We start from the raw sequence: 71,785 nt of genomic DNA on the forward strand, positions 1-71,785 counted from the left end.
CAGATCAAAGTTCCTTTGTAGCTCTTTCCTCGCCGCCAAGAGCTCTACGGTCGGGGCCTCGGAGTATTTACGGTCTACCTCCAGTATGGAGTCGACCAGCTGCTGCCTAGCCGCCCTTTCCTCCCTATCTCTTCGCACTTTGAAAGCAATGATTTCCCCTCTTAGCACGGCCTTTACTGCTTCCCAGAACGTGGAGGGTGAGACCGCCCCGTTCTGGTTATTCAGAACTCAGCAGGTTTGGCAGGTTCTGTGGAGAGAGAGAAAGAGAGTTAACGTTTCAAGTCTGGATGAGCACAGTTTTGGTCTCATATTTAAGAAAAGTATATAATTGCGTTTGAAACAATGCAGAGAAGGTTCACTTGTCTGGATCAAGCGACTGTATTATGAACAAAGGTTGGGCTTGTATCCATTGGCGAATGAGACGATCTTATTGAAACATGAGACCTTGAGGGGTCTTGACAAGGTGGATGCTGAAAGAATGGTTCCACTTCTGGGAGAGACTGGAATGAGGGAGGCACAGTTTAAAAATAAAATATCTCCAATTCAAAACTGAGATTGGAATAAAGTTTTCAGAAGTTGGTCAGTCTCATCCCCTACTCAGTCATTGAATATTTTCTTTTACAAATAAATTTAGAGTGACCAATTCATTTTTTCCAATTAAGGGGCAATTTAGCGCGGCCAATCCACCTACCCTGCACACCTTTGGGTTGTGGGGGCGAAATCCACGCAAACACGGTGAGAATGTGCAAACTCCACACGGACAGTGATCCAGAGCCAGGATCGAACCTGGAACCTCGGCGCTGTGAGGCAACAGGGCTAACCCACTGCGCCACCGTGCTGACCTGTCAATGAATATTTTTAAGACCGAGTTAAAGTGGTTCCCTGGTCAGTCAAGAATCTATGGGTATGGGCAGCACGGTGGCTTCACCTTCACCCACAACAGCGATGGGTTGAGATCTCTTTCCCTGAACTGCGGATTCAACCACCCACACTCAAACCTGTTAGCTGGGCTGTCAGCTGTGGGAACCACATTTCACCCTAACCCCATCCCCTTCTCCCACGATAGCGTTCCCTCATCTTCACTGTCCACCTCACCCTCATCTTCACTGTCCACCTCACTAACCTCACCCTTATCTTCACTGTCCACCTCACCCTCATCTTCACTGTCCACCTCATTGGCCTCAACCCTCATCTTCACTGCCCACCTCACCCTCATCTTCACTGTCCACCTCACCCTCATCTTCACTGTCCACCTCACCCTCATCTTCACTGTCCACCTCACTAACCTCACCCTCATCTTCACTGTCCACCTCACCCTCATCTTCACTGTCCACCTCATTGGCCTCAACCCTCATCTTCACTGCCCACCTCACCCTCATCTTCACTGTCCACCTCACCCTCATCTTCACTGTCCACCTCACCCTCATCTTCACTGTCCACCTCACTAACCTCACCCTCATCTTCACTGTCCACCTCACCCTCATCTTCACTGTCCACCTCACCCTCATCTTCACTGTCCACCTCATTGGCCTCAACCCTCATCTTCACTGTCCACCTCACCCTCATCTTCAGTGTCCAGCTCACTAACCTCACCCTTCATCTTCACTGCCCACGTCACTAGCCTCAGTTTATAACAAATAATTTCTTGCCATTTCTGTCACCTCCAGTGTAATGTTACCACTGAACACATCTTCCCCTCCAATGTTGGAACAATTAAAACCAAGGATGCACAGGAGGCGGGATCAATTTTTTGTGAAGCAAAGGTTTTAAGAGGAACTGGAGGAGTGCCAGGTACAATTAAGATGCAGATCAGTCATGACAAACAGAATGGCCGACTTCTGTTCCTCGTTTCTGAACTGCTGATTCACACAGTAGGGTTCAAGTTTGCAGAAGTCACTTTGATGTCTTCACATTCCGCATGGAGCCATCAGGGAGCAGGATCCCAAGGCCAACTGCCAGCTAAAGACAACAGGATTCATTTTGCCATTTAATCTTTATTTCAGACTCATTATAAAAAAAGTCAACACGGAATAATAAAACCCATCAAGTTTACTTAACAGAACATCAGTACATGAATTAATCAGATTCAAATGTTAAAACATTTGTCATCCCATTCATTCAGTTGCAAGAACCTACAATCCTGGCAGGGACTTGGAAATGCGTTTACAGATGCTTCAAGTTTCAAAAAAAACATTGAAAATTTATGAAGCTGTTTTTCTGAACGGGGTAGGAAAGGAGGGAGTGTGTTATGGTTTAATATAATACAATGCACTAAAATGATGGTCCCTGTTAAGTGTCTTCAGCAGAAAGGCCACAGAAAAGCACAACACTGTTGTTTCTGTGTAGAAGTGAACAGGTTTATGAAACATGATACCTTCATGGCCACAAACTACATGTGCTGAATTATCACAAACTCACGTCACATGCTGCGTTCCACAGGACCAAGATTAAAAATAAACACTGAAGTAGTTTATTACGAATGAGCAATAATAAAGTGCAGCCCTAGAAACAGTAATACTGCTGCAAATATGCATTTTCTTCCCTAGTCAAGTCTCTTGTAAACCATACACAATGATCCTTTTATGAAATAAAGCTACTTCAGTAAAATCCACAGGGAATAGTCTTTCGTTACGATAATTAGCATCTGTACTGCAAGCCCGCCCCCAGGTTTGCAGTCTTACTGTTCGTGTTGTGATTAAGTTCACAATAAGAAAGCATTTATTATCAATGCAAATCGTTTCTTTTAGAAACCTCACTCTTGCCATGCGGAAAGTGAACTTCCTGCCACCTTCTGTGATGTATTTACAATTTAGCATAGCTACATTTAAGAAAATAGCAAACATTTTATACATCTGAGCATTTACTCCAGTGTACTGCTGGGTCAAGAAGCACATCTGATTTAGTTGTGACAGGATGGAGAAAGTTGGACTCGGAGTCAGGCATATATAGGTGTACACATTCCGAAAGCAAAGCACTTCCCAATAAATAGTCGCTAATCAAATGAAGTTACAGATTCAAAGACACCCGAGATGCGACTGAAATTTGACGTGCTCTTGACAATAGCCAGCTTGTTTATTGAAAAAAAATTAAAGAAAGAAATGCGTTCAATGTTGTTAAACACACTTTGTCGAAGATGATCTGGAGCATGCTGCTGCAGGTTGACAGATGTGAGAAGCACGCCTCAGATACTCTGCTACCACCACACAATGTCCAAAGCTGGTTTGAAAGAAGCAGTCATCACTGGAACACTCCAGTAGTTAGTGGTCACAGACCATGGTGCTGAAAAAGAAAGTCACTTCACTCTGATTCTGCACTTTCCAATGCATCAGATGAGACAGAGGCAGTTAGAGACAGGGAGCAAGAGGCAGTGAAAAGTCAAAACCCAAAATACAGAGGGGGCTGTCCAGAAAGTCAATATGTAAACCATTGGGGAGTTGGGGGGAGAGAGAGAGAGAGAGAGAGAGAGAGAGAGAGAGAGAGAGAGAGAGAGAGAGAGAGAGAGAGAGAGAGAGAGAGAGAGAGAGAGAGAGAGAGAGAGAGAGAGAAAAGAGAGGGGGGAGGGGAGATTTCAAAAGTCCTGCAGAGGGGTGAGGAGAGGCTGTTCAAGGTGACAGAACAGAGATGATGCAGTCACTGAGGGATTGGTATAGACGGGAATCAGAGTCCGTCTGGGGTAACCAGAGACAGCTTGCACTTAGCCAATCCTCAAAAGAAGTCACACATGGTTTATACTCCTGTTGCTGTCTTTTAAATGATCTTCCTTCCTTAACCCCCCACCCATTCCCCACAAATTCATTCCACACTATGAGTGTTTCGCTGTTCTTAATTCCACCGGTTCTTCCACTGCTCTGCCTTTCAAAGTATGGACTCCTGGCTAAAGTACCAGCTCATAAGCATCCTGCAGTACATCATCAAGGTAGGAACTGTAAATGTGTGAGCCCTAAACAGTTAATCAGGCTATTTAGCCACAGTGAGTATCACACGGAGCTTTAACCGGTCTTGAATCTTGGCTGATTTTCCCATAGTGAATGTGGGGCACTGACTGAGTGATTCTGTGGCACTCCTGCTTGGCTGGGAACAGTTAACTGGGTGGGTGGCACAACAAAAGGAAAGTTTCACTAAAAAGATAGAGTCAGCAGTTAGCTGACTACCTTTCACTTCAGAGTTTTTGATAAAATAGAAAACGTTTTTGAGATGCTCCACCAGTCCAGGACCACATGCGTTACATACAGCATGCTTGCGTTCATCGGACGGGGTATTGAGTACAAGAGTCGGCAGGTCATGTTACAGTTGTATAGGACTTTGGTTGGGCCACATTTGGAATACTGCGTGCGGTTCTGGTCGCCACATTACCAGAAGGATGTGGATGCTTTAGAGGAGGTTCACCAGGATGTTGCCTGGTATGGAGGGTGCTAGCTATGAAGAAAGGTTGAGTAGATTAGGATTGTTTTTGTTGGAAAGACGGAGGTTGAGGGGGGACCTGATTGAGGTCTACAAAATTATGAGAGGTATGGACAGGGTGGATAGCAACAAGCTTTTTCCAAGAGTGGGGGTGTCAATTACAAGGGGTCACGATTTCAAGGTGAGAGGGGGAAAGTTTAAGGGAGATGCGCGTGGAAAGTCTTTTACACAGAGGGTGGTGGGTGCCTGGAACGCTTTGCCAGCGGAGATGGTAGAGGCGGGCATGATAGCATCATTTAAGATGCATCTAGACAGTTATATGAACGGGCGGGGAGCAGAGGGAAGTAGATCCTTGGAAAATAGGTGACAGGTTTAGATAAAGGATCTGGATCGGCGCAGGCTGGGAGGGCCGAAGGGCCTGTTCCTGTGCTGTAATTTTCTTTGTTCTAATACTGATAATATCCATTTCTGCTCATGTTAATCTAGTGATGTCAAACTCTGTTACCCAAAATGAAATAAGAGCATGAGATTCAAACCCATTTGGTTTTGGTGAGGGACAATGTGGGGATGGGTGAAGAGGGAAAAGAGGTCAAAAGTAGAAGTACTTTTGGGGTGGAAGTGTTGGAAAAGAGTACGATTAACCAACATGTTTTTTTGGAGGGAAAGCAGCGAGGTAATCCCTGCCGTACGTAATTTACAGATGGCTCCAGACACAGACAGGTCACAAGTCATTAAGGTTAAAGTTGACACAAATTATTCCCGCATCTCCAATTCTGCAATTTCCATTTCCATCATTGTGATGATGAATACAAGCCAATACGGGGGGTGGGGAGGCACTCGAGTGTGTACCTGCATAGCCCACTCAGCAAGACCAACGGGTCATCTGCAAACAGCGAGCTCTCAGCAGAAGGTGGAATGTATTTCAGAGGCTGATCCACACCTGCTTTCAGAGAAGCAAATAAGGTTGCTGCAGAGTCTGTCATTCTAAGTCCGTCAAAGCAGCGCACATCGCAAGAAGATGCTTTTCTTTGACTGATTCTTTGAGGTGATTTTAACTTGTCCACTGCTTCCTGGAGGGCTGTTTTCATTCTAGAAACAGAGAAAAGCATTGGTATAAATATATCGAGGAAAGTTAGGGATGGTACAAGGAGTATATCAATAACGAGTGCTTGCTCATCATACAATCAAGAATAATCTTGAGTGGCCTTCTGCCATCACTTCATTGCGTTGTGTATATTCAAGCCCTACACTTCCCCCAAAGACCATTGCTAGCCAAATTGTTTCCATTCGAAATATGCACTGTTCTGTTTACACAATGCCCATTCTTTCTTCAGGATGAGAGGGAAGTGAAACCAATAACTTGTGAAATGAAAACGAGTGTCTCTGGGACAATATGAAGCCATTGGACAGTCCCAGTAAATCTATCGACTGCCCTGACAGGATTGTAAAGAAATCTGCTCCATGCCAGTCAGCTGCAAGACATCAGGCACAAAAAAGAAACACACAAATGCTTGTGTTCTCCTGTAGCAGATGGAAAAGGCTGCTCGACAATCAACAGTTTCCTTAAAAAAAATCAGACACCAGGATGGGGGGGTTAGCTAGTTATTTACTATGATGTTCCAGTTTGTTCTTGCTAGTTATTTAGTTAGCTAGTTATTTACTATGATGTTCATTAGATGCTGTCAAAAAAGCAACACGTTTCTGTCATTTACAATAGGTTCTCAAAGTTACTTTTTACTAATAGCTTTTAATCGCTGAAATGACGTCTCCCTCCCACAGGTAAAGCACCTGAAGGGATCTACTCGCATTGGAGACGGTTCAGAGAAGGTCACTTGGTTGATTCCTGGGATTGTCTGAATGAGGAAAGGTCGAGAAAGGCCAAGAATTAGAGCTGAGAATTAAAGGTGATTTTACGGAAACAAAAGATGAGGGAGCTTGACAGGGTTGTTGTAGAGAGAATATTTCCCCTCAAAAGAAATGCTACAACGAAGGGGCAGAGTTTCCTGACCTGATGAAAGGTCATCAGCTCTAAACCTTAACTCAGTTCCTCTCTCCACAGATGCTGCCAGACCTGCTGAGTATTTCTAGCATTTTATGTTTCATTTGAGTATTTCCTTGTTGTGAGGCTTATGTGAAGGAGAACTTGACAGTTCATCAATCATCCCCTACATGGTACTGAAACTTTTATAATAATCTTTGTCACAAGTAGGCTTACATTAACACTGCAATGAAGTTACTGGGAAAAGCCCCTAGTCGCCACATTCCGATGCCTGCTGGGGTACACAGAGGGAGAATTCAGAATGACCAATTCACCGAACAAACTGTGGAATTTACTTTGGGGGCTTCACTAGGGAAGCCATCGAAATAGCACCTGATTAATTTGGGATTGTTATCACCAAGGAGGTAGTGATGGGCAAGCTAATGGGGCTAAAGGTAGACAAGTCTCCTGGCCCTGATGGAATGCATCCCAGAGTACTAAAAGATGGCTAGGGAAATTGCAAATGCACGAGTGATAATTTACCAAAATTCACTAGACTCTGGGGTGGTCCCGGCGGATTGGAAATTAGCAAACATGACACCACTGTTTAAAAAAAGAGGTAGGCAGAAAGCGGGTAATTATAGGCCAGTGAGCTTAACTTCGGTAGTAGGGAAGATGCTGGAATCTATCATCAAGGAAGAAATAGCGAGGCATCTGGATGGAAATTGTCCCATTGGACAGACGCAGCATGGGTTCATAAAGGGCAGGTCGTGCCTAACTAATTTAGTGGAATTTTTTGAGGACATTAACAGTGCGGTAGATAACGGGGAGCCAATGGATGTGGTATATCTGGATTTCCAGAAAGCCTTTGACAAGGTGCCACACAAAAGGTTACTGCATAAGATAAAGATGCATGGCATTAAGGGGAAAGTAGTAGCATGGATAGAGGATTGGTTAATTAATAGAAAGCAAAAAGTGTGGATTAATGGGTGTTTCTCTGGTTGGCAATCAGTAGCTAGTGGTGTTCCTCAGGGATCAGTGTTGGGCCCACAACTATTCACAATTTACATAGATGATTTGGAGTTGGGGACCAAGGGCAATGTGTCCAAGTTTGCAGACGACACTAAGATAAGTGGTAAAGCAAAAAGTGCAGAGGATACTGGAAGTCTGCAGAGGGATTTGGATAGGCTGAGTGAATGGGCTAGGTTCTGGCAGATGGAATACAATGTTGACAAATGTGAGGTTATCCATTTTGGTAGGAATAACAGCAAAAGGGATTATTATTTAAATGATAAAATATTAAAACATGCTGCTGTGCAGAGAGACCTGGGTGTGCTAGTGCATGAGTCGCAAAAAGTTGGTTTACAGGTGCAACAGGTGATTAAGAAGGCAAATGGAATTTTGTCCTTCATTGCTAGAGGGATGGAGTTTAAGACTAGGGAGGTTATGCTGCAATTGTATAAGGTGTTAGTGAGGCCACACCTGGAGTAGTGTGTTCAGTTTTGGTCTCCTTACTTGAGAAAGGACGTACTGGCACTGGAGGGTGTGCAGAGGAAATTCACTAGGTTAATCCCAGAGCTGAAGGGGTTGAATTACGAGGAGAGGTTGAGTAGACTGGGACTGTACTCGTTGGAATTTAGAAGGATGAGGGGGGGATCTTATAGAAACATATAAGATTATGAAGGGAATAGATAGGATAGATGCGGGCAGGTTGTTTCCACTGGCGGGTGAAAGCAGAACTAGGGGGCATAGCCACAAAATAATGGGAAGTAGATTTAGGACTGAGTTTAGGAGGAATTTCTTCACCCAAAGGGTTGTGAATCTATGGAATTCCTTGCCCAGTGAAGTAGTAGAAGCTCCTTCATTAAATGTTTTTAAGATAAAGATATAGTTTTTTGAAGAATAAAGGGATTAAGGGTGTTCGGGCCGGAAAGTGGAGCTGAGTCCACAAAAGATCAGCCATGATCTCATTGAATGACGGAGCAGGCTCGAGGGGCCAGGTGGCCTACTCCTGCTCCTAGTTCTTATGTTTTTATGCACGGGGAGAACGTGCAGACTCCGCACAGAGTGACCCAAGCCGGGAATCTAACCCGGGTCCCTGGCGCTGTGAGGCAGCAGTGCTAACCAGAATACTGAAGGAGGCTGGAGAGGAAATTGCTGAGGCCTTGACAGAAATCTTTGGATCCTCACTGTCTTCAGGGGATGTCCCGGAGGACTGGAGAATAGCCAATGTTGTTCCTCTGTTTAAGAAGGGTAGCAAGGATAATCCCGGGAACTACAGGCCGGTGAGCCTTACTTCAGTGGTAGGGAAATTACTGGAGAGAATTCTTCGAGACAGGATCTACTCCCATTTGGAAGCAAATGGACGTATTCGTGAGAGGCAGCACGGTTTTGTGAAGGGGAGGTCGTGTCTCACTAACTTGATAGAGTTTTTCGAGGAGGTCACTAAGATGATTGATGCAGGTAGGGCAGTGGATGTTGTCTATATGGACTTCAGTAAGGCCTTTGACAAGGTCCCTCATGGTAGACTAGTACAAAAGGTGAAGTCACACGGGATCAGGGGTGAGCTGGCAAGGTGGATACAGAACTGGCTAGGCCATAGAAGGCAGAGAGTAGCAATGGAAGGATGCTTTTCTAATTGGAGGGCTGTGACCAGTGGTGTTCCACAGGGATTAGTGCTGGGACCTTTGCTCTTTGTAGTATATATAAATGATTTGGAGGAAAATGTAACTGGTCTGATTAGTAAGTTTGCAGACGACACAAAGGTTGGTGGAATTGCGGATAGCGATGAAGACTGTCAGAGGATACAGCAGGATTTAGATTGTTTGCAGACTCGGGCGGAGAGATGGCAGATGGAGTTTAATCCGGACAAATGTGAGGTAATGCATTTTGGAAGGTCTAATGCAGGTAGGGAATATACAGTAAATGGTAGAACCCTCAAGAGTATTGAAAGTCAAAGAGATCTAGGAGTACAGGTCCACAGGTCATTGAAAGGGGCAACACAGGTGGAGAAGGCAGTTAAGAAGGCATACGGCATGCTTGCCTTCATTGGCCGGGGCATTGAGTATAAGAATTGGCAAGTCATGTTGCAGCTGTATAGAACCTTAGTTAGGCCACACTTGGAGTATAGTGTTCAATTCTGGTCGCCACACTACCAGAAGGATGTGGAGGCTTTAGAGGGTGCAGAAGAGATTTACCAGAATGTTGCCTGGTATGGAGGGTATTAGCTATGAGGAGCGGTTGAATAAACTCGGTTTGTTCTCACTGGAACGAAGGAGGTTGAGGGGAGACCTGATAGAGGTCTACAAAATCATGAGGGGCAGAGACAGAGTGGATAGTCAGAGGCTTTTCCTCGGGGTAGAGGGGTCAATTACTAGGGGGCATAGGTTTAAGGTGAGAGTGGCAAGGTTTAGAGTAGATGTATGAGGCAAGTTTTTTTACGCAGAGGGTAGTGGGTGCCTGGAACTCGCTACCGGAGGTGGTGGTGGAAGCAGGGACGATAGTGACATTTAAGGGGCATCTTGACAAATACATGAATAGGATGGGAGTAGAGGGATACGGACCCAGGAAGCGTAGAAGATTGTAGTTTAGTCGGGCAGCATGGTCGGCACGGGCTTGGAGGGCCGAAGGGCCTGTTCCTGTGCTGTACATTTCTTTGTTCCTGGTTTGTAACCTCTGTGCTACCGTGCCGCCCAAGGGGGGATTTGAGGGAAAAATGTTTTACCCAGAGGGCCTTTGGGGGGGGGGGGGGGGGGGGGGGGGATAGAGCCTCATCTTTAAAAAGGACCTGGATGAGCACTTCAAACATTCAAGGGTATGGGCCATGTGCTGGCAAATGGGATTAGGTAGGCAGGTCAGGTGTTTCTCAGGTGGCTGTGCAGACATGCTGGGCCGATGGGCCTTTGTGTTGTATTATTCTGTGATTCAGTGCAAGTCCACCAGAGCACTGCCTGAGTCACTGTTCACATCAACAAGTCTGTCTTCTTGGAGAATTGTCAATGAGACTTATTCAACCAACACCTTCTGCTACTTCTCACACTCCAGCACTGAAGGCAATCAGAGAAAATTCTCATGTCCTTCATATGTGGGAGGACATGTCGTAGAGTTTGTAAAAATGGGGGAAGAATCATGAAGAACACACGATGTAAAGTTTGGATGAAATCCTGTCAAATGATTCCCAGCACTTGCTCCATAGCCTTGTGCGCTAGGGCATTTCAAGTAGTCATCCAAATGCTTCTTAAATGTTGTGAGGGTTCCCTCCTGCACCACCTTTCCAGGCAGTGAGTTCCAGACTCCCACCACCCTCTGGGTGAAAACTATTTTCCTCAAATCCTCTCTAAAACTCATGCCCCTGACCGTTAATCTATGTCCCCTGGTCATTGATCCCTCCGCTAAGGGAACAAATTTCTTCCCATCTACCCTATCGATGTCCTCACAGTTCTGTTCACCTCAATCAGGTTCCCCCTCATCCTTCTGTGCTGGAAGGAAAACCACAGCCGAACCAGCCCCTCTCACAACTGACACAGCCAATTCTCAGCAATTTAAACTGCGCCTGGATACTAAATTCTAAAATCCTTGCTGTTTTAGAAACATTTACATACCATTTTCCTGTTGAGCTTTGTCATGATATCTCGTGCAAGTGTAATAAATGCCTGCAAAGAAAAGAATGAATTATTGATCTGCGTGTAACGGCTGTTACTCAGGAGAGTCAGGGCGCGAATGCTGCATGCTTCATACTGCAACCCCCAAAAACACAAGAAATAGTTTCCCGTCAGTCCATCACGTTACTACGATGTCCACCATCTATTTTTCCACTAAGTTAAATCCAGATTCTGCGGTGAACATTTCCCCAAAAGCAAGATCTCTCCCTGACAGCTGCATTCTGCCTGTAGGTGACAAGAGGCAGCATGGATAAATCCTCTGGTTGCAAACGAATGGTTTTAACACATCAAAAAGAATGAGGAGGTCCCATTTCACCCAATCACAAAACTGCACTCGTGATATTTTTAAAAATAAATTTAGAATACCCAATTTCCCCCCCCCCCCCCAATCAAGGTCAATTTAGCATGGCCAATCCACCTACCGTTGAATTTTTTTGAAGAGGTAACCAGTATAGTCGACAAGCCAGTCGATGTGGTATATTTGGACTTTCAGAAGGCGTTGGACAAAGTCCCCCATAAGAGATTATTGTACAAAATTAAATCGCATGGGATTGGGGGAAATGTATTGATGTGGATAGAAAACTGGTTGGAAGAGAGGAAACCAAGAGTAGGGATTAATGGGTCCTTTTCAAATTGGCAGGCAGTAAGTAGCCTGTGGGGTACCACAGGGATCGGTGCTGGGACCCCAGCTATTCACAATATATATTAATGATTTGGATGAGGGAATAAAATGTAACATCTCAAAGTTTGCAGATGATACCAAATTAGGTGGGAGGGTGAATTGTGACGAGGATGCAGGGATCCTACAGCAAGACCTGGACAGGTTGGGCGAGTGGGCAAACCAATGGCAGATGCAGTATAATTTGGATAAGTGGGAGGTTATTCATTTCAGAAGCAAAAACAGGAAGGCAGATTACTACCCGAATGGTTGTAAATTGGGAGAGGGGAGTGTGCAGCGGGACCTGGGTGTCCTTGTGCACCAGTCGCTGAAGGTAAGCATGCAGGTGCAGCAGGCGGTAAAGAAGGCTAATGGTATGTTGGCCTTCACTGCGAGAGGTTTCGAGTATAGAAGCAGGGATGTGTTGCTGCAATTGTACAGGGCCTTGGTGAGGCCACACCTGGAGTATTGTGTGCAGTTTTGCTCTCCTTCTCTGAGGAAGGATGTTCTTGCTCTCGAGGGAGTGCAGGGAAGGTTTACCAGACTGATTCCAGGGATAGCGGGACTGTCATACGAAGAAAGATTGACTCGGTTGGGATTGTTCTCGCTGGAGTTCAGAAGAATGAGGGGGGATCTCATAGAGACTTATAAAATTCTAACAGGACTAGACAGGGTAGATGCAGGGAAGATGTTCCCAATGATGGGTGTGTCCAGAACCAGGGGTCACAGCCTGAGGATTCAGGGTGAACCATTTCGGACAGAGATGAGGAGACATTTCTTCACACAAAGAGTGGTGAGCCTGTGGAATTCATTGCCACAGGAAGTAGTTGATGCTAAAACTTTGAATATATTCAAGAGGCGGCTGGATATAGCACTTGGGGAGAATGGGATCAAAGGCTATGGGGAGAAAGCAGGATTAGGCTATTGAGTTGGATGATCAGCCGTGATCGTGATGAATGGTGGAGCAGACTCGAAGGGCCAAAAGGCCGCCTCCTGCTCCTATCTTCTATGTATCTATGCATCTACCCTGTACATCTTTGGGTTGTGGGAGATGAGACACATGCAGACACGAGGAGAATGTGCAAACTCCACACTTGACCCGGGGCCGGGATCGAACCAGGGGCCTCAGCATCTTGAGGCAGCAGTGCTAACCACTGCGTTGTTGTGCTGCCCTGACTACACTGCTGAGATGACATTTAGAAACATTATCTTGTCAACCTGAATGGAATTAAATTTATTATTGTAAAAGAGGAAAATGAGAAAAGTGTGAATGAAAGTAGAGGGGGCCCCATTAAATGGGGCAATTAGAACATAGAACAATACAGCGCAGTACAGGCCCTTCGGCCCACGATGTTGCACCAAAACAAAAGCCATCTAACCTACACTATGCCATTATCATCCATATAAGTGGGTCAAAGTGAATGGGGTCTTGGGTGGGGGAGAGAGTTGGCAGAAGCGAAGGAAGGAATAGAGGCAGGTTACTGCAGAGGCAGAAGCGGTAGGCTTTGCACCATGTCGATTGTGGGAGATGAAATAGGAAAAGAGTCCACACCTGTGGGCAAGGGATCACACCTGTGGGCAAGGGATGCTGGGAAGCGAAACAGTTGAGGGAGGCACCCAGCAAGTTGGGATTCAGATTCAGCAATGATCTAGAGAAGTTGTGGTTTATCCAACTCTTAATATTGAATACACAGCTGCAGATGTTGGCACGTGTGACAAGATCAAAAGGAGGAAATGAGGCAGTTTTTAAAACAAAATTTCTTGGGATGTGAGCACTGCTTTTTAAAAAAAATATAATTAGAGTACCCAATTCTTTTTTCCAATTAAGGGGCAATTTAAGGTGGCCAATTCTCCTACGCTGCACATACAAAGAACAAAGAACAAAGAAATGTACAGCACAGGAACAGGCCCTTCGGCCCTCCAAGCCCGTGCCGACCATACTGCCCGACTAAACTACAATCTTCTACACTTCCTGGGTCCGTATCCTTCTATTCCCATCCTATTCATATATTTGTCAAGATGCCCCTTAAATGTCCCTATCGTCCCTGCTTCCACTACCTATAGAAGAAGGTCTATAAGATGATCAGGGGAATAGATAGAGTAGACAGTCAGAGACTTTTTCCCCAGGTGGAACAAAGCATTACAAGGGGACATAAATTTAAGGTGAATGGTGGAAGATTTAGGGGTGATAACAGAGGTAGGTTCTTTACCCAGAGAGTAGTGGGCGCATGGAATGCACTGCCTGTGGAAGTAGTTGAGTCGGAAACATTAGGGACCTTCAAGCAGCTATTGGATAGGTACATGGATTACGGTAGATTACTATAGTGTAGATTAATTTGTTCTTAAGGGCAGCACAGTAGCACAGTGGTTAGCACAATTGCTTCACAGCTCCAGCATCCCAGGTTCGATTCCGGCTTGCGTCACTGTCTGTGCGGAGTCTGCACGTTCGCCCTGTGTCTGCGTGGGTTTCCTCCGGGTGCTCCGGTTTCCTCCCACAGTCCAAAGATGTGCAGGTTCGGTGGATTGGCCATGATAAATTGTCCTTAGTGTCCAAAATTGCCCTGAGTGGTGGCTGGGGTTACTGGGTTATGGGGATAGGTTGGAGGTGTTGACCTTGGGTAGGGTGCTCTTTCCAAGAGCTGGTGCAGACTCGATGGGCCGAATGGGCTCCTTCTGCACTGTAATTCTATGATAATCTATGATGAATCTGGGACAAAGGTTCGGCACAACATCGTGGGCCGATGGGTCTGTTCTGTGCTGTATTTTTCTATGTTCTAGTTCTAAGCTCAGTCCTAAATCTATTTCCCCTTATTTTGAGGCTATGCCCCCTAGTTCTGCTTTCACCTGCCAGTGGAAACAACCTGCCCGCATCTATCCTATCTATTCCCTTCATAATTTTATATGTTTCTATAAGATCCCCCTCATCCTTCTAAATTCCAACAAGTACAGTCCCAGTCTACTCAACCTTTCCTCGTAATCCAACCCCCTGAACTCTGGGATTAACCTAGTGAACCTCCTCTGCACACCCTCCAGTGCCAGTACGTCCTTTCTCAAGTAAGGAGACCAAAACTGAACACAATACTCCAGGTGTGGCCTCACTAACACCTTATACAATTGCAGCATAACCTCCCTAGTCTTAAACTCCATCCCTCTAGCAATGAAGGACAATATTCCATTTGCCTTCTTAATCACCTGTTGCACCTGTAAACCAACTTTTTGCGACTCAGGCACTAGCACACCCAGGTCTCTCTGCACAGCAGCATGTTTTAATATTTTATCATTTAAATAATAATCCCTTTTGCTGTTATTCAGACCAAAATGGATAACCTCACATTTGTCAACATTGTATCCCATCTGCCAGATCCTAACCCATTCACTTAGCCTATCCAAATCCCTCTGCAGACTTCCAGTATCCTCTGCACTTTTTGCTTTACCACTCATCTTCGCGTCGTCTGCAAACTTGGACATATTGCCCTTGGTCTCCAACTCCAAATCATCTATGTAAATTGTGAACAATTGTGGGCCCAACACTGATCCCTGAGGGACACCACTAGCTACTGATTGCCAACCAGAGAGACACCCATTAATCCCCACTCTTGGCTTTCTATTAATCAACCAATTCTCTATCCGTGCTACTACAAACAAAGAAATGTACAGCACAGGAACAGGCCCTTCGGCCCTCCAAGCCCGTGCCGACCATGCTGCCCGACTAAACTACAATCTTCTACACTTCCTGGGTCCGTATCCCTCTATTCCCATCCTATTCATGTATTTGTCAAGATGCCCCTTAAATGTCACTATCGTCCCTGCTTCCACCACCTCCTCCGGTAGCGAGTTCCAGGCACCCACTACCCTCTGCGTAAAATACTTGCCTCGTACATCTACTCTAAACCTTGCCCCTCACCTTAAACCTATGCCCCCTAGTAATTGACCCCTCTACACTGGGGAAGAGCCTCTGACTATTCACTCTGTCTATGCCCCTCATAATTTTGTACACCTCTATCAGGTCGCCCCTCAACCTCCGTCGTTCCAGTGAGAACAAACCGAGTTTATTCAACCGCTCCTCATAGCTAATACCCTCCATACCAGGCAACATTCTGGTAAATCTCTTCTGCACCCTCTCTAAAGCCTCCACATCCTTCTGGTTGTGTGGCGACCAGAATTGAACACTATACTCCAAGTGTGGCCTAACTCAGGTTCTATACAGCTGCAACATGACTTGCCAATTCTTGTACTCAATGCCCCGGCCAATGAAGGCAAGCATGCCGTATGCCTTCTTGACTACCTTCTCCACCTGTGTTGCCCCTTTCAATGACCTGTGGACCTGTACTCCTAGATCTCTTTGACTTTCAATACTCTTGAGGGTTCTACCATTCACTGTATATTCCCTACCTGCATTAGACCTTCCAAAATGCATTACCTCACATTTGTCCGGATTAAACTCCATCTGCCATCTCTCCGCCCAAGTCTCCAAACAATCTAACTCCATCTGAGTTACTTTCCCCTTAATGCCATGCATCTTTATCTTATGCAGCAACCTTTTGCGTGACACCTTGTCAAAAGCTTTCTGGAAATCCAGATATACATCCATTGGCTCCCCGTTATCTACCGCACTGTTAATGTCCTCAAAAAATTCCACTAAATTAGTTAGGCACGACCTGCCCTTTACGAACCCATGCTGCGTCTGCCCAATGGGACAATTTCCATCCAGATGCCTCGCTATTTTTCCTTGATGATAAGATTCCAGCAATTCCCTGTTACCGAAGTTAAGCTAACTGGCCCATAATTACCCGCTTTCTGCCTACCTCCTTTTTAAAAAAACAGTGATGTCATGGTTGCGAATTTCCAATCCGCCGGGACCACCCCAGAGTCTAGTGAATTTTGGTAAATTATCACGAGTGCATTTGCAATTTCCCTCGCCATCTCTTTTAGCACTCTGGGATGCATTCCACCAGGGCCAGGAGCTTGTCTACCTTTAGCCCCATTAGCTTGCCCATCACTACCTCCTTGTGATAATAATCCTCTCAAGGATTGTCATAGCCTCATTTCCATCAGTCACTGGCATGTTATTTGTGTCTTCCACTGTGAAGACCGACCCAAAAACCTGTTCGGTTCCTCAGCCATTTCCTGATCTCCCATTATTAAATCTCCCTTCTCATCCTCTAAAGGACCAATATTTACCTTAGCCACTCTTTTTTGTTTTATATATTTATTGAAACTTTTACTATCTTTTTCTATTCTGAGCAAGTTTATTCTCATAATCTATCTTACTCTTCTTTATAGCTTTTTTCGTAGCTTTCTGTTGCCCCCTAAAGATTTCCCAATCCTCTAGTCTCCCACTAATCTTGGCCACTTTGTATGCTTATTACAGCCATGGTTCAAATGTGGTGTGGTTTGTGACAATTCTTGATATAAAGGCAGCATGTGACCGGGTGCGGCATCAAGGAACCCTTGCAAAACTGGAGTCAATGGGAAAAGCTAGCACAAAGGAACAAGCTGTCCCAAACATTCACTCCCTCCACCACCGACGGACAGAGGCATCCGTGTGTACCATCTACACGATGCACTGCAGCAACTCACCATGGCTCCTTTGACAGCATGACCCAAATGCATGACCACCACCATCTGGGAGGACAGGGGCAGCAAATACCTGGAACACCACCACCACCCAGAAGTTCCCCTCCACTTGGAAATATATCGGCCGTTCCTTCACTGTCACTGGGTCAACTCGCTCCCTAATAGTGGGTGTACCGACATCATATGGACTGCACCGGTTCAAGAAGGGAGCTAATCACCACCTTCTCATGGGCAATTATAGGTGGGCAATAAATGCTGATATAGCCAATGAAACCCATATTCCCTGAATGATTAAAAACAATTACCAGGATGTTACCAGGGCTGAAGAATTGCAGCTATGACGAGAGATTGAATCAGCTGGGTATTCGGTCCTTGGAATAGCTTTCTGGAAATCCCCCCCAAGGGGAGATTTGCACAATTTGTACAATACATGTACAAATTGAACAATGCAGAGGGCTTATTTACTGGTCGCCACACTACCAGAAGGATGTGGAGGCTTTAGAGAGGGTGCAGAAGAGATTTACCAGGATGTTGCCTGGTATGGAGGGAATTAGCTATGAGGAGAGGTTGAATAAACTCTGTTTGTTCTCACTGGAACGAAGGAGGTTGAGGGGCGACCTGATAGAGGTCTACAAAATTATGAGGCGCATAGACAGAGTGGATAGTCAGAGGCTTTTTCCCAGGATAGAGGGGTCAATTACGAGGGGTTATAGGTTTAAGGGGGCATAGGTGGTGGTGGACGCAGGGATGATAGTGACGTTTAAGGGGCATCTTGACAAATACATGAATAGGATGGGAATAGACAGTCAAGGACAGTAGTGGGAAGTTGTGCGTGGAGTCCGAGGAGATCGGAGAGGTGCTAAATCAATATTTTTCGTCAGTATTCACAGGAAAAAGACAACGTTGTCGAGGAAAATACTGATATTCAGGCTACTAGACTGGAAGGGCTTGAGGTTCATAAGGAGGAGGTGTTAGCAATTCTGGAAAGTGTGAAAATAGTTAAGTCTCCTGGGCCGGATGGGATTTATCCTAGGATTCTCTGGGAAGCTAGGGAGGAGATTGCTGAGCCTTTGGCCTTGATCTTCAAGTCATCTTTGTCTACAGGAATAGTGCCAGAAGACTGGAGGATAGCAAATGTTGTCCCCTTGTTCAAGAAGGGGAGCAGAGACAACCCCGGCAACTATAGACCAGTGAGCCTTACTTCTGTTGTGGGCAAAATCTTGGAAAGGTTTATCAGTGATAGGATGTATAATCATCTGGAAAGAAATAATTTGATTAGAGATAGTCAACACGGTTTTGTGAAGGGTAGGTCGTGCCTCACAAACCTTATTGAGTTCTTTGAGAAGGTGACCAAACAGGTGGATGAGGGTAAAGCAATTGATGTGGTGTATATGGATTTCAGTAAAGCGTTTGATAAGGTTCTCCACGGTCGGCTACTGCAGAAAATACGGAGACATGGGATTCTGTGAAAATCCCCTAGTCGCCACATTCCGACGCCTGTTCGGGGAGGCTGGTACGGGAATTGAACCATGCTGCTGGCCTGCCTTGGTCTGCTTTAAAAGCCAGCGATTTAGCCCAGTGTGCTAAACCAGCAGGATCCAGCAGCAGCATGATGATTCATGGTGATTTAGCAGTTTGGATCAGAAATTGGCTAGCTGGAAGAAGACAAAGGGTGGTGGTTGATGGGAAATGTTCAGACTGGAGTCCACAAGGATCTGTTTTGGGGCCACTGCTGTTTGTCATTTTTATAAATGACCTGGAAGAGGGCGTAGAAGGATGGGTGAGTAAATTTGCAGATGACACTAAAGTCGGTGGAGTTGTGGACAGTGCGGAAGGATGTTACAAGTTACAGAGGGACATAGATAAGCTGCAGCGCTGGGCTGAGAGGTGGCAAATGGAATTTAATGCAGAAAAGTGTGAGGTGATTCATTTTGGAAGGAATAACAGGAAGACAGAGTACTGGACCAATGGCAAGATTCTTGGCAGTGTGGATGAGCAGAGAGATCTCGGTGTCCATGTACGTAGATCCCTGAAAGTTGCCACCCAGGTTGAGAGGGTTGTTAAGAAGGCATTCGGTGTGTTAGCTTTTATTGGTAGAGGGATTGAGTTTAGGAGCCATGAGGTCATGTTGCAGCTGTACAAAACTCTGGTGCGGCCGCATTTGGAGTATTGCGTGCAATTCTGGTCGCCGCATTATAGGAAGGATGTGGAAGCATTGGAAAGGGTGCAGAGGAGATTTACCAGAATGTTGCCTGGTATGGAGAGAAGATCTTATGAGGAAAGGCTGAGGGACTTGAGGCTGTTTTCGTTAGAGAGAAGAAGGTTAAGAGATGACTTAATTGAGGCATACAAGATGATCAGAGGATTGGATAGGGTGGACAGTGAGAGCCTTTTTCCTCGGATGGTGATGTCTAGCACGAGGGGACATAGCTTTAAATTGAGGGGAGATAGGTATAGGACAGATGTCAGAGGTAGGTTCTCAGAGAGTAGCAAGGGCGTGGAATGCCCTGCCTGCAACAGTAGTGGACTCGCCAACACTAAGGCTATTTAAATGGTCACTGGATACACATATGGATGATAAGGGAATAGTGTAGATGGGCTTTAGAGCGGTTTCACAGGTCGGCGCAACATCGAGAGCCGAAGGGCTTGTACTGCGCTGTAATGTTCTATGTAGAGGGGTACGGACCCCATAAGTGCAGTGCATTTTAGTTTAGACGGGCAGCATGGTCGGCGCAGGCTTGGAGGGCCGAAGGGCCTGTTCGTGTGCTGTACTTTCCTTTGTTTGTTCAGAGAGGTCAGTGACTTGGGGCACCGATTCAAAGGAATTGATAGAAGGATTAGGAGGGAGATAAGGATTGTCTTTTTCACCCAGAGGTTTTGCGGGTCTGGAACTTCACTGCCTGACAAGAGGCGTAGACAGAAACCCTCAGCTCATTTTAAAGCTACCTGGAAATGTACCTCAGTGCCAGAACCTGCAGGGTGAAACTGGGCGGCCCATTTTTCTGCTGGGACAGACACAATGGGCGGTGTGCTCTCTTTCTGTGTTGTAAACTGTGATTCTAGATGAACTACTTCCAGGAATAAATTCAGAAATACTGCTTCCAGCTCATTGTGAAGGAATCGTCATTAATAGCAGCGGCTCTATGGGCTGGAGCAGGGAGAAATGTTTAGATACATGCAGGTTTGGGATTTTGCCAGGAAGGAGATAGAGCTTCCCAATGGAGCCAGCCTCCACATTGCTGTAGGAGGTGCTGACGACAGGAGGACTGGAGAAAGGGGTAGTGTCGGCGATTTACGGAGCTATTTTGGAAGAGGAGAAGGCACCGCTGGAAGGGATCAAAGCAAAGTGGGAGGAAGAGTTGGGAGAGGATATGAAGGAGGGGTTCTGGTGTGAGGTGCTCCGGAGAATGAACACCTCCATCTCCTGTGCGAGGCTGGGGCTGATGCAGCTGAAGATGGTATAAAGAGCGCACCTCACGAGGGCGAGGATGAGCCGATTCTTTGAAGGGGTAGAAGATGTGTGTGAACGTTGCGGGGGGGGGGGGGGGGGGGCGCAAACCACGTTCATATCTTTTGGTCCTGTCCAAAGCTAGAGGGTTACTGGAAGGAAGTTTTTTTGGGTAATCTTTAAAGTGATGCACATGAAACTGGACCCGGGCCCTCAGGAGGCCATATTTGGGGTGTCGGATAAGCCGGGGCTGGAAACGAGTGCGGAGGCAGATATTGTAGCCTTCACCTCGTTGATCGCCCGAAGGTGGATCCTGGTGGGTTGGAGATCAACCTCTCCACCCTGTGCCCTGGCGAGGCGGGAGGGACCTGTTGGAATTTTTGACTCTTGAGAAGGTTAAGTTTGAACTGAGGGGAAGGATGGAGGGGTTCTACAATTCATTATTCATTATGCACTTTCAAGAACTGGATAACATCGAACATTAGTTTGGGGTGGTTGGGAGGGTTGGGGCAAAGGGCAGTGTGTGTGTTAATGGTGACTATGGGCGATTCCGGATTCCTCTTTGTCATTTGTTTATGTGAACATGCGGGCTAATGTTTGGGGTTTGGTGGGAGGATGGGATCGTTGTTATTGATATGGGGATTGACATATTCGTTACTGATTATTGTTTACTGTTGGCGGGTGTAAATTTGGGAGAAAATGTGAAGAAGGAGAATTGAAACATTTAAAAAAAAAAAATAGCAGGAATCGTCATTAATAGCAGCAGCTCGTCGTGAAGGAATCATCTTCACCACCAAGGCATGTCAGGTGAATGCAGGCCAGATTAATTTTTTGCCTCTACTTATTGCGAGTTCCAGGATCCGGCCTGACTCTTGCTACTCAAATAGATGTACTGTACATGCCTACACCAGATGTCTCACAATTTCTTCCTTAATGATAGATAGCAGCACGGTAGCACAGTGGTTAGCACCATGGTCCCAGGTTTGATTCCCCACTGGGTCACTGTCTGTGCGGAGTCTGCACGTTCTCCCCGTGTCTGCGTGGGTTTCCTCTGGGTGCTCCGGTTTCCTCCCACAAGTCCTGAAAGACGTGCTGTTAGGTAATTTTGACATTCTGAATTCTCCCTCCATGTACATAGAACATAGAACGATACAGCGCAGTACAGGCCCTTCGGCCACGATGTTGCACCGAAACAAAAGCCATCTAACCTACACTATGCCATTATCATCCATATGTTTATCCAATAAACTTTTAAATGCCCTCAATACCCGAACAGGCGCTTTGTGACGACCAGGGGCTTTTCACAGTAACTTCATTGCAGTATTAATGTAAGCCTACTTATGACAATAAAGATTATTATTATTACGAGAAATGTGTTCCAACTGCTACAACCCAAGAAAGGTGGTGGTCATAGAGGTTGATGCATCTCAAAAAGGGTTAGAACTGTGCATTATGCATGCATTTGGCTCCAAATGCCTAACTGGATGAAATCCAAATCAAATTCCACATGTACCTGATTGGTAAACTATTCATTGTCAAAATTAATCACAACCTATTGGAAATGTTTTGACGCAAGCACCACAACTGCACCCCTCCAACTTCAGCAATTTCTAGTAAAACTACAGGGATAAGACTTTGAAATCGGTTACAAACTGGATAGCAAAATGCTTACTTTAGACACGCTGAGCACATTACTCAATCCATAAACAAATTGTGAATATTTTGCCAGACTTGTAAGAGGACCGGAATGACATGGAAGCTCAATGTTTTTTAAATTTAAAAAAAAAAAATTTAGGGTACCCAATTCATTTTTTCCAATTAAGGGCCAATCCACCTACCTTGCACATCCTTCTGCACTGTAAATTCTATGATGATCTTTGTGTTGTGGGGTGAAACCCACGAAGACACATGGAGAATGTGCAAACTCCACACGGACAGTGACCCAGGGCCGGGATCGAACCTGGGACGTCAGCACCATGAGACTGTAGTGCTAACCACTGCACCACCGTGCTGTCCAGATATACTCTATGTTAATCTGATGAGTTTTGGTCAACAAAATGCAACCAACGTCAGGTAGAAACAACAAATGATCCACGTCTTCAAGCATTTTGGAGAGTCATTGTAGAAGGTGGGCCGATGACACTAGAAATGCCATGACATCCACAGATGTTTTTGGCTGTACAGAGATGAGTTAGATAATTGAAGAGTTGTGATTTTTAAAGGGAGGCTTGTATCTGAAGCTCTTCGCCAGGGTATGTTGTCAGTTAGACCAGGGACATGGTGGAATCTCAATAAACTGGTTTCAGACAGGGAGGGGAGAAAGGAACATGTTATAAAGGCTCTATGTTTTTACAGGACTTTCGAAAGTCAAGGGTGAAGCTGGGCAAAATGGATTGGAGTTCACTATATTTTTGAGGATGGGGTGGTGAAAGTTTTGTAAGGTGGAGCAATGGGGGCAAGGTGATGAAGCGGGCGATCACATGATGGAGTAGGGGTAAGTTGGAGGATCAGTAGTTTATTTGCAGCTTGCTGGAAGTGAAAAGATTATTATTATTATTATTATTAATAATGATGATGAAGTCAAAAAAGGATGATCGCCAATGTAAAAGCCAGGGTTCGGCATGCCATGTTGTACTTACACAATGTGACAGCATGAACTGTGAGAAAATACATCTGGCAGAAATGGTCCAAACTATTGCTTTTATTTCTTCTTTCACAATGTGTGGGCGTCGCTGGCCAGGCCAGCATTTATCACCGATCCCCAATGGCTCTTCAGATGGTGAGTGAGCTGCCTTCTTGAACCGCTGTAGTCCATGTGGTGGATATACACCCACTGTGCTGTCCCAGGGGTTTGACCCAGCAACAGTGAAGGAATGTTGCTACAGTTCCAAGTCAGGAGAGTGTAGCTCGGAGGGAAACTTGTAGGTGGGGTTGGTCCTATGCATCTGCTGCTTTTATCCTTCTAGATGGTAGAGGTCATGGGTTTAGAAGGTGCTGTCGAAGGAGCCATGTTGAGTTGCTGTCATGCATCTGGTAGATGGTACACACGGCTGGCACTGTGCATTGATGCTGGAGGAAGAGAATGTTTTACGGTGGTGGACGTGGCGCCAATCAAATAGGCAGTGTCATCCTGGAGCTTCACCTATCCTGGTTAATTGGAGATCAACTCCTGACTGGTGCCTTGTAGGCGGTGGACCGACTTTGGTGAGTCAGGAGGGGTGTTACGCATTGCAAAATTCCAGGCATCTGACTTGTTCTTGCAGCCACAGGATTTATATGGCTGGTCCAGTTCAGTTTCTGGTTAATGGTAACCACCCCCAGGATGAGACCCACTATGGGCATTATCACATCCACATTTGAGACAAGTCATCCGAGGTCAGAATCAAATCACTGTGCTGCCCCAAAGAACGGAAACCGCCGATGTAAACTTGTCAATCTAACTGCACTAGAATTTAATGTTCAATATAAATTAGTTGGTTTAGTTCAGACTGCGTAAAATTTTAATCTGTCAGTGCACGGAACAGTGTGCAAATAATTCCTCAGATTTCTTACCTCTTCAACATTTATGCTGGATTTTGCACTGGTCTCCAGGAACTTAATGCCATAATCTATCGCTAACTGGAAAAACAACAATGATGATTATAAACCTCAAGTTGGAAGGAGGTCAATTTTTTCCTGAGCCATAGAACTCAGTCATAAATGAAAGGTGAACAGTTTCTTGAAGCCTTACCTTCTCTCCTCGCTCTTTTGATACCTGTCTTTTATCATTCATATCACATTTGTTTCCCAGGATCATCCTTTCCACGTCTGAAGATGCATGCTGAGAAGGTATAAAGACACTCTGCTTTTAAATCTCACATAGCAATTCATCAATTTTCAATCCTCCCATCTGTTGGGATTAAGGCAACGTAGACAAGGATGCTACATTCTGGCAGCTTACCTCACAATGTGCAGCTATTTCAGAACACACATGCAATTGCCATCCCCCCCACAAGGTGCATCCCCCCCCACCTGCCTCCACCAAAGCAGGAACAGTTCACACTGGATCTCAGTTGTTGGTGCTGCTCCTACACAACATAGAACATAGAACAATACAGCGCAGTACAGGCCCTTCGGCCCACGATGTTGCACCGAAACAAAAGCCATCCAACCTACACTATGCCATTATCATCCATATGTTTATCCAATAAACTTTTAAATGCCCTCAATGTTGGCGAGTTCACCACTGTAGCAGGTAGGGCATTCCACGGCCTCACTACTCTTTGCGTAAAGAACCTACCTCTGACCTCTGTCCTATATCTATTACCCCTCAGTTTAAGGCTATGTCCCCTCGTGCTAGCCATATCCATCCGCGGGAGAAGGCTCTCACTGTCCACCCTATCCAACCCCCTGATCATTTTGTATGCCTCTATTAAGTCTCCTCTTAACCTTCTTCTCTCCAACGAAAACAACCTCAAGTCCATCAGCCTTTCCTCATAAGATTTTCCCTCCATACCAGGCAACATCCTGGTAAATCTCCTCTGCACCCGCTCCAAAGCCTCCACGTCCTTCCTATAATGAGGTGACCAGAACTGTACGCAATACTCCAAATGCGGCCGTACCAGAGTTCTGTACAGCTGCAACATGACCTCCCGACTCCGGAACTCAATCCCTCTACCAATAAAGGCCAACACTCCATAGGCCTTCTTCACAACCCTATCAACCTGGGTGGCAACTTTCAGGGATCTATGTACATGGACACCTAGATCCCTCTGCTCATCCACACTTTCAAGAACTTTACCATTAGCCAAATATTCCGCATTCCTGTTATTCCTTCCAAAGTGAATCACCTCACACTTCTCTACGTTAAACTCCATTTGCCACCTCTCGGCCCAGCTCTGCAGCTTATCTATATCCCTCTGTAATCTGCTACATCCTTCCACACTATCGACAACACCACCGACTTTAGTATCGTCTGCAAATTTACTCACCCACCCTTCTGCGCCTTCCTCTAGGTCATTGATAAAAATGACAAACAGCAACGGCCCCAGAACAGATCCTTGTGGTACTCCACTTGTGACTGTACTCCATTCTGAACATTTCCCATCAACCACCACCCTCTGTCTTCTTTCAGCTAGCCAATTTCTGATCCACATCTCTAAATCACCCTCAATCCCCAGCCTCCGTATTTTTTGCAATAGCCTACCGTGGGGAACCTTTGCTGAAATCCATATACACCACATCAACTGCTCTACCCTCGTCTACCTGTTCAGTCACCTTCTCAAAGAACTCAATAAGGTTTGTGAGGCATGACCTACCCTTCACAAAGCCATGCTGACTATCCCTGATCATATTATTCCTATCTAGATGATTATAAATCTTGTCTCTTATAATCCCCTCCAAGACTTTACCCACTACAGACGTGAGGCTCACCGGCCTATAGTTGCCGGGGTTGTCTCTGCTCCCCTTTTTGAACAAAGGGACCACATTTGCTGTCCTCCAGTCCTCTGGCACTATTCCTGTAGCCAATGATGACATAAAAATCAAAGCCAAAGGTCCAGCAATCTCTTCCCTGGCCTCCCATAGAATCCTAGGATAAATCCCATCAGGTCCCGGGGACTTATCTATTTTCAGCCTGTCCAGAATTGCCAACACCTCTTCCCTACGTACCTCAATGCCATCTATTCTATTAGCCTGGGGCTCAGCATTCTCCTCCACAACATTATCTTTTTCCTGAGTGAATACTGACGAAAAATATTCATTTAGTATCTCGCCTATCTCTTCAGACTCCACACACAATTTCCCATCCCTGTCCTTGACTGGTCCTACTCTTTCCCTAGTCATTCGCTTATTCCTGACATACCTATAGAAAGCTTTTGGGTTTTCCTTGATCCTTCCTGCCAAATACTTCTCATGTCCCCTCCTTGCTCGTCTTAGCTCTCTCTTTAGATCCTTCCTCGCTACCTTGTAACTATCCATCGCCCCAACTGAAACTTCACACCTCATCTTCACATAGGCCTCCTTCTTCCTCTTAACAAGAGATTCCACTTCCTTGGTAAACCACGGTTCCCTCGCTCGACGCCTTCCTCCCTGTCTGACCGGTACATACTTATCAAGAACACGCAGTAGCTGATCCTTGAACAAGCCCCACTTATCCAGTGTGCCCAACACTTGCAGCCTACTTCTCCACCTTATCCCCCCCAAGTCACGTCTAATGGCATCATAATTGCCCTTCCCCCAGCTATAACTCTTGCCCTGCGGTGTATACTTATCCAGATACAACACCCAAAGCAAATGAGGAAATGGCTCACCCGACAATCGTAAATCAGAAATACTTCTGCACTAATGTCGACTGTTGCCATGCCAACGAGGTGACAGGACATCATTGTCTCTCGGCCACTCCAGCGGAAAGTGTGGCCAATATTAGTGTAAATATGTATCGGGGCAACGTCCTCTATTACAATCCCGGACGAGACTCCAACAGTTGCTGGAATATCAGGCAGAAACCCCAATATTTTTAAACTTGTAAGACTACGAGGATAGGATACTTCGCTCCAGGAATGACTCCACGGACAAATAGGGATACGGTAGATTTAAAAACTTTATTATTAACACGGCATTACTAACTTTAACAGCACAGAAAATACAATTTCCGGTTAAACAGTGCTTAAGAAAATGAAACACTAACTCCTAACTACTATCTTCTACATCTGCCCTTAGTGTTGGGTGGGGTTACTGGGTTGTGGGGATAGGGTGGTATGTGGGCTTGGGTCGGGTGCTCTTTCAAAAAAGAGCCGGTGCAGACTTGATGGGCCGAATGGCCTCCTTCTGCACTGTAATTCTATGATAATCTATGATAATCTCCAAACAAATAAAAACCATCACAGGTCAAAACCTACTTTTAAATACAGTTAACAAACACAGAAATACTTGTTGTATACAGATACCTTGGGGAAAGAGTGAGATCCTTCAGGAAACAGCCGGTAAATTTTTGTCTGTGCCAAACCAATGTTTAACTTCACAACTCTTTGCAGAAGCTGCTGTCCTGTTCACAACCAAATCTAAACTGACTGGCTCATTGCTAGAGACCTGATACAGACCTAGCTCCTCGCATTAGTTACATCATCCGTGTCCCACTCAAATCCCATGACCTGATTACTTAGGTTTAAACACAATGTCTCTAATTACCAACTCCCCAGAAATCATAACAGAAATCCATTAGGCTTGTACTTTTAAACATAAGCATGGTCTGAAATAAGGATGATCTCATTTTCTGCAGCCAGTGTCTACCTTTTAAACAAGGATTTTAAAAAGCATTATTGCAGGAGATATATACACGCCCTAATCCAGGCTTTCAACCATTAATACACCAGATACTTAGAACACAATAAATATCTGAAATTCCCACATTCATCACGTCTCTTTTTTAAATTAAGGGGCAATTTGGCATGGTCAATCCACCTACCCTGCACATCTTTGGGCTGTGGGGAGAGACCCATGCAGACACGGGGAGAATGTGCAAACTTCACACGGTGACCCAGAGCTGGGATCGAACCCAGGTCCTCAGTGCCATAAGGCTAACCACGGCACCATCGTGCCATCCCTATTCATCACATCGCTCAATGTCACCACATTCCAGTGTTGAGAACGAGCTGGAAATTGATCAGTAAGAAACGTAACCATGTGCCATTACAAACTCAACCGTTGGTCATTTAAAATAGAATCACCCCCTTCAACCAACACGTAATATTAACCAAGGTTGCTCAGTCACAAAATTCTATAGTTGCTTTGTGAAGTAGCAGAAATGTTAGCAACCTGAGGTCTAAATACATTAATGCTGTATTAAACTTTGAATTTCACAGGTTAGATAAGAAACCAAAACATGGGCTTTGATAAAGGGCCACCTGGACTCGAAAAGTTACCTCTTTTCTCTCCCTACAGATGCTGTCAGACCTGCTGAGATTTTCCAGCATTTTCTTTTTGGTTTCAGATTCCAACATCCACAGTAATATGCTTTTAGCAAAACATGGCAAACCAGTTTGGGAGATTCCCAATGCTGACTTATGTATTCAATTTAGAATTTTAAATGTGGTGCTTGCTTATTCTGGTGAAGAAATTACTTTGGAGTTATCTTGTACAAGCTCAGCAACTAACTAGGCATCGGTTTAGGTGGCTCCTTTTGTCTCTGCTTAATATCTTCCTGAGAATGTCGTGCTGTCTTGGGAATCTGTGCTCTGCCAACAAGTCCTAAGATCCAGTTTATCTTCCATTGTTATACAATCACAGAGTTTCACTGACCTATCCACCAACATCCTCAGATTCCTCCCCTTGTAGCCAATGGCCGTTTAGCTCATATTCCTACAATATTTAGATTAAAAGTATCGGGAAGGTGGGAATACAAGGTGGCTGCTGCAAACAGGAGTTAGGTTTGTAAGAAGAAGAAAATTATGGATTGAAGAGATTGAGGAACAGGCTGAAGAGGCTAAATGGTCTCCTCCTGTTCCTTTTCCAATGAGTGCAGCAAGCAGAGGGGGCTCTGCCAGACATATTTCCAAATGCTTTGTGGACGCAAATAAGTAAACAATGCGGCGAGAGAAAAGCTGTTGAGTTAGAACTGGCTTTCATTTTGTCGGTGGTAAAAATGGTACGTGGGCAAGAGCGAGGCAACACCATTTAAACCACTCATTCTACTCGGTGTGGATTTCAAGCTGTGACACATCTATCATAATTAAAATATCACTTGCGTTTTCTGAAATCATGAAAGTTAGACAGCAAGATAAAAATTCTAAATTACCATGCCCACAAGGGAAACGTTAGTTATTAAACAGGTCCGGGGAAGAAAAGATGAACAAATCACACTTTTTATACACAGGTGAATCTTTGTGCTCAAACTAAGGCTGTTAAATGTGATGAAATTGAAGCTTCTTCAGAGTCCAATGTTAGCATCAAGTAAATAGGGACAATATAGAATAGGCCAAATTCTATTTTACTGAATGGAATTCCCACTGCTATTTGGCGATTGCATGTTTTGAAGTTCCTTCATTTTTGCTGGGTCAAAGTAGAGAAATTCCTCCCTAACACCACATGGACTGCAGTGGTTCAAGGCTGTTCACCGCCCCTTTCTAAAGGACAATTAGGAATGGGCAATAAAAATGTTAGGCTGGCCAGCAATTCTTACATCCCATGAAATAATTAAACAATTCTCTACAACTAGCAATCCAACAATTTAATCTACTTTTCACTCCAAAAGCTCCTTTCACTTTGCACATTCGCATTGCAGGCCCAGAACAGGGAACGTTTCAAACTCTCAAACCTGTAGCGAGTGGAAATAGAAATTTGTTTGCCCGTTTCATGCCACTGATTCTCAAACAACTGATTTCACGAAAGATGCACCATCCAATCAGTATGGGATCAACCTCAGTATCAAAGCTGAAAATGACAGCATGCTCCTCACAACATTCACCAATCAATTTGGGCCAAATGGCCTCCTTCTGCACTATAAATTCTATCACTCATTTAATTTAAGATAATGCTCACATTTGAAAACAGTTTCTCCATCCATTGATAATATCCATTTCAATGGCATTAATTTATCAGTTAAACACAAAATGCACTAATTAATCCACGGGGACCTGCATTTACTGTACGAATAATGCTGATAAATCTTAATGCCTTCAATAAAGCACATACTCACCTCTTCAATATTCCTTATCCAGTTCTTTATATTGTCGAAAGACTTCTCATTTGTGATATCATACACCAACATTATTCCCTATAAACAAATGACAAATCAAATGACACCAATTATACTCAGTATATTTCTACTCTGCTTCTTCCATCTAGAATCATAGAATTCCTACAGGGCAAGAGGCCATTCGGCCCATTGAGTCTGCAGCAACCCTCCGAAAGGGCACCCTATTGAGACCCATGCCCCGCCCTATCCCTGTAACACCACCTAACCTTTTGGACATGAAGGGACAATGTATTGTGGCCAATCCACCGACTTTTGAATTTTGAATTGTGCCAACCCATTTCCTCTCCATACCCCACACAAGTGCGAGGTGATTCATTTTGGTAGCAAAAATTTGAATGCGGATTACAGGGTTCTGAGGAATGTGGAGGAACAGAGAGATCTTGGGGTTCATGTCCACAGATCTCTGAAGGTTGCCACTCTAGTGGATAGAGTCGTGGGGTTAGGCTTATAGTGTGTTAGCGTTTATTAACAGGGGGCTTGAGTTTAAGAGCTGCGGGGTTATGCTGCAACTGTACATGACCCTGGTGAGACCACATTTGGAGTATTGTGTGCAGTTCTGGTCACCTCACTATAGGAAGGATGTGGAAGCATTGGAAAGGGTGCAAAGGAGATTTACCAGGATGCTGCCTGGTTTGCAGGATAGGTCTTATGAGGAAAGGTTGAGGGAGCTAGGGCTTTTCTCTTTGGAGCGGAGGAGGATGAGAGGTGACTTAATAGAACATAGAACAGAGAACATGCAGTGAAGAAGGAGGCCATTCGGACTATCGAGTCTGCACCGACCCACTTAAGCCCTCACTTCCACCCTATCCCCGTAACCCATTAACCAATCCTAACCTTTTTGGTCACTAAGGACAATTTATCATGGCCAATCCACCTAACCTGCACGTCTTTGGACTGTGTGAGGAAACCGGAGCACCTGGAGGAAACCCACGCAGCCACGGGGAGAACGTGCAAACTCCGCAGTGACCCAGCGGGGAATCGAACCTGGGACCCTGGCGCTGTGAAGCCACAGTGCTATCCACTTGTGCTACCGCACTGCCCAAAAGGTTTATAAGATGATGAGGGGGATAGATAGAGTGGACGCTCAGAGACTATTTCCTCAGGTGGATGTAGTGGTTACAAGGGGGCATAACTATAAGATTCAGGATGGGAGATATCGGAGGGATGTCCGAGGTAGGTTCTTTACTCAGAGTGGTTAGGGTGTGGAATGGACTGCCTGCTGAGATAGTGGAGTCGGACACTTTTGGAACTTTCAAGCGGTTATTGGATAGGCACATGGAGCACACCAGAATGACAGGGAGTGGGATAGCTTGATCTTGGTTTCGGACAAAGTTCGGCACAACATCGAGGGCCAAAGGGCCTGTTCTGTGCTGTACTGTTCTATGTTCTATCAAGGTGGAGAGTGAAGTAGTTGATTCGGTGACTAGGGTGTTGAATCTTAATAAAGGGAACTATCAGGATATGACGCGCGAGTTGGCCTCGATAGAAATGAAATGAAAATCGCTTATTGTCACGAGTAGGCTTCAATGAAGTTACTGTGAAAAGCCCCTGGTCGCCACATTCCGGCGCCTGTTCGGGGAGGCTGGTACGGGAATTGAACCGTGCTGCTGGCCTGCCTTGGTCTGCTTTAAAAGCCAACGATTTAGCCCATGAGCTAAACCAGCCCCTTTAGATAGATTGGGGAGAGTTACTTAAAGGGTGACAGTGGATAGGCAATGGCAAACATTCAAGGAACCCTTGGGGGAACTAGCAACTGTTCATTCCTGTCCAGCACAAAAGCAAAATGAGTAAGAGGGCCAATCCTTGACTTACAAAGGAAATTCGAAACAGTATCTGATCCCGGTAAGAAGCATACAGATTGGCCAAGAAAAATAATAGGTCTGAGGATTGGGAGCAGTTTAGAATTTAGCAAAGAAGGACAACGGGATTGATTAAGAAGGTGAAAGTACAATACGAAAGGAAGCTTGCAGAGACCATAAAGACTGACACCAAGAGTTTCTACAGAATGTGAAGAGAAAGAGATTGGGAAAGAGATTGGAAAACAGAAACAGGGGAATGTATAATAAACGGACAAGGAAATGGCTGAGCAATTGAATACATACTTTGGTTCTGTCTTCACAAAACCAGATACCAGAAATGTTGGAGAATGTTGGAGAGTTTAGTGAGAGGGAAGAACTGAAGGAGATCAACATTAGTAGCGAAATGGTGCTGGGAAAATTCAAGGGATTGAAGGCGGATAAATCCCCAGGGCCGGAGAATCTGCATTATCAGAGTGCTTAAGGAGGTGGCTCTGGAAATAGTGGATGCAAAACCTTCCGGGATTCTATAGACTCTGGAACTATCCCTGCAGATTGGAGGGTAGCTAATGTCACTCCGATATTCAAAAAGGGAGGTAGAGAGAAAGCAGGGAATTATGGACCAGTAAGCCTGACATCGGTAGTGGGTAAAGTTCTTGAATCCATTATCAAGGACTTTATAGCGGAACATTTAGAAAGCAGTGGCAGGATCAGTCAGAGTCAGCATGGATTTATGAAGGGGAAATCATGCTTGACAAATCTGTGGGAATTTTGAAGATGTAACCAGTACAGTTGACAAGGGGGAGCCAGTCGATGTGGTATATTTGGACTTTCAGAAGGCGTTTGACAAAGTCCCGCATAAGAGATCATTGTGCAAAATTAAAGCGCATGCGATTGGGGGAAATGTATTGAGGTGGATAGAAAACTGGTTGGCAGAGAGGAAACAAAGAGTAGGGATTAATGGGTCCTTTTCAGATTGGCAGGCCAATCTGAGGGGTGCTCAGTGGGGTTCCACAGGGATCGGTGCTGGGACCCCAGCTATTCACAATATATATGATTGATTTGGCTCAGGGAACAAAATGTAACATCTCAAAGTTTGCAGATGATACCAAGTTGGGTGGAAAGGTGAACAGTGACAAGGATGCAGAGATCCTACAGCAAGATCTGGACAGGTTGGGCAAGTGGGCAAACCAATGGCAGATACAGTATAATTTGGATAAATGTGAGGTTGTTCACTTTGGAAGCAAAAACAGGAAGGCAGATTACTACCCGAATGGTTGTAAATTGGGAGATTGGGAGACATGCAGGTGCAGCAGGCGGTAAAGAAGGCTAATGGTATGTTGGCCTTCAATGCGAGAGGTTTTGAGTACAGAAGCAGGGAAGTGTTGTTGAAATTATTCAGGGTGTTGGTGAGACCACACCTGGAGTATCGTGTGCAGTTTTGGTCCCCTTTTCTGAGGAAGGATGTTCTTGCTCTCGAGGGAGTGCAGCAAAGGTTTACCAGACTAATTCCAGGGATGGCGGGACTGTCATAAGAGGAGAGATTGACCAGGTTCTCGCTGAACTTCAGAAGAATGATGGGGCATCTCATAGAGACTTATAAAATTCTGACAGGACTAGACAGGATAGATGCAGTGACGATGTTCCCGGATGGGTGTGTCCAGGGGTCACAGTCTGAGGATTCAGAGTAAACCATTTCAGACAGAGATGAGGAGACATTTCTTCACAAAGATTGGTGAGCCTGTGGAATTCATTATCACAGGAATGCTGAAACATTGAATATATTCAAGAGGCGGCTGGATATAGCACTTGGGGAGAATGGGATTAAAGGCAGGATTAGGCTAGAGTTGGACGATCAGTCATGATCGTGATGAATGGTGGAGCAGGCTCGAAGGACGTAAAAGGCCTCCTCCTGCTCCTATCTTCCATGTATCTATGTATTTAGTTGTTTAGATGTTATGTGCTGTCCTGCCCAAGAGCCATAAGAAAGTGATCGGTTTTGTCACATGCAAAGCAACAGTCTGCGTCAAGCAGACAAACTATTCTGGAGGGTTTTTTTTTTTTAATTTAAAGTACGCAATTCGTTTTTTTTTCCAATTAAGGGGCAATTTAACGTGGCTAATCCACTTACCCTGCACATCTTTGGATTGTGGGGGTGAAACCCACACAAACACGGAGAGAATGTGCAAACTCCACTTGGACAGTGACCCAGAGCCGGGATCGAACCTGGAACCTCAGTGCCGTGAGGCAGCAGTGCTAACCACTGCACCACCGTACTGCCCTCTTCTGGAGTATTTTAACCATCAGCCAGCTCTGCTGGGCTCGACACTCAGAACAGGATGCCAATATTTTTGAAAAATAGCCAGGCAGTGGAAAATGTTTGAATGTTTCTTTTTCGTCAGGTTGAGGGTTGAGCCTTGCCCAAGAGTAGCAGTCTTCGGGTTATCAAAACAGCCAGATCTCTTCATGAGGAGGAAGGCCGATTCCCTTGTCTTTGCCTCCCTGATCGCCCGCCGCAGAATCCTGCTCGGCTGGCGGTCAGCAGCACCACCCAAAGCTGTAGACTTCTGTCCGACCTCTCGGAATTTCTCCAAATGGGTGAAAATTAAATTCACCATCTGAGGGTCGGAGGAGGGTTTCCACAAAATAGGGGAGCCACTCACTCGGTTGTTCCAAGACCTGTCCTTAGTCAACAACTAACATCCATGTCCAACAAGAAACATGAGGCGCAGCGTCACACCAATATAACTGGAGCAGAGTACAAGAACAGATGAGGGAAGAAGGCAAGATAAACAGGGAAAACAGCCAGAATCGAAAAACTATTGGGAAACGAAAAACAGGAGATCCTAACCACCACTGTAAATAATGCAGGAAGAACAACAAATAGAAACTGGCCGGTGTAAGTATTTTTCTTCATCCTCGGTCTCCTAATGTTTGTTCACACTTATCCTTGTTTTGTATACTACAAAAATCTCAATAAAAACATTTTTTAAAAAACAATTTCTTATTAGTCTAGAAATCAAATTTGAAATAATTGCTTTACGAGAAGCTAATTTTGAATCGAGCGGGCTGTTTGTACTTACCATAGCACCCCTGTAGTATGCTGTTGTAATGGTACGGAATCTTTCTTGACCTGCTGTGTCCCTGAAATAAAAAGGTAGATAAAATTAAAATAGAAATATCAACCACCTATGGAACCTCAACTTCACAAACTAACGGCATGAACTCTCGCCTGTGTCGCAACACTTAAACAACATAACACGCTATAAAGCAAAGCCGGGTAGAATCTTTGGCAGCTGTGTACCTCTCTCCAATGAACTCAAATCCTTTCTGTGCTCGTTTCGAGCAGGAAACCAACAAACCATTGTCAGCTGCCCCAAGAGCCTCGGACACATAGAACAGAGAACCGTCCGTACCTACCATCACAGCTTCCAAAGTCAGATCGGCCTTCTTGAAAGTGAACCCTCGGAAAGCATTGTGTCCTGACAGAGTCCCTGGTTGTGCACTCAGATCCTGCGCACACGAACAGATATATTTGTGTCATCCGCGGACATCTTCAATCTCTCCCTACTCTGTTCCACTTGGTTCAAGAAGACCACTGCCATTCATCACGATAAGGGCTTATTGCCCTTAGTGTTGGGTGTAGTTACTGGGTTAAGGGGTTATGGGGATAGGGTGGAGGTGTGGGCCTCGGTAGGGTGCTCTTTCCAAGAGCCGGTGCAGACTTGATGGGCCGAATGGCCTCCTTCTGCACTGTAAATTCTATGAAATCTATGGCTGATTATCCAACTCAATAGCCTAATCCTGCTTTCTCCCTATGATCCCATTCTCCCCAAGTGCTATATCCAGCCGCCTCTTGAATATATTCAATATTGTAGCATCAACTACTTCCTGTGGTAATGAATTCCACAGGCTCATCTCTGACCGAAATGGTTCACCCTGAATCCTCAGACTGTGACCCCTGGTTCTGGACACACCCATCATTGGTAACATCGTCCCTGCATCTACCCTGTCTAGTCCTGTTAGAATTTTATAAGTCTCTATGAGATCCCCCCTCATTCTTCTGAACTCCAGTGAGAACAATCCCAACCGAGCTTGCGCAGGGTGAAGTCGAAGGTGGGTGGGGGGGGGGGGGGGGGGACGACTAAAGTGACATGACAGTAAAATTGTGACCTGGTTGGGAATCTGTTAGATTTGAAAGAAAGCAAATAATATTGAAAAATAATTCCAATTGATTAACTAGATAGTGGAGTAACTAAACCAGAGGGCAGAGATCGGTATTTAGCATTTAATTTTACAGTAAAAATCTAGCGTCAGGGCCGTATAGTTAAGTGTAACTCAATCTGACAATAATTCAAGTGTTTATTTCAAATTAATTAATTAGTGCTTAAATGTCACTCAGCGGGGTGCAGTGCTCCAACTGTGAGATGTGGCAGATCTGTGACGCTTCCAGTGTCCCTGTCGACTACATCTGCAGTAAGTGTAACCAATGGCAGCTCCTCACAGACCACGTGGTTCGGTTGGAGCAGCAATTGGATGCACTTAGGAGCATGCAGGTGGCGGAAAGCGTCATAGATCGCAGTTATATAAATGTGGTCACACCCAAGGTGCAGGCAGAGAGATGAGTGACCACGAGAAGGGGCAGGCAGTCAGTGCAGGAATCCCCTGTGGTTGTCCCCCTCTCGAACAGGTATACCCCTTTGGATACTGTCGGGGGGATAGCCTATCAGGGGAAAACAGCAGCAGCCAGAGCAGTGGCACCACGGCTGGCTCTGATGTTCAGCAGGGAGAGTCAAAGCGCAGAAGAGTAATAGTAATAGGGGACTCTATAGTCAGGGGCACAGATAGGCGCTTCTGTGGACGTGAAAGAGACTCCAGGATGGTATGTTGCCTCCCTGGTGCCAGGGTCCAGGATGTCTCCGAACGGGTAGCAGGCATCCTGAGGGGGAGGGCAAACAGGCAGAGGTCGTGGTACATATTGGTACTAACGACATAGGCAGGAAGGAGCATGAGGTCCTGCAGCAGGAGTTCAGGGAGCTAGGCAGAAAGTTAAAAGACAGGACCTCTAGGGTTGTAATCTCGGGATTACTCCCTGTGCCACGTGCTAGTGAGGCTAGAAATAGGAAGTTAGAGCACCTAAACACGTGGCTAAACAGCTGATGTAGGAGGGAGGGTTTCAGTTATGGAACATAGAACGATACAGTGCAGTACAGGCCCTTCGGCCCACGATGTTGCACCGAAACAAAAGCCATCTAACCTACACTATGCCATTATCATCCATATGCTTATCCAATAAACTTTTAAATGCCCTCAATGTTGGCGAGTTCACTACTGTTGCAGGTAGGGCATTCCACGGCCTCACTACTCTCTGCGTAAAGAACCTACCTCTGACCTCTGTCCTATATCTATTACCCCTCAGTTTAAAGCTATGTCCCCTCGTGCCAGCCATTTCCATCCGCGGGAGAAGGCTCTCACTGTCCACCCTATCTAACCCCCTGATCATTTTGTATGCCTCTATTAAGTCTCCTCTTAACCGTCTTCTCTCCAACGAAAACAACCTCAAGTCCATCAGCCTTTCCTCATAAGATTTTCCCTCCATACCAGGCAACATCCTGGTAAATCTCCTCTGCACCCGCTCCAAAGCCTCCACGTCCTTCCTACAATGCGGTGACCAGAACTGTACGCAATACTCCAAATGCGGCCGTACCAGAGATTTGTACCTCCTGACTCCGGAACTCAATCCCTCGACCAATAAAGGCCAACACTCTTTACAAGGCCTTCTTCACAACCCTATCAACCTGGGTGGCAACTTTCAGGGATCTATGTACATGGACACCTAGATCCCTCTGCTCATCCACACTTCCAAGAACTTTACCATTAGCCAAATATTCCGCATTCCTGTTATTCCTTCCAAAGTGAATCACCTCACACTTCTCTACATTAAACTCCATTTGCCACCTCTCAGCCCAGCTCTGCAGCTTATCTATGTCCCTCTGTAACCTGCAACATCCTTCCACACCGTCGACAACACCACCGACTTTAGTGTCGTCTGCACATTTACTCACCCACCCTTCTGCGCCTTCCTCTCGGTCATTGATAAAAATGACAAACAGCAACGGCCCCAGAACAGATCCTTGTGGTACTCCACTTGTAACTGAACTCCATTCTGAACATTTCCCATCAACCACCACCCTCTGTCTTCTTTCAGCTAGCCAATTTCTGATCCACATCTCTAAATCACCCTCAATCCCCAGCCTCCGTATTTTCTGCAACAGCCTACCGTGGGGAACCTTACTGAAATCCATATACACCACATCAACTGCTCTACCCTCGTCTACCTGTTCAGTCACCTTCTCAAAGAACTCAATAAGGTTTGTGAGGCATGACCTACCCTTCACAAAGCCATGCTGACTATCCCTGATCATATTATTCCTATCTAGATGATTATAAATCTTGTCTCTTATAATCCCCTCCAAGACTTTACCCACTACAGACGCGAGGCTCACCGGTCTATAGTTGCCGGGGTTGTCTCTGCTCCCCTTTTTGAACAAAGGGACCACATTTGCTATCCTCCAGTCCTCTGGCACTATTCCTGTAGCCAATGACGACATAAAAATCAAAGCCAAAGGTCCAGCAATCTCTTCCCTGGCCTCCCAGAGAATCCTAGGAAACATCCCATCAGGCCCCGGGGACTTATCTATTTTCAGCCTGTCCAGAACTGCCAACACCTCTTCCCTACGTACCTCAATGCCATCTATTCTAATAGCCTGGGTCTCAGCATTCTCCTCCACAACATTCTCTTTTTTTAATCTGGACCATTGGGAGCTTTTCCGGGGCAGGTATGACCTGTATAAGAAAGACGGGTTGCATCTAAACTAGAGAGGCACAAATATCCTGGCCACGAGGTTTGCTAGTGTCACACGGGTGACACTAAAATAGTATGGCAGGGGGGTGCGCACCAGAGCAATAGGTCAGAAGGTGAAAAAATTGAGGGAGAATGAGGGAATAGGGCCAGTATGGCTCGAAAGAAGAGCAGACAGGGAGATGTTGCTGAAAACAGGACTGGTGGCCTGAAGTGCATATGTTTTAATGCAAGAAGTATAGCGGGTAAGGCAGATCAACTTAGAGCTTGGATTAGTACTTGGAACTATGATGTTGTTGCCAATGTCGATTTCGGCGGCATGAGAACAGCTGGTGAGTGGTGAGTCAGTTTCAGCGGGAGCATTGCGGAAGGAGGTTGCTGGGAGGTAAGTCAACCTTTAAAAGCACTTGTCTTTGCAGGGGCAGGCCAGTCGATTTCGGCGGCGTGAGAACAGCTGGTGAGTGGTGAGTCAGTTTCAGCGGGAGCATTGCGGAAGGAGGTTGCTGGGAGGTAAGTCAACCTTTAAAAGCACTTGTCTTTGCAGGGGCAGGCCAGTCGATTTCGGCGGGAGAACAGCTGGTGAGTGGTGAGTCAGTTTCAGCGGGAGCATTGCGGAAGGAGGTTGCTGGGAGGTAAGTCAACCTTTAAAAGCACTTGTCTTTGCAGGGGCAGGCCAGTCGATTTCGGCGGCGTGAGAACAGCTGGCTGGTTAGTCAATTTCAGCAGGAGCTGAGAATTTTTTCTTTTTTTTTTATTATTTTAAATTAGTTTTTTAGGCGGGAACAGGAAGTCGACCCGCGGACGTCTGGGAAGACCCTCCCCAATAAATTCTGGTGGAGAGGAAACCCGAGACACTACACGTGTAGTGTCTCCCACCCGCCCTCCTCCTCTAACCTAATAAGAAAACCCATTGGTCTGAGGTAAGTACCATATTTTATTATATTATTATTTTTTAGCCAGATCTTGGTAGAAAGTTGGAGGAATGGCAGGGAAGGGAGTGCAATGTTCCTCCTGCAGGATGTTTGAGGTGAGGGATGCAGTTAGTGTCCCTGCTGATTTTACCTGCAGGAAGTGCTGCCATCTCCAGCTCCTCCAAGACCGAGTTAGGGAACTGGAGCTGGAGTTGGAAGAACTTCGGATCATTCGGGAGGCAGAAGGGGTCATAGATAGCAGCTTCAGGGAATTAGTTACACCAAAGATTGGAGATAGGTGGGTAACTGTAAGAGGGACTGGGAAAAAACAATCAGTGCAGGGATCCCCTGCGGTCGTACCCCTGAGAAACAAGTATACCGCTTTGGATACTTGTGGGGGGGACGAATTACCAGGGGTAAGCCATGGGGTATGGGCCTCTGGCATGGAGTCTGTCCCTGTTGCTCAGAAGGGAAGGGGGGAGAGGAGCAGAGCATTAGTAATTGGGGACTCTATAGTCAGGGGCACAGATAGGAGATTTTGTGGGAGCGTGAGAGACTCACGTTTGGTATGTTGCCTCCCAGGTGCAAGGGTACGTGATGTCTCGGATCGTGTTTTCCGCGTCCTTAGGGGGGAGGGGGAGCAGCCCCAAGTCGTGGTCCACATTGGCACCAACGACATAGGTAGGAAAGGGGACAAGGATGTCAGGCAGGCTTTCAGGGAGCTAGGATGGAAGCTCAGAACTAGAACAAACAGAGTTGTTATCTCTGGGTTGTTGCCCGTGCCACGTGATAGTGAGATGAGGAATAAGGAGAGAGAGCATTTAAACACGTGGCTACAGGGATGGTGCAGGCGGGAGGGATTCAGATTTTTGGATAACTGGGGCTCTTTCTGGGGAAGGTGGGACCTCTACAGACAGGATGGTCTACATCTGAACCTGAGGGGCACAAATATCCTGGGGGGGAGATTTGTTAGTGCTCTTTGGGGGGGTTTAAACTAATGCAGCAGGGGCATGGGAACCTGGATTGTAGTTTTAGGGTAAGGGAGAATGAGAGTATAGAGGTCAGGAGCACAGATTTGACATCGCAGGAGGGGGCCAGTGTTCAGGTAGGTGGTTTGAAGTGTGTCTACTTCAATGCCAGGAGTATACGAAACAAGGTAGGGGAACTGGCAGCGTGGGTTGGTACCTGGGACTTCGATGTTGTGGCCATTTCGGAGACATGGATAGAGCAGGGACAGGAATGGATGTTGCAGGTTCCGGGGTTTAGGTGTTTTAGTAAGCTCAGAGAAGGAGGCAAAAGAGGGGGAGGTGTGGCGCTGCTAGTCAAGAGCAGTATTACGTTGGCGGAGAGGATGCTAGATGGGAACTCTTCTGCCGAGGTAGTATGGGCTGAAGTTAGAAACAGGAAAGGAGAGGTCACCCTGTTGGGAGTTTTTTTATAGGCCTCCTAATAGTTCTAGGGATGTAGAGGAAAGGATGGCGAAGATGATTCTGGATATGAGCGAAAGTAACAGGGTAGTTATTATGGGAGATTTTAACTTTCCAAATATTGACTGGAAAAGATATAGTTCGAGTACAATAGATGGGTCGTTTTTTGTACAGTGTGTGCAGGAGGGTTTCCTGAAACAATATGTTGACAGGCCAACAAGAGGCGAGGCCACGTTGGATTTGGTTTTGGGTAATGAACCAGGCCAGGTGTTGGATTTGGAGGTAGGAGAGCACTTTGGGGACAGTGACCACAATTCGGTGACGTTTACGTTAATGATGGAAAGGGATAAGTATACACCGCAGGGCAAGAGTTATAGCTGGGGGAAGGGCAATTATGATGCCATTAGACGTGACTTGGGGGGGATAAGGTGGAGAAGTAGGCTGCAAGTGTTGGGCACACTGGATAAGTGGGGCTTGTTCAAGGATCAGCTACTGCGTGTTCTTGATAAGTATGTACCGGTCAGACAGGGAGGAAGGCGTCGAGCGAGGGAACCGTGGTTTACCAAGGAAGTGGAATCTCTTGTTAAGAGGAAGAAGGAGGCCTATGTGAAGATGAAGTGTGAAGTTTCGGTTGGGGCGATGGATAGTTACAAGGTAGCGAGGAAGGATCTAAAGAGAGAGCTAAGACGAGCAAGGAGGGGACATGAGAAGTATTTGGCAGGAAGGATCAAGGAAAACCCAAAAGCTTTCTATAGGTATGTCAGGAATAAGCGAATGACTAGGGAAAGAGTAGGACCAGTCAAGGACAGGGATGGGAAATTGTGTGTGGAGTCTGAAGAGATAGGCGAGATAATAAATGAATATTTTTCGTCAGTATTCACTCAGGAAAAAGATAATGTTGTGGAGGAGAATGCTGAGCCCCAGGCTAATAGAATAGATGGCATTGAGGTACGTAGGGAAGAGGTGTTGGCAATTCTGGACGGGCTGAAAATAGATAAGTCCCCGGGACCTGATGGGATTTATCCTAGGATTCTATGGGAGGCCAGGGAAGAGATTGCTGGACCTTTGGCTTTGATTTTTATGTCATCATTGGCTACAGGAATAGTGCCAGAGGACTGGAGGACAGCAAATGTGGTCCCTTTGTTCAAAAAGGGGAGCAGAGACAACCCCGGCAACTATAGGCCGGTGAGCCTCACGTCTGTAGTGGGTAAAGTCTTGGAGGGGATTATAAGAGACAAGATTTATAATCATCTAGATAGGAATAATATGATCAGGGATAGTCAGCATGGCTTTGTGAAGGGTAGGTCATGCCTCACAAACCTTATTGAGTTCTTTGATAAGGTGACTGAACAGGTAGACGAGGGTAGAGCAGTTGATGTGGTGTATATGGATTTCAGCAAAGCGTTTGATAAGGTTCCCCACGGTAGGCTATTGCAAAAAATACGGAGGCTGGGGATTGAGGGTGATTTAGAGATGTGGATCAGAAATTGGCTAGCTGAAAGAAGACAGAGGGTGGTGGTTGATGGGAAATGTTCAGAATGGAGTACAGTCACAAGTGGAGTACCACAAGGATCTGTTCTGGGGCCGTTGCTGTTTGTCATTTTTATCAATGACCTAGAGGAAGGCGCAGAAGGGTGGGTGAGTAAATTTGCAGACGATACTAAAGTCGGTGGTGTTGTCGATAGTGTGGAAGGATGTAGCAGATTACAGAGGGATATAGATAAGCTGCAGAGATGGGCCGAGAGGTGGCAAATGGAGTTTAATGTAGAGAAGTGTGAGGTGATTCACTTTGGAAGGAATAACAGGAATGCGGAATATTTGGCTAATGGTAAAGTTCTTGAAAGTGTGGATGAGCAGAGGGATCTAGGTGTCCATGTACATAGATCCCTGAAAGTTGCCACCCAGGTTGATAGGGTTGTGAAGAAGGCCTATGGAGTGTTGGCCTTTATTGGTAGAGGGATTGAGTTCCGGAGTCGGGAGGTCATGTTGCAGCTGTACAGAACTCTGGTACGGCCGCATTTGGAGTATTGCGTACAGTTCTGGTCACCGCATTATAGGAAGGACGTGGAGGCTTTGGAGCGGGTGCAGAGGAGATTTACCAGGATGTTGCCTGGTATGGAGGGAAAATCTTATGAGGAAAGGCTGATGGACTTGAGGTTGTTTTCGTTGGAGAGAAGAAGGTTAAGAGGAGACTTAATAGAGGCATACAAAATGATCAGGGGGTTGGATAGGGTGGACAGTGAGAGCCTTCTCCCACGGATGGATATGGCTGGCACGAGGGGACATAACTTTAAACTGAGGGGTAATAGATATAGGACAGAGGTCAGAGGTAGGTTCTTTACGCAAAGAGTAGTGAGGCCGTGGAATGCCCTACCTGCTACAGTGGTGAACTCGCCAACATTGAGGGCATTGAAAAGTTTATTGGATAAACATATGGATGATAATGGCATAGTGTAGGTTGGATGGCTTTTGTTTCGGTGCAACATCGTGGGCCGAAGGGCCTGTACTGCGCTGTATTGTTCTATGTTCTATTACAGAGACCTGGTTCAGGGAAGGACTGGATTGGCAGCTAAACATTCCAGGATTTAGATGTTTCAGGTGGGATAGAGGGGGATGTAAAAGGGGTGGGGGGTGCGCTATGGTTAGGGAGAATATCACAGCTGTACTGCGGGAGGACACCTCAGAGGGCAGAGAGGCTATAGTAGAGATCATGTCATGTGAGAGTACCTTTAAGACATGGATTTTTAAGCAATGTACCTTTAAGAAAACAGTGATGTAAGAGAATGGGAGTGGAGGTCAGGGCAGCCATTTTGCAGTTTTGTTTTGCAGTTTGAAAAAGCAGTTTGTGTGTGTGTGTGTGTGTCCAGAGAGCTGCAGGAAGAAAGCAAGTGCTGGAGCTAAAGTCAACCAAGCTAATATATCTCTGCCATTCTACAGAAAATATATACATCCTTTAACCTGATGTGATACTGTTTAAAGGTGTTAAGTCTCTTGGAAGTTTGAAGGAACATTTTAGGGAATTATTTACTGTTGCAATATTTTCTGAGTTATCTTTGAAGTAAGGGGTGTTAAGAGATCCAATGTTTATTTAAGATGTTAAGTTGAGTTCATGGAATAAACAGTGTTTTGTGTTTAAAAACCTACGTGTCCATAATTGTAATCCCACACCTCGGGAACAAGCCGTGTGCTCGGAAAAGCAACAAATCCATTAAAGGGAGAGGTTGGTTGAACTCCATGATACATTTTGTAAACACCTCGCCCATAACAATCAAAATAAGAAGGGTGCAGTCACAATGTTGGGGGTTTACTACAGGCACCCAGCAGCCAGCGGGAGACAGAGGAGCAGATAAGTAGACAGATTTTGGAAATGAATAAAAGCAACAGGGCTGTTGTGATGGGAGACTTCAACTTCCCCAATATTGACTGGGACTCACTTAGTGCCAGGGGCTTAGACGGGGCGGAGTTTGTAAGGAGCATCCAGGAGGGCTTCTTCAAACAAAATGTAGATAGTCCAACTAGGGAAGGGGCTGTACCGGGCCTGGTATTGGGGAATGAGCGCGGCCAGGTGGTAGAAGTTTCAGTCGGGGAGCATTTCGGGAACAGTGACCACAATTCAGTAAGTTTTAAAGTGCCGGTGGACAAGGATAAGAGTGGTCCTAGAGTGAATGTGCTAAATTGGGGGAAGGCTAATTATAACAATATTAGGCAGTAACTGAAGAACCTAGATTAGGGGCGGATGTTTGAGGGCAAATCAACATCTGACATGTGGGAGGCTTTCAAATGTCAGTTGAAAGGAATTCAGGACCGGCATGTTCCTGTGAGGAAGAAGGATAACTTTGGCAAATTTCGGGAACCTTGGATAACGCAAGATATTGTAGGCCTCGTCAAAAAGAAAAAAGGAGGCATTTGCCAGGGCTCAAAGACTGGGAACACATGAATCCTGTATGGAATATAAGGAAAGTAGGAAGGAACTTAAGCGAGGAGTCAGGAGGGCTAGAAGGGGTCACGAAAAGTCATTGGCAAATAAGGTTAAGGAAAATCCCAAGACTTTTTACACATACATGAAAAGCAAGAGGGTAGCCAGGGAAAGGGTTGGCCCATTGAAGGACAGAGGAGGGAACCTATGTGTGGAGCCAGAGGAAATGGGCGAGGTACTAAATGAATACTTTGCATCAGTTTTCACCAAAGAGAAGGAATTGGTGGATGTTGAGTCTGGAGAAGGGTGTGTAGATAGCCTGGGTCACATTGAGATCCAAAAAGAGGTGTTGGGCGTTTTTAAAAGTATTAAGGTAGATAAGTCCCCAGGGCCTGATGGGATCTACCCCAGAATACTGAAGGAGGCTGGAGAGGAAATTGCTGAGGCCTTGACAGAAATCTTTGGATCCTCACTGTCTTCAGGTGATGTCCCGGAGGACTGGAGAATAGCCAATGTTGTTCCGCTGTTTAAGGGTAGCAAGGATAATCCAGGGAACTACAGGCAGGGGAGCCTTACGTCAATGGTAGGGAAATTACTGGAGAGAATTCTTCGAGACAGGATCTACTTCTGGGGGGACCTATACCGATGGGATGGTCTCCAAGCTGGGTCCAGTGTTCTGGCGGAAAGAGTAAATAGGGTGGTCAATAGGACTTTAAACTAGAGATTGGGGGGGGAAGGGAAAGTCAGGGAACCAAGAGGTGAAGTAATCAGTGGGAAGCGTAGCTGCTTAGGAATACAAAAAAACACGAACAGACAAAACTCAGGAGAGGTTACGATAGTCCCCATCTCACAAAATATGACAGTGTATGGAAAGGCTCAGTAAACTTAGGTCCACCACACTAAGAAAACTAAAAGGGACGGTCAATAGAGAATTAAAGGTGCTATATTTAAATGCACGCAGTGTACGGAACAAGGTAGATGAGCTTGTGGCCCAGATTGTGACTGGCAGGTATGATGTGGTAGGCATCACAGAGACGTTGTTGCAGGGGGTTCAGGACTGGCATTTAAACATCCAGGGATTCACAACCTATCGAAAAGCGAGAGGTGGGCAGAGGGGGCAGGGTCGACTTGTTAATTAGGAATGAAATTAAATCAATAGCACTAAACGACATAGGGTCAGATGATGTGGAGTCTGTGTGGGTAGAGTTGAGGAACCACAAAGGCAAAAAAATCATAATGGGAGTTATGAACAGGCCTCCTAACAGTGGTCAGGACCAGGGGCACAAAATGCACCACGAAATAGAAAGTGCATGTCAGAAAGGCAAGGTCACAGTGATCATGGGGGACTTCAATATGCAGGTGGACTGGGTAAATAATGCTGCCAGTGGACCCAAGGAAAGGGAATTCATTGAATGTTTACAGGAGGGCTTTTTGGAACAGCTTGTGATGGAGCCCAAGAGGGGACAGGCCATTCTGGACTTAGTGTTATGTAATGAGCCAGACTTGATTAAAGATCTTAAAGTAAGGGAACACTTAGGAGGCAGTGATCATAATATGGTAGAATTCAATCTGCAATTTGAAAGAAGGTAGAATCAGATGTAAAGGTCTTACAGTTAAATAAAGGTAACTACAGGGGCATGAGGGAGGAACTGACGAAAATCGACTGGGAGCAGTGCCTAGTGGGAAAGACAGTAGAACAGCAATGGCAGGAGTTTCTGGAAGTAATTGAGGACACAGTGCAGAGGTTCATCCCAAAGAAAAGAAAGGTTATCAGAGGGGGGATTAGGCAGCCATGGCTGACAAAGGAAATTAGGGAATGCATCAAAGCAAAAGAGAAAGCCTATAATGTGGCAAAGAGTAGTGGGAAGTCAGAAGATTGGGAAGGCTACAAAAACAAACAGAGGATAACAAAGAGAGAAATAAGGAAAGAGAGGATCAAATATGAAGGTAGACTAGCCAGTAACATTAGGAATGATAGTAAAAGTTTCTTTAAATACATTAAAAAAGAAACGGGAGGCAAAAGTAGACATTGGGCCGCTCCAAAATGACGCTGGTAATTTTGTGATGGGAGACAAGGAAATAGCTGAGGAACTAAATAAGTACTTTGCGTCAGTCTTCACAGTAGAAGACACAAGTAATATCCCAACAATTCAGGAGAGTCAGGGGGCAGAGTTGAATATGGTAGCCATCACAAAGGAGAAAGTGCTAGAGAAACTAAGAGGTCTAAAAATTGATAAATCCCCGGGCCCAAATCCTAGAGTTCTAAAGGAGATAGCTGAAGAAATAGTGGAGACGTTAGTTATGATCTTTCAAAAGTCACTGGAGTCAGGGAAAGTCCCAGAGGATTGGAAAATCGCTGTTGTAACCCCCCTGTTCAAGAAGGGAACAAGAAAAAAGATGGAAAATTATAGGCCAATTAGCCTAACCTCGGTTGTTGGCAAGATTCTAGAATCCATCGTTAAGGATGAGATTTCTAAATTCTTGGAAGTGCAGGGTCGGATTAGGACAAGACAGCATGGATTTAGTAAGGGGAGGTCGTGCCTGACAAACCTGTTCGAGTTCTTTGAAGAGATAACAAATAGGTTAGACCAAGGAGAGCCAATGGATGTTATCTATCTTGACTTCCAAAAGGTCTTTGATAAGGTGCCTCACGGGAGACTGCTGAGTAAAATAAGGGCCCATGGTATTCGAGGCAATGTACTAACATGGATTGACGATTGGCTGTCAGGCAGAATGCAGAGAGTTGGGATAAAAGGTTATTTTTCGGAATGGCAACCGGTGACGAGTGGTGACCCGCAGGGTTCAGTGTTGGGGCCACAGCTGTTCTCTTTATATATTAACGATCTAGATGACGGGACTGGGGCCATTCTGGCTAAGTTTGCCGATGATACAAAGATAGGTGGAGGGGCAGGTAGTATGGAAGAGGTGGGGAGGCTGCAGAAAGATTTAGACAGTTTCGGAGAGTGATCCAAGAAATGGCTGATGAAATTCAACGTGGGCAAGTGCGAGGTCTTGCACTTTGGAAAAAAGAATAGAGGCATGGACTATTTTCTAAACGGTGACAAAATTCATAATGATGAAATGCAAAGGGACTTGGGAGTCTTAGTCCACGATTGTCTAAAGGTAAACTTGCAGGTTGAGTCCGTAATTAACAAAGCAAATGCAATGTTGTAATTTATCTCGAGGGGCTTGGAATATAAAAGCAGGGATGCACTTCTGAAGCTTTATAAAGCATTAGTTAGGCCCCATTTAGAATACTGTGAGCAATTTTGGGCCCCACACCTCAGGAAGGACATGCTGGCACTGGAGCGGGTCCAGCGGAGATTCACACGGATGATCCCAGGAATGGTAGGCCTAACATACGATGAACATCTGAGGATCCTGGGATTATATTCATTGGAGTTTAGGAGGTTGAGGGGAGATTGATTAGAAACTTACAAGATAATGAATGGCTTAGATAGGGTGGACGTAGGGAAGTTGTTTCTATTAGCAGGGGAGACTAGGACCCGGGGGCACAGCCTCAGAATAAAAGGGAGTCACTTCAGAACAGAGATGAGGAGAAATTTCTTCAGCCAGAGTGTGGTGGGACTGTGGTACAAAAGGTACATAGAACATAGAACAATACAGCGCAGTACAGGCCCTTCGGCCCACGATGTTGCACCGAAACAAACGCCATCTAACCTACACTATGCCATTATCATCCATATGTTTATCCAATAAACTTTTAAATGCCCTCAATGTTGGCGAGTTCACTACTGTAGCAGGTAGGGCATTCCACGGCCTCACTACTCTTTGCGTAAAGGAATCAGGAATCAGGTAATCAGAGGTGAGCTGGCTAGATGTATACATAACTGGCTAGGTCATAGAAGGCAGAGAGTAGCAATGGAAGGATGCTTTTCTGATTGAAGGGCCGTGACTGATGGTGTCCCGCAGGGATCAGTGCTGGGACCTTTGCTGTTTGTAGTATATATAAATGATTTGGAGAAATTGTAACTGGTCTGATCAGTAAGTTTGCGGACGACACAAAGGTTGCGGTTAGCGATGAGGGCTGTACAAGGATACAGCAGGATTTAGATCGTTTGGAGACTTGGGCGGAGAGATGGCAGATGGAGTTTAATCCGGACAAATGTGAGGTAATGCATTTTGGAAGGTCGAATGCAGGTAGGGAATATGCAGTGAATGGTAGAACCCTCAACAGTATTGACAGTCAGAGAGATCTAGGTGTACAGGTCCACAGGTCACTGAAAGGGGCAACACAGGTGGAGAAGGTAGTCAAGAAGGCATACGGCATGCTTGCCTTCATTGGCCAGGGCATTGAGTATAAAAATTGGCAAGTCATGTTGCAGCTGTATAGACCCTTAGTTAGGCCACACTTGGAGTATAGTGTTCAATTCTGGTCACCACACTACCAGAAGGATGTGGAGGCTTTAGAGAGGGTGCAGAAGAGATTTACCAGGATGTTGCCTGGCATGGAGGGCTTTAGCTATGAGGAGCGGTTGAATAAACTCGGTTTGTTCTCACTGGAACGACGGAGGTTGAGGGGCGACCTGATAGAGGTCTACAAAATTATGAGGGACATAGACAGAGTCGATAGTCAGAGACTTTTTCCCAGGGTAGGGGGGTCAATTACTAGGGGGCATAGGTTTAAAGTGCGAGGGGCAAGGTTTAGAGTAGATGTCCGAGGCAAGTTTTTTTACACAGAGGGTAGTGGGTGCCTGGAACTCGTCGCCGGGGATGATGGTGGAAGCAGGGTCGATAGTGACATTTAAGGGGCATCTTGATAAATACATGAATAGGATGGGAATAGAGGGATACGGACCCCGGAAGTGTACAAGATTTTAGTTTAAACGGGCAGCATGGTCGGCACAGGCATGGAGGGCCGAAGGGCCTGTTCCTATGCTGTACATTTCTTTGCTCTTTTTTCTCATCAATCTCTCCTCATAAGACAGTCCCGCCATCCCTGGAATCAGTCTGGTAAACCTTCGCTGCACTCCCTCGAGAGCAAGAACATCCTTCCTCCGAAAAGGATGATCCAATGGCTGCTTGGGTGAAATGTTAGGACAGGAAAAACTCTGTCCAGAAGGGAGCAGATGGGCTGGTAATAGAAATGTGGGAAATGGGACGGACGCGTTTGGGGGGCTGTCAGCCAAGATGGGGGTGGGGCTGAGAATCCTCTACTGAGGAAAAAGGAAGATATACCAAAGTGCTCAGGTGCGACAGAGAAAAAGAATCGAAGCGTGAAAGGAAGTTCAGTTGAGGTAGCTGTGGCATTTAGTGGGCCTGTCTTGATTAGTTGTTGAAGGCCTATACCCAGTGTTACACACAAGAAAGTTTAGAAGATGATGGTTTCGAGTACCTCTTTAATTCAAGCAAAAAATTGAGAAATTAATTCAGTCATGTGATCAGTCAACAAACAACAACAAACCTGCATGGCTTCATCACCATGGGGGTGAGGGGCAGGAAGGAGAGAGAGATCGGGGGACCCAGGTATTGAAACACACATGTATTTCACATCTGAAAACAGGACAGCTGCTGGGCTGACTGTAAGCAGACTTTGAGCGTTTAGACAGATGGAGCACGAGTGAGAAAACGGAGTGAGTACCAGGCAGAGCAGCAGACAGGGACAGAAAAGGAGGGAAACAGAGAAATGAGAAAGATACTTCTCTGTTGCTGTTCAATAAAAAAAAGACAGTATAGAGGGAAGTATGATTCAAGGGGACCAACATTTTATTTGTCACAAGGAAGGACATCTGAAGACAGAAAATGTTGTACGATCGATGCCACTGGTGACAAACCTGTAGCTTTGAAGGCTGTTATGGGTCTGGACCAGAATCTCAATTTTGGTTAAGATCCCGGATTAGAATCCAACTATTTGCATTTGGTAATACAATAAGGAAAAGTTACTGCCCCACAGGAGTGATAACACTGTTGAGTAAACAGCTTTTATATTAAAACAAACTTTAATGTGAACACAGTATTATATAATTAGATACATAAAAATATAGAACTAACACTGCAATGAAGTTACTGTGAAAAGCCCCAAGCCGCCACACGGCGCCTGTTCGGGTACACTGAGGGAGAATTCAGAATGTCCAAATTACCTAATAGCACATCTTTCGGGACTTGTGGGAAGAAACCTAAGCACCCGGAGGAAACCCACGCAGACACGGGGGGAACGTGCAGACTCTGCACAGACAGTGACCCAGCGGGGAATCGAACCTGGGCCCCTGGAGCTGTGAAGCAACAGTGCTAACCACTGTGCTACCGTGCCGTGCACACAATTCAACACATTAGCAACAAAGAAATAGCTTCACAGTTACCAGGTGCAACAAGTTAACCCAAATATTTCAAATACCACTTATGTATAAAAATTGGCAAGTCATGTTGCAGCTGTATAGAATCATAGTTAGGCCACACTTGGAGTATAGTGTTCAATTCTGGTCGCCACACTACCAGAAGGATGTGGAGGCTTTAGAGAGGGTGCAGAAGAGATTTACCAGAATGCTGCCTGGTATGGAGGGAATTAGCTATGAGGAGCGGTTGAATAAACTCGGTTTGTTCTCACTGGAACGAAGGAGGTTGAGGGGCGACCTGATAGAGGTCTACAAAATTATGAGGGGCATAGACAGAGTGGATAGTCAGAGGCTTTTCCCCGGGGTAGAGGGGTCAATTACTAGGGGGCATAGGTTTAAGTTGAGAGGGGCAAGGTTTAGAGTATTTAGATGTTTAGATGTATGAGGCAAGTCTTTTTACACAAAGGGTAGTGGGTGCCTGGAACTCGCTACCGGAGGAGGAGGTGGTGGAAGCAGGGACGATAGTGACATTTAAGGGGCATCTTGACAAATACAAGAATAGGATGGGAATAGAGGGATACAGACCCAGGAAGTGTAGAAGATTGTAGTTTAGTCGGGCAGCATGGTCGGCACGGGCTTGGAGGGCCGAGGGGCCTGTTCCTGTGCTGTACTTTTCTTTGTTCTTTGTATCAAGTTAACAACCAGGTTTTACTTGCTTATCTTGGTGCAGAGTCCTTGGAGAAGCATTCTGTCTGTATGCATTCTAACCAAGGCTTTAATAATATTACTGCAAAAATACAAACCATAAAGCATGACAATTTTTGAAATTGATCACAATGTACTTTCTATTGGAAAAGACCAGTGCAAAGAGGATTTAGGGTGTGATCTAACGAAAAAAAGACTCCCATTTTGGCGGGATTTGTGGGGTCGTTCCCGGTGCTTTCAAAAGGCCGCTCTCAAGTCCATTGAGTGGGGAGCGCGAGGGCAGGGCAAGGGGGAGCGCGAGGGCGAGGGGGAGCGCGGGGGCGAGGGAGAGCGAGAGCGAGAGGGGGAGGGCGTGGGGGAGGGCGCGGGGGGAGGGCGCGGGGGAGGGCGCGGGGAGGGCGCGGGGGAGGGCGCGGGCGAGGGCGCGGGGGGAGGGCGAGGGCGCGGGCGAGGGCGAGGGCGAGGGGGAGGGCGAGGGCGAGGGCGAGGGCGAGGGCGAGGGGGAGGGCGAGGGGGAGGGCGAGGGGGGAGGGCGAGGGGGAGGGCGAGGGGGAGGGCGAGGGGGAGGGCGAGGGGGAGGGGGAGGGCGAGGGGGAGGGCGAGGGGGAGGGGGAGGGGGAGGGGGAGGGGGAGGGCGAGGGGGAGGGGAGGGGGAGGGGGAGGGGGAGGGGGAGGGGGAGGGGGAGGGGGAGGGGGAGGGGGAGGGGGAGGGGGAGGGGAGGGGGAGGGGGAGGGGGAGGGGGAGGGGGAGGGGAGGGGGAGGGCGAGGGGGAGGGCGAGGGGGAGGGCGAGGGGGAGGGGGAGGGGGAGGGCGAGGGGGAGGGCGAGGGGGAGGGCGAGGGGGAGGGCGAGGGGGAGGGCGAGGGGGAGGGCGAGGGGGAGGGCGAGGGGGAGGGCGAGGGGGAGGGCGAGGGGGAGGGCGAGGGGGAGGGCGAGGGGGAGGGCGAGGGGGGAGGGCGAGGGGGAGGGCGAGGGGGAGGGCGAGGGGGAGGGCGAGGGGGAGGGCGAGGGGGAGGGCGAGGGGGAGGGCGAGGGGGAGGGCGAGGGGGAGGGCGAGGGGGGAGGGCGAGGGGGAGGGCGAGGGGGGAGGGCGAGGGGGGAGGGCGAGGGGGAGGGCGAGGGGGAGGGCGAGGGGGAGGGCGAGGGGGAGGGGGAGGGCGAGGGGGAGGGCGAGGCGGAGGGCGAGGCGGAGGGCGAGGGGGAGGGCGAGGGGGAGGGCAGAGGGGGAGGGCGAGGGGGAGGGCGAGGGGGAGGGCGAGGGGGAGGGCGAGGGGGGGAGGGCGAGGGGGAGGGCGAGGGGGAGGGCGAGGGGGAGGGCGAGGGGGGAGGGCGAGGGGGAGCGCGAGGGGGAGGGCGAGGGGGAGGGCGAGGGGGAGGGCGAGGGGGAGCGCGAGGGGGAGCGCGAGGGGGAGCGCGAGGGGGAGCGCGAGGGGGAGCTCGAGCCCTACACTGTTGAACAGGCATTCAGGAAGAAATAAATGGGGTGTGCGAGGAAAGTTACCGCGAAGATAATGAGGGACTTTAATCTTTATTGGGAAAAATCAGAGTATTTTCGCGATCATTTCTTCTTGCATTGCACTGCAGAGCCAACTAGGCAACAGACGATTCTAGGTCGTGTATAATGAGACAGGATAACCTCATAACCTCACGATGAAGGAGCCTCGAGGTGACAGCAACTCACAAGATGATAGAAATTCATGTTCAGTTTGAAGGTTGAGAAGTGTGGGTTCATGACTAGTGCTTGAAACCTAAAAAAGCAACTCTGACAGCGTGAAAGCAGAGCTGGCTAAGGTGAACTGGAAGCTAAGTTTCAAGATGGCCAGTAGAGTTGCAGTTTACAGACTTTTAAGGAGATATTTAACCGCTCAGAAATATTAATCCCTGTGTGAAAGGTTCTCAGACGGATGTATCATCCGTGATAAGAAAGAACTACTCCATAAATCGGTAAAAGTTAGTGGGAGGTTAGAGCATTGAACAGATTATAAGAACCAGCAAAGGTGACTAAAAAGCAGAAAGCAAAGTAATAGATAGAAAAGGTTTTACAAGTATTTGAACAGGAAAAGAGTAACTAAAGATAGCGTTGTTCCTCTAGTGTGTGACTGGGGAATTGATAATGGAAATCAAAGAAATGTTGGCGGCGTTGAACAGGTATTCAGTGTCTGACTTCACGGCAGAGAACTTGCAAACTTCCAAAAATTTCTGAAATGGAGAGGTGATCGGGAGGGATGAACTGAACACAACCACCAGAGAAAGTGCCCCTAGGACTGGATCGTCTACATCCTTGGATTGGTAAACAAATGTGACAGATCAAAATTCGTTGGATTCTGGAAATATTCCAGCAGAGTGGAAAATAGCTAACGGAACCTTTATTTGAGCGAGGGAGGCAGAAAGCAGGAAACTACAGGTCAGTTAGCCTAACATCTGCCAGAATAGGGAATTATCACAGCAGGGTGCTTAGAAGATCACAATTTGGTTAGAAAGAGTCAACATTGCTTTGTGAAAATAAAATTATGTTTAACTAATCTGCTGAGTTTTTTGATGAAGTAACATTCAAGGTGGATAAAGGGGAACCAGAAGATGCAGTCTACTTGGATTTCGAAAAGATATTTGATAAAATACATCAACGGTTACTATAAAAGGTAAGAGCACGTGGTGTAGGGGGTAACAGATTAGCACAGATAAATGATTGGTTGGCTAACTGGATGCAGAGCGTAGGGATAAATGGATCTTTTTTTTAGATTGGCACGGTGATCAGTTCTCAACTATTTACAATCTATATCAATCACTTGGGTGAAGGGACTGTCATAATATCCACTCATGTATATAATGAGATGCAGACAGGCAGTGATTGACACACAGGATAACCAATGAACACACACGACACATAACAACCAATCACCAGACAGGACACCACCACTATAAAGCACACAGGGCATTAAGACTCTCCCTCTCTCTACAGGACACAGCTACTGAGATAGTAAGAGTGCACAAGCCAGTGAGCACTATCACCATGAGGTAGAGAGTTAGTCTGGTCAAGCCAGTAGGAGGTGATCAGTTAGATTGATAGAGTGTCAACTCACAGCAGACTATGTACAGCAATCAGGAAGTTCAATAAAACAGTGTTGGACCATAGAACATTACAGCGCAGTACAGGCCCTTCGGCCCTCGATGTTGCGCCGACCTGTGAAACCACTCTAAAGCCCATCTACACTATTCCCTTATTGTCCATATGTCTATCCAATGACCATTTAAATGCCCTTAGTGTTGGCGAGTCCACTACTGTTGCAGGCAGGGCATTCCACGCCCTTACTACTCTCCGAGTAAAGAACCTACCTCTGACATCTGTCTTATATCTATCTCCCCTCAATTCAAAGGTATGTCCCCTCATGCCAGACATCACCGAGGAAAGAGGTTCTCACTGTCCACCCTATCCAATTCTCTGATCATCTTGTATGCCTCAATTAAGTCACCTCTTAACCTTCTTCTCTCTAACGAAAACAGCCTCAAATCCCTCAGCCTTTCCTCATAAAATCTTCTCTCCATACCAGGCAACATTCTGGTAAATCTCCTCTGCACCCTTTCCAATGCTTCCACATCCTTCCTATAATGCGGCGGCCAGAATTGCACGCAATACTCCAAATGCGGCCGCACCAGAGTGTTGTATAGCTGCAACTCATGGCTCCTAAACTCAACCCCTCTACCAATAAAAGCTAACCCACCGTACGCCTTAACAACCCTCTCAACCTAGGTGGCAACTTTCAGGGATCTATGTACATGGACACCGAGATGTCTCTGCTCATCCACACTGCCAAGAATCTTGCCATTGGTCCAGTACTCTGTCTTCCTGTTATTCCTTCCAAAATGAATCACCTCACACTTTTCTGCATTAAACTCCATTTGCCACCTCTCAGCCCAGCGCTGCAGCTTATCTATGTCCCTCTGTAACTTGTAACATCCTTCCGCACTGTCCACAACTCCACCGACTTTAGTGTCATCTGCAAATTTACTCACCCATCCTTCTACGCCCTCCTCCAGGTCATTTATAAAAATGACAAAGAGCAGTGGCCCAAAAACAGATCCTTGTGGTACCCCACTAGTAACTGGACTCCAGTCTGAACATTTCCCATCAACCACCACCCTTCCTCTTCTTCCAGCCAGCCAATTTCTGATCCAAACTGCTAAATCACCCTGAATCCCATGCCTCTGTATTTTCTGCAGTAGCCTACCATGGGGAACCTTATCAAACGCTTTACTGAAATCCATATACACCACATGAACTGCTTGACCCTCATCCACCTGTTTGGTCACCTTCTCAAAGAACTCAATAAGGTTTGTGAGGCACGACCTACCCTTCACAAAACCGTGTTGACTATCTCTAATCAAATTATTCCTTTCCAGATGATTATACATCCTATCTCTTATAAACCTTTCCAAGATTTTGCCCACAGCAGAAGTAAGGCTCACTGCTCTATGCCATCGTACCTACTCCCACCACCTCCCCAGGCAGCACGTTCCATATATTTACCATCCTGTGTAAAAAAAAAAGCTTTCTTCGCACATCTGTTCTAAACTTTCCCCACATACTTTAAACCTATATCCCCCAGTAATTGACTTTCCTACCCTAGGAAAGAGCATCGGACTATCCACTCAATCTTGTAAACCTCATCAGGTTGCCTCTCAACCTCCATCGTTCCAGTGAGAACAAACCGAGTTTACCTAACCTCTCCTCATAGTTAATGCCCTCCATACCAGGCAACATCCTGGTACAGAAAAGGTTCACTAGACTCATTCCTGGGATGAAAGACTTATTTTATGAAGACAGGGTCATGTCGAGCCCCACTTTAGGTAATAAAATTTTCCTCAAATATTTTAATCAAAATAATTTTTTGCTAATTTTTACGAAAAGAACTCTTTAAGCTAAGTATCACAATCAATTCTCCTCATTGCAAGTTGAGAATTTAATTTAATGAAACTTCCTGATTTTATATATTTTCCATTATTTAGTCATGTTTTAGTGAACTAAATGCAAGAAATTGCAATTGAAGGACTGCACAGAACTAAAAATGCATAACCATGTTTGCTTTAGTACAGCCAGTCGACACACAAACACAGGCAGCAACTGAGCGTGTGTAGGAACTGCCCCCTCCCTAGTGTTGCCTTCCCAATTCGGAGGAAACGTCATTGACCTGAAATGTTAACTCTTTTGCTCTCCACAGATGCTGCCAGACCTTTTTCTACTTATTCTGCTACCACTGTATTCTGCCATTGTAGTAAGTTGGCTACACCAACCAGATTGTCATAATCATTTTAATTTGAGTTTGAGGGTAATTGAGATATTTCAGAACAAAAGGCCATCAACATGTTAACTGCTTCATTCTCCAACAACAACAAAAATCAGACCCGCTGAGCAATTCCAACATTTTTTAAAAATCTATGATTCTATAGCTTAATTTTGAGATTTAGATCAGTCAATCCATCATTTGATTCAACAGGCAAAGTTGACCAAAAGAGAATTAGTTTTATTGTGAACTACGAGTACTCACCATATCTGTAACTTGATTTTCTTCCCATCTAGTTCCACTGTTCGTATTTTGAAATCAATTCCTGTCAAATAAAGTGCGAAATTAATACAAAATGTGAAATGTTTTACAATGAAGGAAAGTCCATTAACAACAGTATTTCCTGTCACTCAAACAGAATCTCTCCACATGTAATCTCACAAAGAAAGCCACCTGGCATCGAGGTGGCAGCACACAGATCTGTGTTATTTCAGTCATTATTGAGTGAGTCAGGACGGTGATCTACTTCTAATGACCAGCGATAATTCAGCATTCACAATTATACTGAAGCTTACTGCCCAAAGTAATGGACAAATAAGAGCTTCTGCATAAAGTACAGTGGAACTACTCTTGGAAATTGTGAAATAGCTGTTTATAACATGAGATGTGAGGTTAAAAAATAGAGTACAAGTCAGTTCAAGATTGAACTGGGCATTGTGATTAGCACAGTTGCTTCACAGCTCCAGGTTCCCAGGTTTCATTCCCGGCTTGGGTCACTGTCTGTGCGGAGTCTGCACGTTCTTCCGGGTGCTCCGGTTTCCTCCGACAGTCCAAAGATGTGCAAGTTCGGTGGATTGGCCATGCTAAATTGCCCTTAGTGTCCAAAAAGGTTAGGTGGGGTTAGTGGGTTACGGGGTAGGGTGGAGGTGTGGGGCTGGGTAGCGTGTTCTTTCCAAGGGCCGGTGTAGACTCGATGGGCTGAATGGCCTCCTTCTGCACTGAAAATTGTATGATTCTATGAACTGGTAGAACTGATGTGAACTGGTCTCAGCTAGTTTCTAAGGGGGCAGTGGCACAGTGTATTGTCACTGGACTTGTAATCCAGACACCCAGGATAATCCTCTGGATTCGAATCCCACCACGTCAAATAGTAATAAAAATCTGGGACGTAAAGTCCAGCAATGAACCATGAAGCCATCGTTGATTTTCGTAAAACCCTATTCACTCATTAATGTCCTTTATGGGAGGAAATCTGGTCTGTTCTACACATGACACCATGATACCAGCAATGTGGTTCACTCTGAAATGCCCTTTGAAATGGCTCAGCAATTCAAGGGCAATAAGGGATGGGCTGTACCTTTTAACCAATTTCAGCTGGAACCAGTTCGCCAATGTTGGTGTTATGAGAACCAGCACACTAATGAAAGCCCCTCCCTCATCCCTCTCTGTCCAGTTCAGCCGTCTGTCTCCCCCCCCCCCATATCTATCCTCCCACTCCTGCAGCCCATGACCTTTATTTTGTACTGTCTCCTCTCCAAATGCACCAACTCTCTTCCCTCTCCTCCCCAATGCAGCAAATCCTTCCCAGCTCCACTGCTCCCCCTCCCCCACCCCCACCTTTCCTCCCCCACCAACCCTAATCGCAGGAGCTGCCCCCAGCCCTCCCTCCCCACCCACACCAAGTGCAGCACTTTCCCCCCACCCGGAGTTTGTACGGCCGATATTCTGTAAGCAACGAGGACCATGGAAGAGTAATTGATATTATTTGATTTTAACCATCTTCCAAAAGGTTTAAAATCATGGTAGAAGAAATCAAAGACATGGGGCGAAATTCTCCCGAAACGGCGCGATGTCCGCCGACTGGCGCCCAAAACGGCGCCAATCAGACGGGCATCGCGCCGCCCCAAAGGTGCGGAATGCTCCGCATCTTTGGGGGCCGAGCCCCAACATTGAGGGGCTAGGCCGACGCCGGAGGAATTTCCGCCCCGCCAGCTGGCGGAAACGGCCTTTGTTGCCCCGCCAGCTGAAGCGGAAATGACATCTCCGGGCGGCGCATGCGCGGGAGCGTTAGCGGCCACTGACGGTTTCCCACGCATGCGCAGTGGAGGGAGTCTCTTCCGCCTCCACCATGGTGGAGACCGTGGCGGAGGCAGAAGGGAAAGAGTGCCCCCACGGCACAGGCCCACCAGCATATCGGTGGGCCCCGATCGCGGGCCAGGCCACCGTGGGGGCACCCCCGGGGCCAGATCACCCCGCGCCCCCCCCAGGACCCCGGAGCCCGCCCACGCGCCTTGTCCCGCCGTTCAAAAGGTGGTTTAATCCACGCCGGCAGGACAGGCAATTTAATCGGCGGGACTTCGGCCCATCCGGGCCAGAGAATCGAGCGGGGGCGGGGGGGGGGGGGGGGGGCGCCAACCGGCGCGGCCTGATTCCCACCCCCGCCGAATATCCGGTACCGGAGACTTCGGCAACCGGCGGGGCGGGATTCACAGCAGCCCCCGGCGATTCTCCAACCCAGCGGGGGGGTCGGAGAATGACGCCCCAGGTGTGCTCCTCATTCTAAAAGTGGGAGGCCGGGAACATTTGCAGTGCCCGGGGCCAGCATGTGTGCAGGTAGTATCTCCAGCTGCAGCTCCTGAAAGCCTGGGTTTTGGAGCTGGGGAGGCGGCTGAGCACATTCTGGAGCACCCACAAGGGTAGATAGTATTACAGATAGTAGGTACAGAGAGGTGGTCACACCGCAGGCTCAGACTCCACAGGTAGGAAGCGAATGGGTGACCACCAGGCAGAGCAAGAGGCATAGGCAGGCAATGCAGAAATCTCCAGTGGCCATTCCCTTCCAAAATAGTATACTGCTTTAGATACTGTTTGTGGGGGGGAGAAGAGGAAAGAGGGGAATGGCCTCAGGGGACAACAACAACAAGCAGATCTGTTGCACCACGGTTGAATCCGCTGCACAGGGGGAAGTGAAAAGTATGGGAATGCAATAGTCATCAGGGATTCAATTGCTAGCGGAATCAATAAGCGTTTCTGTGACCGCAAACAGGACTCCAGGATAGTATGTTGCCTGCCTGGTGCTAGGGTCAATAATGTCTCAGAGCAACTACAGGAGATTAAGAAGGGGCAGGGTGAACAGCTAGTGGTCGTGGTATACATTGGTACAAACGACATGGGGAGAAAAAAGGATGAGGTGTTAAAATCAGAAGATAGGGAGTTCGGAAGTTGAAAAGTAAGACATCAAAGGTAGTGATCTCAGGACGACTACCAGTGCCATCTGCTCTTCAGAGAAGAAATAGCAGGATATATCAGATGAATACGTGGCTGACGAGATGGTGTGAGGGGGAGGGTTTCAGATTCTGGGACATTGGGACCTGTTCTGGGGGAGGTGGGACCAGTACTGACTGGAAAAGTTACACCTGAGAAGGACCGGGACTGATGTTCTCAGGGAGTATTTGCTAGAGTGGTTGGGAGGGTTTTAAACTAAAATGGCAGGAGGATGGAAACCAATGGAAAGTCAGAGGAGGAGGAAACAAGCACAAGATAGATAGGGGAATAAAAAAAGTGATAGGCAGAGAAATCAAGGGCCAGAATCAAACATGGTCACAGTGGAAAAATAGCAGGAACCGGACAAGGAACATTAAAAAGACAAGCAGTAAAGTTTTTTTCCTTAATGCACGAAATGTACGCAATAAAGTGGACGAATTAACCATGCTAATAGATGTAAACGGGCATGATATAATCGGGATTACAGAGACATGGCTGCAGGGTGACCAGGGATGGGAACTGAATATCCAGGGGTATTCAGTATTTGGGAAGAATAGACAGAAAGGAAAAGGCGGTGGGGTTGCACGGCACGTTAAAGAGAAAATTAACACAATAGTGAGGAAGAATATCAGCTCCGACGATGTGGACTCTCTATAGGTAGGGATAAGAAGCACAGAGGCAAAAAACATTAATGGGGGTTGTCTATATTGTATGGTCACAAACTGGTAATCCAGAGACCTAGGTTAACGATGTAGGAAGTCAGTGGGGACAGAAACAAAAGGCAGGAAGGGAGAGTGTGTAAAGCATGACCAGAGAAAGCAGGGCAGAGAGCAAGGAAAGTCTACATTAAACTGCATTTATTTCAATGCAAGGGGCCTGACGGGCAAAGCGGATGAACTCAGGGCATGGACGGGCACATGGGACTGGGATATTATAGCTATGACTGAAACATGGCTAAGGGAGGGGCAGGACTGGCAGCTCAATGTTCCGGGGTACAGATGCTATAGAAAGGATAGAACAGGAGGTAAGAGAGGAGGGGGAGTGGCGTTTTTGATTAGGGAGAACATCACGGCAGTACTTAGAGGGGATATATCCGAGGGTTCGCCCACTGAGTCTATATGGGTGGAACTGAAAAATAAGAAGGGAGAGATCACCTTGGTAGGACTGTACTACAGGCCCCCAAATAGTCAGCGGGAAATTGAGGAGCAAATATGTAAGGAGATTACAGATAGCTGCAAGAATAATAGAGTGGTAGTAGTAGGGGACTTTAACTTTCCCAACATTGACTGGGACAGCCATAGCATTAGGGGCTTGGATGGAGGGAAATTTGTTGAGTGTATTCAGGAGGAATTTCTCATTCAGTATGTGGATGGACTGACTAGAGAGGGGGCAAAACTTGACCTCGTCTTGGGAAATAAGGAAGGGCAAGTGACAGAAGTGTTAGTGAGGGATCACTTTGGGACAAGTGACCATAACTCCATTAGTTTTAAGATAGCTATGGAGAATGATAGGTCTGGCCCAAGAGTTAAAATTCTTAATTGGGGCAAGGCCAATTTTGATGGTATCAGACAGGAACTTTCAGAGGTAGATTGGGGGAGACTGTTGGCAGGCAAAGGGACGGCTGGTAAATGGGAGGCTTTTAAAAATGTGTTAACCAGGTTGCAGGGTAAGCACATTCCCTTTAGAGTGAAGGGCAAGGCTGGTAGAAGTAGGGAACCCTGGATGACTCGAGATATTGAGACTCTGGTCAAAAAGAAGAAGGAGGCATATGACGTACATAAGCAACTGGGATCAAGTGGATCCCTTGAAGAGTATAGAGATTGTCGAAATAGAGTTAAGAGGGAAATCAGGAGGGCAAAAAAGGGGACATGAAATTGCTTTGGCAAATAATGCAAGGGAGAATCCAAAGAGATTCTACAGATACATAAAGGGGAAAAGAGTAACTAGGGACAGAGCAGAGCCTCTTAAGGATCAACAAGGACATCTATGTGCAGAGCCACAAGAGTTGGGTGAGATCCTGAATGAATATTTCTCATCGGTATTCACGGTGGAGAAAGGCATGGATGTTAGGAAACTAAGGGAAATAAATAGTGATGTCTTGAGAAGTGTGCATATTACAGAGGAGGTGGTGCTGGAAGTCTTAAAGCGCATCAAGGTAGATAAATCCCCGAGACCTGATGAAATGTATCCCAGGATGTTGTGGGAGGCTAGGGAGGAAATTGCGGGTCCCCTAACAGAGATATTTGAATCATCGGCAGCCACAGGTGAGGTGCCTGATGATTGGAGAGTGGCGAATGTTGTGCCCTTGTTTAAGAAGGGCAGCAGGGAAAAGCCTGGGAACTACAGACCGGTGAGCCTAACGTCTGTAGTAGGTAAGTTGCTAGAAGGTATTCTGAGAGACAGGATCTACAAGCATTTAGAGCGGCAAGGACTGATTCGGGGCAGTCAGCATGGCTTAGTGTGTGAAAAATCATGTCTCACAAATTTGATTGAGTTTTTTGAGGGGGTGACCAAGAAGGTAGATGAGGGCAGTGCAGTAGACGTTGTCTACATGGACTTTAGCAAAGCCTTTGACAAGGTACCACATGGTAGGTTGTTGCAGAAGGTTAAAGCTCACGGGATCCAGGGTGAGGTTGCCAATTGGATTCAAAATTGGCTGGACGACAGAAGACAGAGGGTGGTTGTAGAGGGTTGTTTTTCAAACTGGAGGCCTGTGACCAGTGGTGTGCCTCAGGGATCGGTGCTGGGTCCACTGTTATTTGTGATTTATATTAATGATTTGGATGAGAATTTAGGAGGCATGGTTAGTAAGTTTGCAGATGACACCAAGATTGGTGGCACAGTGGATAGTGAAGGAGGTTATCTAGGATTGCAACGGGATCTTGGTCAATTAGGCCAGTGGGCCGACGAATGGCAGATGGAGTTTAATTTAGATAAATGTGAGGTGATGCATTTTGGCAGATCGAATCAGGCCAGGACCTACTCAGTTAATGGTATGGCGTTGGGGAGAGTTATAGAACAAAGAGATCTAGGAGTACAGGTTCATAGCTCCTTGAAGGTGGAGTCGCAGGTGGACAGGGTGGTGAAGAAGTCATTCGGCATGCTTGGTTTCATTGGTCAGAACATTGAATACAGGAGTTGGGACGTCTTGTTGAAGTTGTACAAGACATTGGTACGGCCACACTTGGAATACTGTGTGCAGTTCTGGTCACCCTATTATAGAAAGGATATTATTAAACTAGAAAGAGTGCAGAAAAGATTTACTAGGATGTTACCGGGACTTGATGGTTTGAGTTATAAGGAGAGGCTGGATAGACTGGGACCTTTTTCCCTGGAGCGTAGGAGGCTTAGGGGTGATCTTATAGAGGTCTATAAAATAATGAGGGGCATAGATAAGGTAGATAGTCAACATCTTTTCCCAAAGGTAGGGGGGTCTAAAACTAGAGGGCATAGGTTTAAGGTGAGAGGGGAGAGATTCAGAAGGGCCCAGAAGGGTAATTTCTTCACTCAGAGGGTAGTGAGTGTCTGGAATATGCTGCCAGAGGTAGTAGTAGAGGCGGGTACAATTGTGTCTTTTAAAAAGCATTTAGATAGTTACATGGGTAAGATGGGTATATGGGCCAAGTGCGGGCCAAGCTTAATGGTAAAAACTGGGCGGCATGGACTGGTTGGGCCGAAGGGCCTGTTTCCATGCTGTAAACTTCTATGATTCTATGAACGGTCTGGCAACCCGGGTTCAAATCCCACCACTGCTATTGGTGAAATTTAAATGCAATAAAAATTAAACGGCTGATAAAGACCATGAAACCATTGCAGATTGTTCGAAAAGCCCATCTGGTTTGCTGAAGGAAATCTGCAATCCTCACCTGGTCTGGTCTACATGTGACTCCAGGCCCACAGCAATGTGGTTGACTCTGAAATGGCCCAATAGGCCACTCAGTTGCAATTAGAGATGGGCAATAAATTGTGGCCGACATCACGGAAATGAATTTTAAAAATAATTCTCTTTTTAACTGAGCCAGCTTCCAATGGGAGTCGCTCAGTGCCACTTTCAATTGTTATATTCAAAAAGGAATTGGATATCGTTCTTGAGGCTCAAGGGATATTGGGGGGGGAAGGCGGGATCAGGGTATGGAACTTGATGATCAGCAATGATCATAATGAATGGCGAAGCAGGCTCGAAGAGCCGAATGACCTCCTCCTGCTTCTATTTTCTATGCATGTTTCTGTTGTGCTTAATTTGTTGAACAGGGTGGACCCAGCAGCAATCGTACTTGCAGAAACTTTTCCCATGTACCATCTCTGCAAAGTCAGACATGACTGCCATTACAGGTGCGGGAATATCACACATATACAGTCCAATACTACCCCAAAGCCAAAGAAGCAGGGAGATAGAGATGGAAAGGTTTACGGTGGGAGTTTTACTAATAATTAACTCTGGGGTCTCAAAAGATTTTTCACCCAACTCTCCTCTCTCAAAATCTGAAACTTCTCCTCTAGAAGGTAGCGACAAAAACGGTTGATGAGCCAAAGCCAGATGCGACTGAATAAGGCTTGCCAGTCTATTGCCGGTTCTATTACTAACAGTGTTTTCTTCGATGTGTCGTAGCAGTGTGGGGAATATATAGTAGTTTTGGCTTTGTACTAGCAGTTGCAAAACTTGCAATGACTTTTGGAAAGCTTTGATTTCTTCAGTGCCAAAAACAATCACCCTTCCCTTGCAATTTGAGGTTCAGTTCATTTCGAATTGAAAAGATGTCTGCAAGGCAAGACACAGTTAGCATCCAAGTTTCATCCGCAAACGAATCAGCCAGAGAGGACAATTTCTCGAGGAGGAACGCGTGGATTCGAGGGATACGTACTTATGTGTGGAACAATAAATGTGCTCGGCCCCCATATCAGAACACCGTCTCAAGAAGCCTGGTATTGAGTGCACTGCGTTTTACGAAATTCACAACTTTTACAATTCCTTTCAACACCACTTCCAGATCAGATGGAATTCCTTTCGATGCCAGTGCCTCACGGTGAATAAAGCAATGATTCCAAACTTATTATAACTATTTTTCCCAGTCATATTGGCTGCTCCCTCGCTTATGATTCCTTTACAACGAACCCAATCGAGCTAACTGGGATGCATTTCACTTTTTCAACTAATCTCGCATCTCAGACCATACAAGCCTAATCTATCTGCTAGTGTGGGGCAGTTTCTCTTTAGCTACACAGCAAGCTATGTAGAGGTTAATTATACTTTGCCATTCAGTGTAACATTTCTGCTGAGGACTTCAGCTGATGATTTAAGCTCTCGCTGCATCTCTGAAAAAAAATTAAGAGGTTAGTCCTCAAACTCACTGTTTGAAGTTGAGGGTTTCAAACTTTCGCCTGCCATTACTTCCGTGCATATAACACACATGGGCTTATCATCCTGATTTGCATTGGCACAATTTATAAAGCCATACCTTAAAAAATCATCTTCATACTGCTTTGTTCCTGCTTTCAGTTTCTTCTTAACGGGCTGTTCACCAGAGGCCTTGGAGTTCACACCAGCAGTTTTACCCTGCTGTGGACTCTCCCTGTGCAGCTCACACCAGCACTGCTTGTTCTGCTGTGGATTCTCCAGACAGCTCTCTCCAGCAGTGCTTTGTCCCGCTGTCTCCTGAACAGCTCTCTCCAGCACTGCTTTGTCCTGGTGCGGACTCTCCTAAGCAGTTCACACCACTACCGCTGTGGGTTCTCCTTGCTGCTCTCTCCAGCAGATTTAGTTGAGAGATCCTGGCCCGTTTGTGTTTCTGGCCCTCTCATCCTTATTAACAAACAATCCATTTTAAATCCCTCAATCCTGTTGCTTGCTGCTAACAATGGAGGGATCGCTCTTCAGCCCAGGGCACATGACGTCAGTGTACCTGCTCTCAGCCGACACTCCATGCAGCAAGACTCCACCGATTAAAGAAAACTGCTCCTGGGTCAGCACGCTGACATCAGGAGGCGGCGGTCTGCCTCGTTGGGCTCCATGCCTGCACACTGCTGAGGGGACATGCATGCGTGGGACGGCTGGCATGTTTAAAAGCCGGTCGGGGCCAGCACGTTTAAAAGCCGGTCGGGGCCAGCACGTTTAAAAGCCGGTCGCGCTCAGCACGTTTAAAAGCCGGTCGCAGCCAGCACGTTTAAAAGCCGGTCGGGCTCAGCACGTTTAAAAGCCGGTCGGGCTCAGCACGTTTAAAAGCCGGTCGGGGCCAGCATGTTTAAAAGCCGGTCGGGGCTCAGCACGTTTAAAAGCCGGTCGGGGCCAGCACGTTTAAAAGCCGGTCGCGCTCAGCACGTTTAAAAGCCGGTCGCGCTCAGCACGTTTAAAAGCCGGTCGGGGCCAGCACGTTTAAAAGCCGGTCGCGGCCAGCACGTTTAAAAGCCGGTCGGGGCCAGCACGTTTAAAAGCCGGTCGCGCTCAGCACGTTTAAAAGCCGGTCGCAGCCAGCACGTTTAAAAGCCGGTCGGGCCAGCACGTTTAAAAGCCGGTCGGGGCTCAGCACGTTTAAAAGCCGGTCGCAGCCAGCACGTTTAAAAGCCGGTCGCAGCCAGCACGTTTAAAAGCCGGTCGGGGCCAGCACGTTTAAAAGCCGGTTGTACTCAGCACGTTTAAAAGCCGGTTGTACTCAGCACGTTTAAAAGCCGGTTGTACTCAGCACGTTTAAAAGCCGGTCGGGCTCAGCACGTTTAAAAGCCGGTCGGGGCCAGCACGTTTAAAAGCCGGTCGGGCTCAGCACGTTTAAAAGCCGGTTGTACTCAGCACGTTTAAAAGCCGGTCGGGCTCAGCACGTTTAAAAGCCGGTCGGGGCCAGCACGTTTAAAAGCCGGTCGGGCTCAGCACATTTAAAAGCCGGTTGTACTCAGCACGTTTAAAAGCCGGTCGCAGCCAGCACGTTTAAAAGCCGGTCGCACTCAGCACGTTTAAAAGCCGGTCGGGGCCAGCACGTTTAAAAGCCGGTCGGGCTCAGCACGTTTAAAAGCCGGTCGGGGCCAGCACGTTTAAAAGCCGGTCGGGCTCAGCACGTTTAAAAGCCGGTCGGGCTCAGCACGTTTAAAAGCCGGTCGCAGCCAGCACGTTTAAAAGCCGGTCAGGGCCAGCACGTTTAAAAGCCGGTCGCAGCCAGCACGTTTAAAAGCCGGTCGGGGCCAGCACGTTTAAAAGCCGGTCGCACTCAGCACGTTTAAAAGCCGGTCGGGGCTCAGCACGTTTAAAAGCCGGTCGCACTCAGCACGTTTAAAAGCCGGTCGGGGCCAGCACGTTTAAAAGCCGGTCGGGCTCAGCACGTTTAAAAGCCGGTCGGGGCCAGCACGTTTAAAAGCCGGTCGGGCTCAGCACGTTTAAAAGCCGGTCGGGGCTCAGCACGTTTAAAAGCCGGTCGGGGCCAGCACGTTTAAAAGCCGGTCGGGCTCAGCACGTTTAAAAGCCGGTCGGGGCTCAGCACGTTTAAAAGCCGGTCGGGCTCAGCACGTTTAAAAGCCGGTCGCACTCAGCACGTTTAAAAGCCGGTCGGGCTCAGCACGTTTAAAAGCCGGTCGGGGCTCAGCACGTTTAAAAGCCGGTCGCACTCAGCACGTTTAAAAGCCGGTCGCACTCAGCACGTTTAAAAGCCGGTCGCAGCCAGCACGTTTAAAAGCCGGTCGCACTCAGCACGTTTAAAAGCCGGTCGGGGCCAGCACGTTTAAAAGCCGGTCGGGCTCAGCACGTTTAAAAGCCGGTCGGGGCCAGCACGTTTAAAAGCCGGTCGCACTCAGCACGTTTAAAAGCCGGTCGGGCTCAGCACGTTTAAAAGCCGGTCGGGCTCAGCACGTTTAAAAGCCGGTCGGGCTCAGCACGTTTAAAAGCCGGTCGGGGCCAGCACGTTTAAAAGCCGGTCGGGCTCAGCACGTTTAAAAGCCGGTCGGGCTCAGCACGTTTAAAAGCCGGTCGGGCTCAGCACGTTTAAAAGCCGGTCGCGCTCAGCACGTTTAAAAGCCGGTCGGGCTCAGCACGTTTAAAAGCCGGTCGGGGCTCAGCACGTTTAAAAGCCGGTCGGGGCTCAGCACGTTTAAAAGCCGGTCGGGCTCAGCACGTTTAAAAGCCGGTCGGGCTCAGCACGTTTAAAAGCCGGTCGCGCTCAGCACGTTTAAAAGCCGGTCGGGGCTCAGCACGTTTAAAAGCCGGTCGGGGCTCAGCACGTTTAAAAGCCGGTCGGGGCTCAGCACGTTTAAAAGCCGGTCGGGCTCAGCACGTTTAAAAGCCGGTCGGGCTCAGCACGTTTAAAAGCCGGTCGCGCTCAGCACGTTTAAAAGCCGGTCGGGCTCAGCACGTTTAAAAGCCGGTCGGGCTCAGCACGTTTAAAAGCCGGTCGGGGCCAGCACGTTTAAAAGCCGGTCGGGGCCAGCACGTTTAAAAGCCGGTCGGGCTCAGCACGTTTAAAAGCCGGTCGGGCTCAGCACGTTTAAAAGCCGGTCGGGCTCAGCACGTTTAAAAGCCGGTCGGGCTCAGCACGTTTAAAAGCCGGTCGGGGCCAGCACGTTTAAAAGCCGGTCGGGGCCAGCACGTTTAAAAGCCGCTCGGGGCCAGCACGTTTAAAAGCCGGTCGGGCTCAGCACGTTTAAAAGCCGGTCGCGCTCAGCACGTTTAAAAGCCGGTCGGGGCCAGCACGTTTAAAAGCCGGTCGGGCTCAGCACGTTTAAAAGCCGGTCGGGGCCAGCACGTTTAAAAGCCGGTCGGGCTCAGCACGTTTAAAAGCCGGTCGGGGCCAGCACGTTTAAAAGCCGGTCGGGGCTCAGCACGTTTAAAAGCCGGTCGGGCTCAGCACGTTTAAAAGCCGGTCGGGGCCAGCACGTTTAAAAGCCGGTCGGGGCCAGCACGTTTAAAAGCCGCTCGGGCTCAGCACGTTTAAAAGCCGCTCGGGCTCAGCACGTTTAAAAGCCGGTCGGGGCCAGCACGTTTAAAAGCCGGTCGGGCTCAGCACGTTTAAAAGCCGGTCGGGCTCAGCACGTTTAAAAGCCGGTCGCGCTCAGCACGTTTAAAAGCCGGTCGGGGCTCAGCACGTTTAAAAGCCGGTCGGGGCTCAGCACGTTTAAAAGCCGGTCGGGCTCAGCACGTTTAAAAGCCGGTCGGGCTCAGCACGTTTAAAAGCCGGTCGCGCTCAGCACGTTTAAAAGCCGGTCGGGCTCAGCACGTTTAAAAGCCGGTCGGGCTCAGCACGTTTAAAAGCCGGTCGGGGCCAGCACGTTTAAAAGCCGGTCGGGGCCAGCACGTTTAAAAGCCGGTCGGGCTCAGCACGTTTAAAAGCCGGTCGGGCTCAGCACGTTTAAAAGCCGGTCGGGCTCAGCACGTTTAAAAGCCGGTCGGGCTCAGCACGTTTAAAAGCCGGTCGGGGCCAGCACGTTTAAAAGCCGGTCGGGGCCAGCACGTTTAAAAGCCGCTCGGGGCCAGCACGTTTAAAAGCCGGTCGGGCTCAGCACGTTTAAAAGCCGGTCGCGCTCAGCACGTTTAAAAGCCGGTCGGGGCCAGCACGTTTAAAAGCCGGTCGGGCTCAGCACGTTTAAAAGCCGGTCGGGGCCAGCACGTTTAAAAGCCGGTCGGGCTCAGCACGTTTAAAAGCCGGTCGGGGCCAGCACGTTTAAAAGCCGGTCGGGGCTCAGCACGTTTAAAAGCCGGTCGGGCTCAGCACGTTTAAAAGCCGGTCGGGGCCAGCACGTTTAAAAGCCGGTCGGGGCCAGCACGTTTAAAAGCCGCTCGGGCTCAGCACGTTTAAAAGCCGCTCGGGCTCAGCACGTTTAAAAGCCGGTCGGGGCCAGCACGTTTAAAAGCCGGTCGGGGCCAGCACGTTTAAAAGCCGGTCGCACTCAGCACGTTTAAAAGCCGGTCGGGGCCAGCACGTTTAAAAGCCGGTCGGGGCCAGCACGTTTAAAAGCCGGTCGGGGCCAGCACGTTTAAAAGCCGGTCGGGCTCAGCACGTTTAAAAGCCGGTCGCACTCAGCACGTTTAAAAGCCGGTCGGGGCCAGCACGTTTAAAAGCCGGTCGGGGCCAGCACGTTTAAAAGCCGGTTGTACTCAGCACGTTTAAAAGCCGGTCGCAGCCAGCACGTTTAAAAGCCGGTCGGGCTCAGCACGTTTAAAAGCCGGTCGGGGCCAGCACGTTCAAAAGCCGGTCGCAGCCAGCACGTTTAAAAGCCGGTCGCAGCCAGCACGTTTAAAAGCCGGTCGGGGCCAGCACGTTCAAAAGCCGGTCGCACTCAGCACGTTTAAAAGCCGGTCGGGGCCAGCACGTTCAAAAGCCGGTCGCACTCAGCACGTTTAAAAGCCGGTCGGGGCCAGCACGTTTAAAAGCCGGTCGGGGCCAGCACGTTTAAAAGCCGGTCGGGCTCAGCACGTTTAAAAGCCAGTCGGGCTCAGCACGTTTAAAAGCCGGTCGGGCTCAGCACGTTTAAAAGCCGGTCGGGGCCAGCACGTTTAAAAGCCGGTCGGGGCCAGCACGTTTAAAAGCCGGTCGCACTCAGCACGTTTAAAAGCCGGTCGCAGCCAGCACGTTTAAAAGCCGGTCGGGGCCAGCACGCTTAAAAGCCGGTCGCACTCAGCACGTTTAAAAGCCGGTCGGGCTCAGCACGTTTAAAAGCCGGTCGCACTCAGCACGTTTAAAAGCCGGTCGGGGCCAGCACGTTCAAAAGCCGGTCGCACTCAGCACGTTTAAAAGCCGGTCGGGGCCAGCACGTTTAAAAGCCGGTCGGGGCCAGCACGTTTAAAAGCCGGTCGGGCTCAGCACGTTTAAAAGCCAGTCGGGCTCAGCACGTTTAAAAGCCGGTCGGGCTCAGCACGTTTAAAAGCCGGTCGGGGCCAGCACGTTTAAAAGCCGGTCGGGGCCAG

General features: G+C 47.2%; 1 protein-coding gene across 3 annotated transcripts; it reads right to left on the minus strand.

Annotated features, from left to right (window-relative positions):
- Positions 1-1,978: 1,978 nt before the first annotated feature.
- LOC140404492 (ras-related protein Rab-8B-like) lies at positions 1,979-57,966 on the minus strand. 3 transcript variants are annotated; one of them, XR_011938510.1, is made up of 8 exons: positions 57,910-57,966; positions 35,336-35,396; positions 30,397-30,474; positions 24,454-24,543; positions 24,276-24,341; positions 10,981-11,031; positions 5,251-5,490; positions 1,979-3,279 (listed from the first exon to the last, which is right to left on the minus strand). XR_011938510.1 is itself a non-coding variant. In XM_072493105.1 (7 exons), exons 2-7 carry the CDS (start codon positions 35,336-35,338, stop codon positions 5,395-5,397), a joined length of 384 nt encoding a protein of 127 aa, XP_072349206.1. In that variant the 5' UTR covers positions 35,339-35,396; positions 57,910-57,966; the 3' UTR covers positions 1,979-5,394. The 3 variants fall into 3 exon arrangements, 2 of the variants coding, with proteins under 2 accessions (XP_072349206.1, XP_072349207.1); XM_072493105.1 differs by having other exon boundaries at positions 1,979-5,490; XM_072493106.1 differs by lacking the exon at positions 10,981-11,031 and having other exon boundaries at positions 1,979-5,490.
- Positions 57,967-71,785: the final 13,819 nt, after the last annotated feature.

This window comes from Scyliorhinus torazame, chromosome 30 (genome assembly GCF_047496885.1).
Source record: "Scyliorhinus torazame isolate Kashiwa2021f chromosome 30, sScyTor2.1, whole genome shotgun sequence".
In the NCBI taxonomy this organism is placed as follows: domain Eukaryota; kingdom Metazoa; phylum Chordata; class Chondrichthyes; order Carcharhiniformes; family Scyliorhinidae; genus Scyliorhinus; species Scyliorhinus torazame.

Excerpts from the sequence above, each read along its gene's own strand:
- LOC140404492 (XM_072493105.1), bottom strand. Across the intron at positions 24,544-30,396 it reads GGATAAGGAATATTGAAGAG|CATGCATCTTCAGACGTGGA; the intron begins GTGAGTATGTGC and ends ATACCTTCTCAG. Across the intron at positions 24,342-24,453 it reads CAAAAGAGCGAGGAGAGAAG|TTAGCGATAGATTATGGCAT; the intron begins GTAAGGCTTCAA and ends TTGTTTTTCCAG.